The sequence below is a fragment of the Muntiacus reevesi genome, chromosome 2, assembly GCF_963930625.1.
Source record: "Muntiacus reevesi chromosome 2, mMunRee1.1, whole genome shotgun sequence".
In the NCBI taxonomy this organism is placed as follows: Eukaryota; Metazoa; Chordata; class Mammalia; order Artiodactyla; family Cervidae; genus Muntiacus; species Muntiacus reevesi.
The window spans coordinates 230,613,565-230,685,653 of NC_089250.1; the positions used below are offsets into that span (position 1 = coordinate 230,613,565).

General features: G+C 44.5%; 1 pseudogene; it reads left to right on the forward strand.

Moving 5' to 3' along the window:
* The first annotated feature begins 35,440 nt into the window (after positions 1 to 35,440).
* LOC136158663 (craniofacial development protein 2-like) lies at positions 35,441 to 36,240 on the forward strand (annotated as a pseudogene).
* The last annotated feature ends 35,849 nt before the right edge of the window (positions 36,241 to 72,089 follow it).

Sequence of the window (72,089 nt, forward strand, 5' to 3'; positions counted from 1 at the left end):
AACTCTGCAGACAGACAGAACAGGGGCGAAGAGGGAGGAAGCCCCAGCAAAGAGCAGGGGAGGAGGCCCCGGAGCTATTGCCTGGGGCCCAGGGGTGGTTTGTTTGCCCACAGATCCAAAAGGGATGACAAGCGGATCAGCCGATTGGCTAAGGATGACTTGTTAATTAGGAAATAAAAGCAGCCCTGTAAGCTCAGAGCTGTCTGCGGGTTTGTGGGAGTTTGTTTGCTTTGTTTTATTGAGTGGGTGGCTCAGGCCATCATGATAATAGAGAGCTGATAAACAGAGATAACACAGGAAATCATTTGGCTTCAGCTCAAAATGAGGGCTGAGGAGATGAGGATTTCAGTGTTGGAGGAAGAGCAACAGCTGTTCTAAAGTCTGTGCAAAGCAGGACTGGTTTCCACCGGAACAAATCTCCGGGCCCAGGATCCCACCCTAATGCCCTCACTGGCTTCGGCCACCTACTCCTACAGCCTCTGCATTCACATCCCAGTGTATCCTTGGGGGATTCTGGTCCACTTCAGCATCCTCTCTAAGAAAACAAGAACACAAATTTACCTAGGAAAGTGAATATTGATTTACAGTGAAAGAAATACATTATAAGAAAGAAAACTTGAAACACTGACAAGCCCCACCAATATCAGAAGAAGGAGGAGATAACAGTGTTTGGATGAACTGCTAGCACAGCTCTAAAATGGGCTTCCTTGGTGGTTCGGTCAGTAAAGAATCTGCCTGCAATACAGGAAACCTGGGTTTGATTCCTGGGTTGGGAAGATCCCCTGGAGAAGGAAATGGCAACTCACTCCAGTATTGCCTGGAGAATCCCACGGACAGCAGAGCCTGATAGGCTACAGTCCATGAAGTCACAAAGAGTTGGGTACAATTTAGCAACTAAACCACCACCACCACCACCACAGCTCTGAAATACTTCTCGTATTCTCTCCATGTTTTGGCTTCATCATCCTCTGGTTGTCTCTTTAAATGACAATGATTAGGTAACATGACTTTTCTAGAGACAGGATCCGAAGAATAGGAAGGTCCATTTGGTAAAGACAAACCGCTTTGTGTTCCTGTGTCTGAGGATTGGAAGTGTGCACCATAGGCTGGTTCATTGCCTCACTTTCTTCTGGCGTGAAGCACATTGGACACATTCTTCTAGTGGTATGACCCCTGGCCTTGTATTTTCACGTTGTCAGTAAGAGTCAGAGGAGGAATATCCCTGGATGCCGTTTCCACACCAGAACAGCTGGCTGTAGCTTAATGTTAAATGAAATTATCTAGAAATAATATACATGGAGAAGGAAATGGCAACCCACTCCAGTACTCTTGCCTAGAAAATCCCGTGGACAGAGGAGCCTGGTGCAGGCTACTGTCCTTGGAGTCGCAAAGAGTCAGACACGACTGAGTGACTTCACTTTCTTTACTACCCACTGTACTCACGCTAAGCGTAGCTTCAATCTCTGCTTAGCCAGATTCCAAAACACCTGCAGCTCACCAACCCTGGCTGATGGGAACCTACTGCGGGGGAAAGAAACAGCAGTCGTAACTGGTATGGTTCAAGAATCTTACTTTTGCACATCTTACAATAACATCTGAGCATGTCAGCCATGGGCAGTGCCTCTTCTAGGGCCTTGGAAGAGGCCAGTGTGTGTCAGAACCCAGGAACTTCATTGGCTTTGTAGTGATCCTACTTTCCTTAATATTTGGACCCTGCCAAGCCTTTATTCCTGCCTCTCCCTCATCTCACAGCTCCTCAGGTCTGGCAGAGTGGAACTCAGGCTTCCAGCCCTGATACAGCCTGGCTGTGTCACTTTTAGGAAACCACCAGTCCTGCCTAAGCCACAGCCACCTTGACTTGTTGATGGGAAAACTCCAGTCACAAAGAGAAGGCAAGTGCCTCCTTAGGGGGAAGGCATACAAGTGACCAACAAATGCATGAAAAGACGCTCAACATCACTAATTATTAGAGAAATGCAAATCAAAACTACAACGAAGTACTACCTCACACCTGTCAAGAATGGCTATCATCAAAAAATCCACAAATGATAAGTGCTGGTGAGGGTTCAGAGAAAAGGGAACCCTTCCACACTGTTGGTGGGAATGCAAATTGGTGTAGCCATTTTGGAGAACAGTTTGGAGGCTCCTTAAAGCATGATAAAAAGAGCTCCCACATGATCTTGCAATCCCACTCCTGGGCATATATTGGGAGAAAACCGTAATCCAAAAAGACACATGCACCCCAGTGTTAATTGCAGCACTATTTATAATAGATAGGAGACGGAAGCAACCTAAATGTTCATCAATGGATGAATGGATAAAGAAAACGTGGTACATATATACAATGGAATATTACTCTACCATAGAAAAGAATAAAATGGTGCCATTTGCAGTGACATGGAGGACATATTATCATACTGAGCAGAAAAGTCACACAGAAAAAGACAAATATGTGATATCACTTACAGGTGGAATCTTATTTACAAAACATAAGTAGAGTCACAGATATAGAAAACAAATTTATGGTTACTCCAATAAAACATTTTTTTTAAGTAAAAAAAAAAAAAAAAAAAAGAAAGGAGATGAGTTTGGAAAGGGAGCCAGATCCACATAAACTGAGGTAGGGAGACAAGAAATAGCGGTTTTATACAAATAAGGCTGATAAGTCACTTGAACAAATCAGAACATGATAGAATCTGCTGTGAATTTTAAGAAGATAATGCTATCTGCAAGATTTTTTTTTTTTTTTTAACGAAGTATAGGTAGCTCAGATGGTAAAGAATCTGCCTGCAATTCAAGAGACCTGGGTTCGATCCCTGGGGTATGGAAGATTCCCCTGGAGAAGGAAATGGCAGCCCACTCCAGTATTCTTGCCTGGAGAATGCTATGGACAAAGAGCCTGACGGGATACAGTCCATGGGGTTGCAAAGGGTCGGAAACGACTGTTCTATTAACACACATGGCTGATTTAAAACATTAGGTGAGTTCAAGGTGTTCAACAAAATCATTCAGTTATCATATACGTGTTCAGTTCAGTTCAGTTCAGTTGCTCGCTTGTGTCTGACTCTTTGTGACCCCATGGTACTTCCAGCATGCCAGGCTTCCCTGTTCATCACCAACAGCCAGACATTGCTCAAAATCATGTCAGTAATTCCATCCAACCATCTCATCCTCTGTCGTCCCTGTCTCCTGCCTTCAATCTTTCCCACCATCAGGGTCTTTCCCAATGAGTCAGTTCTTCACATCAGGTGGCCAAAGTATTGGAGCCTCGGCTTCAGCACCAGTCCTTCCAATGAATATTCAGGACTGATCTCCTTTAGGATGGACTGGTTGGATCTCCTTGCTGTTCAAGGGACCCTCAAGAGTCTTCTCCAACACCACAGTTCAAAAGCATCAATTCGTCGGCACTCAGCTTTCTTTATAGTCCAACTCTCACATCCATACATGACCACTGGAAAAACCATAGCTTTGACTAGATGGACCTTTGTTGACAAAGTAATGTCTCTGCTTTTTAATATGCTGTCTAGGCTGGTCATAGTTTTACTTCCAAGGAGCAAGTGTCTTTTAATTTCATGGTTGCAGTCACCATTTACAGTGATTTTGGAGCCCCCCAAAAATAAAGTCAGCCACTGTTTCCCCATCCATTTGCCATGAAGTGATGGGACCAGATGCCATGATCTTAGTTTTCTGAATGTTGAGTTTTAAGTCAACTTTTTCACTCTCCTCTTTTACTTCCATCAAGAGGCTCTTTAGTTCTTCCTCGCTTTATGCCATAAGTGTGGTGTCATTTGCATATCTGAGGTTATTGATATTTCTTCCAGTAATCTTGATTCCAGCTTGTGCTTCACCCATTCCAGCATTTCTCATAATATACTCTGCATAGAAGTTCTCTGCCTACAAAAAATCTTTTATATGGATTTAGAGTAAAGCCAAGACCATTGTGTCAGATATGCTGAGAGGTTATGGGGACTGTGCTGGGGTTGTAGAGGCGGAAATGGAAATAAATGGTGGGATTCAGGATATAGGTTGGAGCAAACCCAACAGAATTAATACTTGGAGGAAAATGGAGGATTCAGGATGACATTTTGTCTTTTTTCTTTTTGTTTTGCCTGAAGATCAGGATAAATGCTGGTAACATTTAAAAGATGAGGAGCTTTGAGGGTTTGGGGTTCCATGTTGGGGCAGCAGATTAGGGAGATGAATTAGTCATTTACTGCTGTGAAACAAATTACTCTCAAGCTTAGTGACTTTCAACAACAATAATTATTTATGATCTCCCACAGTTTCTGTGAGTCAGGCACTTGGGAGGGGCTTAGTTCAGGGTGCTGGTTTGGGGTCTCTCTTGAAGTTTCAATCTTCTGAAGACTTGACTGATGCTGGAGGGTCTGCTTTTAAGGTGTTTCTAATAACAGCTGACAGTTTGCTGGGAAGTCCCTGTTCCTCCCCACAGTGGCTTCTCTACAGGACTGCTTGAGTATCCTCACAACATGTTTGCTGGCATCCCCAAGAGGAAGCGAGGTGGAAGCTACAGGGTGCCTCCTGGCTTAATCTTGGAAGTGATACACGGTCACTCCTGCAGTATCCTAATGGTCACAGACTATTCAACATAGGAGGGGACTACACAAGGGCGTGAGACATAATACTTGCTCTTTCTTTCCATGTGAACTGGCCTCCTTTGGCAGTAAATGACAGAAACGAACTGTGTTGGCTCACAGAACTGGAAAACCCAGTGGAGTATAGATGGCTGGATCTAGGAGTTCAGATGATGCTGTTAGGATTCAGCATTTATTCTGCCTTTCTTGTGGCATCCATTTTCACATGGATGAGCTCCTAAACATGCCAAGATGGCTACAGTCTCACCAGCTTTTATATCCTTACAATGTCAATTCCAGCTGACAAGAGAGTCTTTCTTCCCCAAAAAGTTGAACAAAAAGTTCTGGGCCTGATGCCCCTTCCAACCGACCAACTTAAATCCTGGGTCCTACAGTGACCTCATGGAGATGGAGAGCAGGACCAGACACCTCAAAGGGATATTGATTAAAAGTGGCAGCGAGCTCCTTCTATGCTCAGCAGACACAGGATGGCTGAAACCAAGTCTTCTTCCCCTTACGGAGCTCAGGCTGGTGGGAGACTAGATAAATAAATACATGAATAATTAGGGTACAGGTGAGCAGGGCAGTGCTAGAGGGGGCAGAATGTGCTTCCAGAGAACATAGGAAGGGCACATGAGGTGGGTTATGAAGGATGAATAGGGGTTAATCTAAGGAAGGCAAAAGGGTGAGGAGTTCCAAGCAAAAGGGACAGAATGAGCAAAGGAGAGGAGTTGAGAAATAGCAGAGTAGAGATGAGAGGAGAATTACAGCCAGTTCTCTGTTTCTAGAGGGTTAATGCAGAAGTGACAGAAATATGATCTAGATAGGGGAGCTTGGGCCACAGAAAGCTTTACATGCCACTGTGGGGGGCCTGGACTTTCCCTTGGGGCACTGGTGAGCCAGTGCAAGCAGCAGATCACCCCATCAGCTTTCCATCCTCAGTAGGTCTCTCCAGCAGAGGGTGGACCTGGATCAGAAGGGGTCAAGTCAGAGCTTGGGGAGTGGGAAATGAGGAGGTGGTGGTGGTGGTATAGGCAGGAGGGAAGTAGGTCTGAAGGAGAGAGGGGTCAGTGATAGCAGGAGGCAAGTTTGGAAGGCAAGTCACAGATCTGGGCCAGTGCCAGTGATTGCCTGGAAGAGAGAAGGAAGACTCCTGGGTTCCTTGGACTTCCTGATAAGCAGAGAGATAGAAGTGGCTCCATTCTCCAGGAGCTGGTCCAGCCCTCAGTACCCATCCTGGAGGAGTCCTTGCATGTGTCCCAAAGAGAAAGTACAAGGAATTTCCCCACAGTACTCTTTGTAATTGAAATAATTAAAAGGGGTACAACTTAAGTGTTCTGTAGTAACAAATAGCTAAATTAATCATGGTACAACCAGTCTGTGGAACAGTATGCAGCAGTTAAAAAGACTGAAGTATATATTCAGATGTGGAAAGATGGCCTTAACATATCGAGCAGGAAAAAGGTGACTTATCTAATGACATGTGGGATATCATTAGATATTTTATGTAGATAATTTTACATAGAATTCTAGATGTAGATATTCCATGTAGAAATCTACAATTCTATGTAGATATTCTATGTAGAAAACAAAAACAAACACTTATATCTACTATTTGTGCCTATGTATCTGTGTGTGTAAATCCATTTTAAAGTGTCTGGCAGCCTAAGTCAATTGACAATGGTGTTGACATCCAAGGAAAGGATTGGGGGTGGAAATGTGGTTCAGGGGGCTATAGCTCTATCTCCAAAGTTTGAGTGTTTACACTAGGATACTGTTGAGTTGAGGGACCAGTAGGACCCCATGTCTTGAGCCCACCAGGCAGCTGGATATACAGCTCTGAGGTCAGAGAAAACCCAGATTGGAAACTTGTTCAGCAGGTACAGGTTGAAAAAGGCTGTGCTTTCACACACTCTCTTAATCAAGACTGCTGTGGTTGTAAGAAACAGAAACCTACTCAAACTACTAAAGCAAAAATGAAAAGCTACATCCTGAGGATAGAGATCTGAGACCCTGGTGCAAGAAACATGGCCTCGGCAAAGTCTAGAACCAGGAGCTGAAAGCTACCAGGTGTCAAGGCCACTTTTCTCTTTCACGTGCATGCTCCCTTTGGTCTGGGGAGAGATTTTTAAAAAACTTTCCCTGCCCCAGAGCAAAAAGTTGGCTTAGGTGGGGTCCTTCCATCCTGTCCAAGCTGTAGGATTCTAGAGAGCATAAACTGGGTCCCTAAACTGTACAGTTTCACCACCCATGGGGGTGAAGAGCCTCGGAATTCCACCTATAAAAGCCAGGCTGCTGCCTCCATCCGTGTCCACCCTGAGGACAGCAGTCCTTGTGACTGTGCACAGGGTGTCACGCGGAGCTGTCCATCCCACCTCCTCATCACCAGTTCAGCTCCCACTAAGTTGTATCTGCTCTTCTGGCAATATCTGGAGACTAGAGGGAGGCATCAGGAAAAGGGGAGGAAAAGCTACCAGAGACTTTCCTGTGACTCGCTGCTAATAAAGTTGATTAGACTGACAAGTCTCTCCATTTTTTAACTGACAGCTTGTATCCTCTTTTTGATTTATCATCACCACACCTACCTGAGTCAGGAGTAGAGATTAGCCCAAATTAAAGCTCCGTGACTCAGGAGAGCTGAGACAGGCGAGCAAGTGGGGGCAGAGGGTGAGGGGGCGGGGGAGCTCCTAACATCTGTGGGAAGGTGAAGGAAGGCCAGGGCAGACTTCCTAGGTGTCAAAGACGGAGGTTGCAAGGACTGACTTTCCTGCTCTCCACCAACAAGGAGTGAGGGCTTTACTGTTTTCATTCCAGCCAGAGAAGAAAGTCTGTAAATAAAGCTTGTGGGTGTTCTTTGTGGCTCTGTCAGTCTCAGGAGTGTAATAAATCTTAGCCAAGACCCATCTCTGCAGACACCTGGAAACATGAGCAAAATTATCTGCAATATACAATTAGGCATTCTGCCTTTGTAGTTTTTCAGAAACACGGCAGCTGAGGCCATAACCCAACAGCTTCGAAGTGCAGTCTTGCCAGAGATAAAAAGGAATGCTACACTTAAGTCCCTGGGGGAAGTCTGGAATCCCCTGCAGACCCTCCATTGTGGCCCTGTGTCTGCCTATAGTACCAACATTTACCATTTAAACTGCAAAATTTGGCAATTTAATCTGTACCTTCTGCTGCCCCCAAGAAGCCCAATTTCCAAGATCTATTAGAAACTCTTCAAAGAGTAGATAGTGAGTGCCATGTCACCAGGGGGTACTCAAGTCTGGGCTAAGCAAACACTTGGAGGAAATTTGAGTAATAACTCTCTAAGACTCCTTCCTAAGCGAGTTTCTGAGATACCACACCGGGAAATTCCCGGAATAAATAAGTAGAACATTGATGTTCACAGAGGTGGCCTTTCAGGAAATAAACTCTAGGCTGTCCTATGATATATCAAGGATCCAGGGCTGACGGTCCTGTCCTTGATAACAGGGACCTGCATTAATTTGTAGTCACTCCATTGTAACTTAGTCACCATGAGCTCAGGTCCCAGGGCACAGGAGATACTCAATGAATGATGGCTAAGTGAGCAATGGGTCAACCAAAAGAGTGAAATTCAGAACTAGATGGGTAGAAAGCAGAGAATTTAGACCTCTGTAACTGAGTTCTTGCCTCCTGCTTCCAAATGCCTTCTTGAAGTTTTCATTTGGATGTCAAATAATGATCTCAAACATCAAGACATCCAAGACAGGACAGGATTCCTCTCCTCTCTTCCTCATCTCAGGAGTAGGTAAATAGCTCAAGGCAAAATCCAAGAGTCATCTTTGAATCCTCCCTTTCTATTTCTCTATTATGTAATGTATCCAGTGTGTGCTAAGTCATTTCAGTCATGTCCGACTCTTTGTGACCCCATGGACTGTTAGCTCACCAGGCTCCTCTGTCCATGGGATTCTCCAGGCAAGAATACTGGAGTGGGTTACCATACTTTCCTCCAGGGGATCTTCCCAACCCAGGGATCAAACCCATGTCTCTCACATCCCGCTTTAGCAGGCGAGTTCTTTACCACTAGCGCCTCCTGGGAAGTCCTGTAATGCATCAGCCAGTCCTATAAACTCTACAGTCCACTCCATGCAGCAGCTAGAAAGATCTTTCTAAAGCATAAATCAGAGCAATTTTTTCCCATTATAACTCCAACTTCATATTATTAAAGCCCACGAGTTCTTTTTTGATCTGTGTTTTGACTAATACTTCTTTACCAACTCTCCTTTGACTCACTACATTCTGGCCATACAGAAATGATTCTTTAGTCTTTCAACTAAACATGCTTTCATCCCAGGGCCTTTGCACTGGCAGTTTCCTCTGCCTGAATGGCTTTCTTCCAGTTCACATGGCATGACTGGCTCCTTCCTTACATTCAAAGTATCAGCTCAAATGACACCTCCCCTTCCTTGTTTTTTCAGAAATGCTATTCCAACCTAGACTAGCCCCTTTTAAGATGTTCTTTATAGCAGTTTCACTACCTGATACTATCTTATTCATTTGTTTGCTTATATGTTTATTTTCTACTTTCTTATACTAGAATATAAGTTCTATGATCTAGTCAACATCGTTGACCATTATGTCCCCAGGACTTAGAACAGTAGTTGGTACATAGTAGGCACTCAGTGAATATTTATTGAATATTCATATAGCCTGGAAAGTAATTTCTCTGATTAAAGCAGTCAAAGCTGTGGTCTTTCCAGCAGTCATGTATGGATATGATAGCTAGACTAAAAAGCAGGCAGAGAGCCAAAGAATTGATGCTTTCAAACTGTAGTGCTGGAGAAGACTGTTGAAAGTCCCTTGGACAGCAAGGAGATCAAACCAGTCAATATTAAAGAAAATCAACCCTGAATACTCACTGGAAGGGCTGGTGCTGAAGCTCCAATACTTTGGCAACCTGATGTGAACAGCTAACATCATAGACCCTGATGCTATGAAAGATTGAAGGCAGAAGCAGAAGAGGGTGGGTTGGATGGCATCACCAGTTCAGTGGACTTGGACTTGGGCAAACTCTAGGAGACAGTGAAGGACAGGGAAGCCTGATGTGCTGTTAGTCCATGGGGTTTCAAAGAGTCAGACACAACTTGGTGACTGAACAGCAACAACAATAATAATAATTGGAGGATTTGTGGCCACATTTATTATTCCTAAGGGAGCCAGGAACTATTGGCTTGGTGAACTGAACTTGACCTTGGCTTCAGGAGAATCATAGTAAGGGGTCGTAAGAGCAAGCTCCACCTGCTGCTGTCCAACCTCTCTGGGCCTTTTTTTACCCTGTCAAAGTTCTGTTTTATGGAGCTTGTTTTTATCACCTTTTCTTACCCTCCTTCTGGAACAGGTCTTTGCTTTGGGTTTCCAAAATGCATGCCTTGAATTTGGAAGCTGATTTGCCTGCTGCAAACCCAGATCAGACACAAGGAAGCCTAAATTACAAAAACAGTCAGAAAGTTGAGTTTTCATCAGTGAGAATAAAACTTGTTGTATTGATTGGGGTAAGGGTAGGAGAGAAGAAGGGAGCAGAAAACAGCCAGGAGCTCCCATGTCTGTGTGATTATAATCAACTCAGAGGTTTAGCTTTTCTGTTTCATTACACAAGGGAAGAAAGAGTCAACTTAAGCCCACCTCCACAATCTAACACACCTGCAGGTAATGTAGCTCTAGCTTTCCAAACCTTTTTTTTTTTTTTTTAACTATTTTTCTTATTAAACTTGCTCTGGGTGAGTCTCCATTGGCCTATTGATTTGAGTATTAGACTGTGCATCAAAGATATGAAAATACAAATTGTTATTTCAGAGAGAAATAACCATCTTTATATTGTTTCTGTCTCTGGGGTTCTGAATATTCCCTGAGGTTACCAGGCTAAATAAAATCAGAAAAAAGGCGTCTTCTTGGCAAATGTGAAGTAAGTAGATTCTCTGAGAGGATTCTGTGCAACCTGTTGGTGCTGATGCTGAGGGGCCCAGTAGGAGATCAAAGGTTTTTCCATTTATATCTTTTTAAACCATTGACTCTTGTTAGGAAGGGATTTGCATCAAGAAATCTCTTGGATATGTTGCCTCAGCATTTAAATCTCGGTAGTGGTCACTATGGGCTTCCCAAGTGGCACTAGCGGTAAAGAAAACACTTTCCAAGGTGGAGATGTAAGAGACGTGGGTTCAATCCCTGGGTCGGGAAGATCCCCTGGAGGAGGGCACAATGACCCACTCCAGTATTCTTGCTGGAGCATCCCATGGGCAGAGGAGCCTGGTGGGCCACAGTCCACAGGATTGCAGAGTTGGACACGACTGAAGTGACTGAGCACAGCACAGCAGAGTGGGGTCTATGTGGAGTCCTGTCCCCTGCTTAGCCACGGCCCCGAGAAGCCCCTTGGGTCATCTCTTCTATGTGTCATGCCGTTTACTTCGGCCGAAGTGAAATCAACTCCCAGATGATGCAAGTGTGAGGAGCATCAAAACTACAATGAGGTATGAGCTCATTGTCTACAAACAATAAATGCTGGAGAGAGTGTGGGGAGTAGGGAACCCTCCTACATTGTTGGTGGGAATGTAAGTTGATACAGCCACTATAGAGAACATTATGGCGTTTCCTTAAAACACTACAAATAGAGCAATCGCATGAACCAGCAATCCTACTCTTGGGCATATATCCAGAGAAAATCATACATTGAAAAAATCCATGCACCCTTATGTTCATAGCAGTGCTATTTACAGTAGCCAAGATATGGTAGCACTCTAAATGTCCATTGACAGAGGAATGTATAAAGAAAATGTAGCATATAATATAATGGAATAATATTCAGTCATAAAAAGCCTAAAATTATGCCATTTGCAGCTATGTGGATGGACCTAGAGATTATCACGGTAAGTGAAGAAAGTCAGACAAAGACAAATATCATCTGATATCACTTATATGTAGAATCTAAAAAATATACAAATGAATTTCTTTATAAAACAACAACGAATTCATTGATCTCGAAATCAAGGTTATGTTTACCAAAGGGGAAAGATGGGTGGACAGGATAAATCAGAAGTGTGGGATTAACACATACACACTGCTATATATAAAATAGATCATCAACAAGAACCTACTGTATAGCACAGGAAAGTGAAAGTTGCTCAATTGTGTCTGACTCTTTGCACCCTCATGGACTATACAGTCCATGGAATTCTCCAGGCCAGAATACTGGAGTGGGTAGCCATTCTCTTCTCCAGGGAATCTTCCCAATCCAAGGATCAAATCCAGGTCTCCTGCATTGCAGGTGGATTCTTTACCAGCTGAGCCACCAGGGAAGCCTGAGAATACTGGAGTGGGTAGTCTATCCCTTCTCCAGCAGATCTTCCTGTCCCAGGAATCAAACCTGGGTCTCCTGCATTGCAGGCAGACTGGGGACTCCACTTAAAACACTGTGATAACCTAAAAGAGAAAAGAATTTGAAAAAGAATAGATATATGTATATGTATGACTGAATCACTTTTTTGTACTCTTGAAGCTAACACAACATTATAAATCAACTATACTCCAATATAAAATTTCAAAATTACATTTAGCAAAAAAAAAAAGTCAGGGACAGAAGGGAACAGAGATTGCAATGGAGGAAAAGTAGGAGAGAGTGAGGAAGGAGCAGTTAGCTGGTGGATTTTCTGCTGATTCTTAGAGAGCAAGTCAAAGGGCTTTCAGGCAGAGCTGGAACATGGTTCAGTCCATGGGTCTTCAAGACACTGTGATATCTTTCTCTTTTATTTGCACTGATTTAGACTGAGGCTCTGTGTGTGGGGCGACTGTGCAGATCATGGCCATGAAACAAGTTGTCTGGCTGATTCGCATGTGGGACCAAAACGTAGCTGGAGCTCTGCTCACCGCTACCCCGTGCAGCCCTAGCTCAGAGCAGTGTCAGTCCTAACAAAGGAGTGCCTTTTAAAATAATTCTTTTTATAATAGTCCTCCCAGCTGAGGTGTCTTTGTATAATTTTCACAAAGACCCAGTATGTTCTGGCAGTTGCTCTGAATTTACAATTCCACCTTTCAGGCCCAAACACCTTTGCGGAGTACCCAAACCAGGATGCTCCTCACCTTCTTCATGTCAATGTAATTCCTGCCAATGGGTTTTTTTCATGTCAAATATTATATTTTTCATCTCTGGAAGCTCAGTTTTGGTCTTTTTTATATTTTCTATGTATGTCCTGAATATACTCATGATTTTTTCCATCTTCTTGAACATATGAAATATATTTATGTTAGATATTTTAGTGTTCTTGTCTATGATTTATATCATTTGTATAATTTGGGGGTCTATTTCTGTGACTGCTTTTTCTTTTCATTATTGGTTGTAGTTTCCTGATTCTTTGCATGTCTAGTAATTTTTAACTGAATGTCAGACATTGTGAATTTTACCCTGTTGTGTGCCAAATGGTTTTTATTTTCTTAATGTTTTTGAATTTTGTTCTGAGACTTATTTAAATTATGTGGAAACAATTTGATCCTGTTAGGACTTCCTTTAAACTTTGGCTTCCACAAGTCTTTAAAGAAAGTGACTCTTAGTGATCCTATGGACTATAGCCTGCGAGGTTCCTCTGTCCATGGGATTCTCCAGGCAAGAATACTGGAGTGGATTGCCATTTCCTTCTCCAGGGGATCTTCCCGACCCAGGGATTGAACCCCAGTCTTCTGCACTACAGGTAGATTCTTTACCCTCTAGCCACCAGGGAAACCCCCACACGTCTTTAGTATAGAGCTAATTTGACCTTAGTAATGAGGCAATGTCCTTCTGAGTACTCCACTTGAGGCCTTGTGTATTATGAGATTTCTCTATTCTGGACTTTAGGAATGTGAGCTATTTTCAGTGCTATTTGGGCTCTGGAAATTATTCTTCTTATTCACTTGCACTGGCTCTTTCCTCAGCCTTGGAAAGTCTCCCTACACGTACATGCAGTTCTGTAATCTGCTGAACACTAGAGGGAAGATTTCAGGAGTCCCCGCTGCGCAGGCCTCTCCTCTGTAGCACTCCACTCTGAAAACCCTGGACCCTTTGGCTTCTCCAAACTTCTACTTGTATCTCTTCAATTCAGAGACCACCAGGCTCTGCTTTAGCTGCTCCTTCCTGTGCTACATCCTGGAAACTTGATTCAGGCATCCCACTTTGTTTCCCCTTTCTCAGAAATCTTGCATCACCTGTAGTGCAATGTCTGAAAACCATTGTTTCATATATTTTGTCTGGATTTTTAGCTGTTGAATGTGGGAGGATAAATCCATTTTCTGTTGCTTTATCTTGGCCAGAAGCTAAAGTTTCTCATCAATTTATGAAATGATTTTCTCTCATCCAAATAGATATTGCTTTTCACAGTTTGAAGTACCTTTTTTGTTTGTTTGCTTTGACCACAACCAGGTGGCTTCAGTAGGACAGATGTGGCATACCCATTTTAAAGGTAGAAGAACTGAGGGCCAGCAAGTTAAATATGCCTGCCTGAGAAGCTCATGCAGCAGGCGAATGGCAGAGTTGGTACTCAGAAGCCAAGCCCCCCACGTGCTCATGGCCTACTGGACACTGTGCATCTCTCTCCTCTTTAGGTCTCATTTACCACTCACCTCCCCAGAGACTCAGTCCTGATTACTCATGATAACCAGTGCATCAATCACACATGGTATTAGAGATCAAATTTCTCAACACTCTTCTTAGGGGCTCAATAAATATTTGTTGAATGAACAGAAAAAGACAATAATTCCCCAGGGACAAAAACTCTTTGACCTCCAAGGGTCCAAAGCAAGGTTTTCTCAGACATATGTTCCTGCTATCCCCAAGTGTCCCATTAAGATTCTCAGTCCCAAAGTGACAGAAAATCTGGCTTAAACTGGTTAAAGCAAAAATGAGAACTGATTGCCTTGCCTGATTAGGTTGGCTTCAGACATGGCTGGCTTCAAGTGCCCGAACACTCCCTGATCACATCTCGGTTCTGCTCTCCTGCATGGGCTTGACCCTCGGGCAGGTTGTCCTCCTGAGGTACCAAAGTAGCATCAACATGGTCCATGGGCCCGGCTCTGTGAAAAGAGAACTTCTATTCCCAATAGTTCCAAAGTTTCAGATTTTATCCATATTGGAAGAGTTGAGATCATCTCCTCACCCTTGAGCAGCTTGCTGTGGCCAAGGGGAGGGAATGTGGTGATTGGCTAAGCCTAGTTTAAGTGCTGACGTTTGGAACAAGTGGGCCTGTAGTGATAGTCACAGCTTAACACGTGGATGGAGAGTGGGGAATGGACCCTACTCTAGTGGGTAGTTAAGTGCCCATTGCCAGAATAAGGGGAGGATGGGTTTGGGCCGGCAGAAACAACAGCTGTCCACTGAGGGCTGTTAGAGTGTGTGTGTGTGTGTGTGTGTGTGTGTGCACACGCGTGATGGTGGGTTGCCATTACCTAAGACTTTCTCTGATAAGAAATGCTTTCCAAGTGTTTCTAGAACCATATGGCCAAGTGGGACCTCTTTGTAAAGACTCCTGGGGCACAAGGAAGGGACACTACCCAGAGGAGAAAGCACATTCCTGCAGGAGCTGATGTCCATTTCTGGGCTCCTGGCTGCCTGCACATAGGGTCGAATCAGACATTTTATAGCTCAGCCTAGACTTCATTATCTCATCTACTTGTGGAGGTGAAAGCTCAGGGATAAGTGGGAAAAGAAAATTCTCAGGCAACTCATTTATTCATAATCTATGTGCCGCGGACCTGCCATATGCCCATGTGCCAAGCACCACATGGGCTGTGCTTGGCTGGGCATTGAGGCTTACTGAACAGTAGGCTTGGGAAGCAGAGCTTTATGGGGCTTGAGGTTCTGGCCCAGAAAGAGGAGAAGGCAGGCTGCCTCCCCCAGGAATCTGTGAAAAGATATGAGTGTTTGTTGTACACCTCTACCCTCCAAGACCATCTTGTGGATCTAGCAGTGAGGATGAGATCATGGTCAATGATATGGATCAGACCTTGTGTTCTCAGATGCTTGAGCTCCCTTCTTCTCCGGGAAGGTATGCACTAAAACCTGGGCAATCAGAGCATCAGAAATGGCCCTGGCTCTATTTATTGATTCCTGGTGGCCTGGTAGCTCTAACATCCTCCCCACTCCCTACCTCCTCTTCAAGATGCAACTTGAGTGCCACTTCTTCTAGAAAGTCTCCCTGGATCCCACCTAAGTTATTTCCTCCTATTTCCCATAAAACTTTGACCACCTTCCTGGCTTGTTTCAAAGTCCTCATTGTAGGATTGGTGATAATGATAACAATAATAATTGAGGATGCCGCTGCTGCTGCTGACAATACAGATGCCACTTACCAAGCAGGTAGTACCTGCCAAGGATTGTCCAAGCATTATCTGATTCCATCCTTACTACATCCCCGAGGTAAGCACTGTTGTCACCTCATTCTGCTGAGAACAAAACAGCAGCACCAGGGATTTCCTGGTGGCCTAGGGGTCAGGATTCACTGTCATGACAGAGCTCAATCCCTCGTCAGGGAACTGAGATCCTGCAAACTGTGAGGCACAGCCAAAACAAACAAACAGACAAAATCCCCAATATCTTTGAGATGAAAGGAAGAAAGAAAGAAAACAGCAGACCCAAAACCAAAGAGGCTGGATTGTTTCCTAAAGAAATGCAACTGATGTCTACAACTACCTCCTGGCCAATCATAGGTTGAGCCAAGCTGGGGTATTGAGCATCCTAATTCAAGAGCTCTGGTTATAACCTCACTATACTCCTCCTCCATCTGCCCCAACAGCCCAATTTCCTGCAGGAAGACCTGATCTTGCTCATCTTCTCTCTCCCACAGTGCCCACGATGCTGGTTCAGCACCTAATGGGTACCAAGGAAACCATCCCTGAGTTAAGTGCCTGGATCTGTGACCTATATACTCTGAGATAGAAATGCATTGTTTACATCGAAGTTTCTCCTCTCCCAGACTCCTCCTTTTCTGCATGGAGACTAATAGCTCATGCAAACAGCATTAATCTACTGGAAGAGCCAGCTGCCCTGGCAGAGGGGCCACAAGGCTCTCAGCTCAGGATCTCCCTGTATGGGAGAGTTGGCTGCAGCATCTTGGCTCAGCATGGCCCTTCTGCACCTCGTGTCATTCATCATCCATGGAACTAATGGCCTGTCCCTGTTAGAAACATGTCTCTGCTTGCTTTCAACATCAGTATCTTGAGGGAGGATTTAGTGGGCTTTCCCTGGGGCCAGCCAGCCGGGGGTGGGGGGAGGGGCAGTGAGCTGAGGCTTACGGGCATAAATCGACAGCCCAGCTCATGAAGGGTTAAGGTGTGGGTTAGAGACAGAAACCCAACTCAAGATGACTCAAGCACAGAGGATGAACTGTCTTGTATAACTGGAGGGCATGGGGAGGCTCGAGTGATGTTGCTTTTTCTCTGTCTCTCTATCTCTCATTCCTTCAATCCTCACCATGCTGTGGTCTCTATTTCTCCCACCACTTATGTACTCTTTCCTTGAAGAGCCAGGAGAGTAAGTCTTTGCCTTATCCAGTTCTAGGTTTAACATCACCTAATTCTGGAATGGGCTTCCCTGGTGGCTCAGTGGTAAAGAATCCACCTCCCAAGGCAGGGGATGAAGGTTTGATCTCTGGGTTGGGAAGATCCCCTAGAGAAAGAAATGGCAACCTATTCCAGTATTCTTGCCTGGACAGAGGAGCCTGGAAGGCTACAATCCATGGGGTTGCAATAGAACTGAACATGACTTTCCCTGGTAGCTCAGATGGTAAAGAATCTGCCTGAAATGCAAGAGACCCAGGTTCAATCCCTGGGTCAGGGAGACCCCCTGGAGAAGAGAATGGCAACATACTTAGGTATTCTTGCCTGGAGAATTCCATGGACAAAGAATCCTGATGGGCTGCAAAGAGCTGGACATCACTGAGCAACTAATACTTTAGCAACTAATCAACAACAATCTTGCCATGTCAAAAGAAAGAGCACTTCTCCAGCTAGTACTGGAGGAAAGAGAAATCCATAGCAGTCTCTGACTGACCCACCTCTGGGCAGTGACTGTTGTCCATGGGGAGGGAGACTGTGATAAGTCAGGCTTGTGTCATGTGCCCATTCTCTGGTCCATGGGGTAGGGCAACGTGATTGGCAGCCCCTCTGGAGCACGTGGAGCAGGAAAGGGGGAATTCACCAGTAGAAGTGGTTGGCTCTTGTGGGATGGAAGGGCTGTGGCAGACGAAACAACTGATAGCCCTTCTGGAGCCTGGAGGTACCACAGAGCTGGTGGTCCTCGTTGACAAGATCCCAGTCCTGGGGTCTGAGCCTTCTGGCTGGGGCTGCTCCAATAGCTGCCAAAGACCTTTCTCCCCTCTAGCAGAAGGACCTCTGGTCTGCTCTGTCCTCATACCCTCTCTGACCTACCATTCAATATATAAAGAACTTGCCAGGTCCTCACTGTGGGAGGAGGCTATTGAGTCCAAGTTTTAAATAACTGTTGATTGTTTTGAGATCCTTATAGATTCACAGGCAGTTGTAAGAAATCATTCATAGTTTACCCATACACTTTGCCTGGTTCCTCAGTTAATATTTTCTAATAATATCACAACTGGGGTGTTGATATTGACACAAAATGAAATAAAAGTTCCCTAAGTTTGTTTTTTCCCTAATGCTTTGCCTTTATTTTAAAAAAATAAAAATAAAAACTCCTCTCCATCTGTGAGCATGATGATAAAGATGAGGCTTATCTGTGATAACCAGCATACAAAAATTTCAGAGAGACCTGTGTCTCTCTGACAATCATGTCTGACTCTTTGCAATCCCATGGACTGTAGCCCGCCAGGCTCCTCTGTCCCTGGAATTATCCAGGCAAGAAGACTGGAGTGGGAAGCTCAAGTGACACCTGACCCAAGGTTTAAAACAAGCTGAATTCTGGTGTGGGAAGTCTAAGATGAAACTAGTTTATCAAGGAATTTCCAGCAAAAGTCAACACCAAGGCTGGAACCCCTTCCTCAAGGTAGGAAACTGAGTTTCTTAAACTTTCTCGGCAATGGCTGAGCTATCACTTCCATAGAGCAATTCCTGGGGAGGTGCAGACTCTGAATCCCACTCCCCCTTTTGTGGTTCTTGCAGGCCATTCATTCAGCAGACAGGGCTGCTCCCACACTTTACTAACCCGCCCCACTGTCTCAGTTGTCCTTCCACCCAGAGATGATATTCAAATTTAACAAGCTATGGGGCAGGAGCATCAGGTGATCCAAAAGTGTGCCAGTCAGTTATAGCACCTAGACACTCCTCTGCTAAGTGTTAACTCTTCAGATGTTGGGCTGGGGGAAATGTGGGACTCTTGGAAATTGGCCCAAGGCAGCTGGGGTTGCACCTCTGGGAAGTGCAAGGTGATAACTATTTACAAATGATAAAATGGAATTATTTTTAATGTCTTAACAGCTGATACAGCTCCACTGGTGCACATGGATTGGGTGTCTGTCCCACTTCTCCCATTATTCCAAACACTCTTGATTGCTGGGTTGTAACTTCATACATGTCAGGAACCACGTGTGTATCTTGGTTACCACTGGATATAGTGCCTGGCCTGTTGAATAGGTGCCCCGTAAATACTAGTTGAGTTGGTCCATGCTTGGTAAGTCCTGCATATGCCAGGAAGCGACCTTTGATCACTTTGTGGAATAATTTTTCTCCCTTCTCTGACATCTTTCTATAAGTTAGACCAGAGCAATGAATAAACAATAAGTAAGAACAAAGAGAAGGACATCACAAGGTTTCAGTCTAGGAGGACAGCCTTCGTCTTCTTTTCCTTCCTTCCTTCCTTCCCTCCTCCTTCATCCCCTCTCTCCTCCATTTCTTTTTCTTCAACAAAGTATGCTTGGTTCTAAGCAATGGGGATGGAGTAGTAAACCAGACAGATAAAATACATACTCACATAGAACTCATATTCCAGGGAAATGGAGCAAGCCAGAAAGTGCAGGGGCCATCAGGGAAGGCTGCATAGACAAAGGGGTTGTGAAGTGAGTAAGGTTTGGGTATTAGGAACAAGGGATAAGAGGACTATGAAGTGGAGCAATAGCAGGAGCCCTAGGATAGAGGTGGGAATAATCCTATGAGTGAGGATGGCTGTGAGATCCGCTGAGTTGGCTGGGAGTGGTTTGCCTGTGGAAGTAGGGAGGTACTGAAGAGGGAGACACATGCATGAACTAGTCATGGATCTGGACCACCAGGGGTCCCACATGGGGGAGGAAATGGCCATGTGAATGATTGCCAGGTAACGTAATCTGTACATTGCAGATTAGTACATTATAGATTTAGTAGGACTAAATGCAGAAGGAGCTCTGGAGTGTGTGGGGAAGAGGAAGAGGCGGAGGGCAACAGAGCTGGGAGGGGAGGGTGGCCCCAGATTGGGACAAGCGCTCAATGCCCTGAAAACAAAGCAGAGCAGTCATCAAAGGGTTTTGAACTGGGGAGTGACAGGGTCAGGCGGGTTCTGGGGAATCGTCAGGAGTGACAGTGAAGGGCAGAGCCACGGGCACAAGCTGATCACAGGTGGATCATTGAGGTAGTTCATTTCAGAGGTGGGGAAAACCGGCTAGGGCTGTGACTATAGGATGAAAAGGCGGGACAGGCTGCAGAAGCATTCGCAGCCACAGTGAGAGACCCGCCGTATGTAGGGGAGGGGGAAGAGGGGTGGGTTTGGGATGACTGCAATTTTTGGCTTGTGGGATGGAGTGACGAGTGACAGCTGAAAGCCCGACTAGGAACACTGGGTCCTCCGTCAGTTTTGAGGTAGTGAAGGCAGCAGTGATGGGATGTGGTGGACATGAAGAAAGTAAAGAGCTGTATTTCAGACCTGCTGACTTAGACGTGCCCTCTGGACCTCCCGATGGGGATGGTCCAGGGATAACTGATGGTGGGAAGGAACAGAGATAGGGAAGGCTGATCAGCAGCCACAGAATGAAACCACTTGTGTAGAAAAGAGAACCACTGCCTCTGCCCTTCAGGAGCCTAAGGGGGAGAGTGTGGAAGGGCAGACGGGGCTCTGTAAGCCATTTCAAGGCGCTGTGCCCATCTTCCGAGCTGCTGTGCTGTGACCTCTAATTGGGGCCCTCAATTCTTCTCCCTCTGACTGTCTCTAGACAAAGCCATGTTTTCTATCTGCCTCATCCTGATGTCCCCAACCTCCCAGCACCAATTAATGTATCAGTGGGCCTGGGGAATTTTTACCCAAGATGTTACTTCTGCTGGGAGCATCTGGCAACATCTTTAATTTTATTTGGTTTCTTCTTTTTCTCCCGAGGAACATCCTGAAGGTAGCAGATGGCAATAAGAAAGGGCAGATCGATGCTAAGGAAAGTGGCCTGGTTTGCCCTTGGATTTTCAGACTTTTATTCTTTGTTCTTGAGAGTAGTTGGTAGAAGTAAGCTTCTAAGGCTAATCATCTGTGTGTCCCAAATATCGCTGGGGGAGTTGGAACCTATTTGTTTGGCTTGTTTACAGCTATATTTCCAGACTCTAGTGCAGGACCAGGTCTACTTGCAGATGCTCTAAAAATGTGTTCATTTATTCAACAAATATTTACTGAGTGCCATCCAGGTGCCAGGCACGTTTCTGGATATTATGGATACAGCATTGAGCAAAATAAAAATGGGAACCCTTGTAACAGCCTATGTTCTAGTCATTTTGTTGACTGGACATTGACAATTAAATTTTCTGATCTCTTCTTTATGCCAGGCAGTGCTGGGAATGTAGTGGTGGTTCTGCCCTCCAGGGGTTAATATTCCAGTGATAGCAGATTCTCACTGGATCTGCACATCAGTTAAGATTCCTTGTTTACAAGCCACAGGAACAGATGCAGGTTACCTCCAGCAAAGGGTAATTTATTGGAAGGCTATGAGGGAAGGGGGAAGAGAAGGGAGACATGGCAGGTTGCCTCATTCCAGAACCATCTCCTCCTTTGCCTTTCTCCTGGGTGACACATCCTTGATTATGGATATGTATTGGCAAAATTAACCCACCTTGATACTGCTAAACCTTTGAACTGCTGTGAAGTGATAAACTCTCCATTTTATCCAAAGGCTGTTACTTGTTAAGCATGAACAGGCTAACTGAAAAGAAATGGCAGGACAAGGCTCAAAAACAAGCAGCAGCCTAAAAGTTGGGGCAGATCTAGAAGCAGGACACAGAGAAACAGCATTCTCATGCCCATCCACCTAGAATAACTACATGGGCAGGAAAGATTTTCTCTGTTTAGAAATACACTTATAATTGAGGCAGAAAATTGGTTCTGGGAGACAGCGTTGAATAGCTGAGCATTAGACTCTGAGTTTCCCAGGTAGCCCAGTGGTAAAGAATTCACCTGCAATGAAGGAAATGTGAGTTTGATACCTGGCTCAGAAAATGGCAACCCATTCCAGTAATTTTGCCTGGGAAATCCCATGGACAGAGGAGCCCGAGGGGCTACAATTCCTGGGGCCACAAAGAGTTGGACATGACTGAGTGACTAAAGAGCAAACAAACATACTCTATAAGTGCTCTGAGTTGCTTTAAGTGACACCTGCCCTCTTGCGAGATACTGTGCAGTGAAGTGGGAAAAAGATTGAGCAAGAGGCTTAACTAGAGAAAATTTACATACACTAAAACCACACCTCCCTTTGGGTTGTACAATTCTATGAGTTTGAACACCAGTATCATCAAGATACAGGACAGTTCTCTCTCCCCAGAAATTCCATCACGCTGCCCCATGTGGTAAAACCCTGACCCTATCCTAATCCCTGGCCACTGCTGATCTGCTCTCCATCTTTATCATTCCACTTTTCATGTGTCAGGTAAATGGAATCATGGTGTGCAATTCCTTTCACTCAGCACAATGCCTGTGGGGGGCATGTTTTGCAGGCATCAATAGCTTGTTTCTTTATTGGGCAGGATTCCATGATATGGATGTACCAATGTTTCTTTGAAAGTGTTATTCACTCAGTTGTGTTTGACTCTTTGCAACCCCATGGACTGTAGCCCGTCAGGCTCCTCTGTCCATGGAACTCTCCAGGCAAGAACACTGGAGTGGGTAGCCATTCTCTTCTCCAGGGGATCGTCCCAACCCAGGGATCGAACCTGGGTTTCCTGTATTGCAGGCAGGCTCTTTACCATCTGAGCCATCCATTCACCCATTGGAGAATGTTTAGTTTGTTTCCAGTTTGGAGAGATTATAAACAAAGATACTGTAGACATATTCAGGATTTTGTCTGAGGACAAGCTTTTACTTCTCTGGGTAAATACTTAGGATTGGGATTACTGGGTCATATGATAGGTTTATGTTTAACTGCCAAACTGTTTTCCAGATTGGCTGTACCATTCTGCATTCCAATCAGCAACTATGCATCCTTGGCAGCACCTGATAATAACAAGATTTGGATTTTTTAAAAAGCTATTCTAATAGGGATATGGTGGTATTGCACTATGGTTTTAATTTGTATTTCCCAACAATTTATGATATGGATTGTGTTTTCCTGTGTTCATTGGCCATCCACATCTTTTCTTTGTGAAATGTCTATTCAGATACTTTGCCCTCTTTTTGAGTTTTAATTTTCTTATTGTTGAGCTTGAGAGTTCTTTACACATTCTGGAGCCAACATTTACGTAATTGGCAAATATTTTCTCTCAGTCTGTATCTTGTCTTTTCATTTTCCTAATGGTGTCTTTTGCAGAGCAAGAGCTTTTAATTTTAATGAGGTTCAATTTATCATTTCTTTCTTTTGTGATCTCTTTGTATAACCCAAGGTCACAAAAATGTTCTCCTATATATTCCTTTAAAAATTGTATAGATTTCAATTTTATATTTAGATCTGTGGTCCATTTTGTGTTATCTTTTGTATAAGGTATGAGATATACACTAATGTTCCTTCTTCCCTCTGTCCCTCCCTTCCTTTTTAATTTTTTTCATTTGTTCTTTCTTTTGGTATATGGATGTTCAGTTGTTCCACATCATTTGTTGGAAAGACTATCCTTTCTTCATTGAACTGCCTTGGCATCTTTGTAAAAAATCAATGGGCTGTACTTGTGTGGGTCTATCACTCGCTCTCCATTCTGTTCCATTGATCTATGTGTCTAACCTTTGGTCAATAAACACCATACTATCCTGTTTACCATAGTTTTATAATGTCTTAAAATTGTATAGTGTGAATTCTCCATTTGTTTTTCTCTTGTATTAATTGATTGCTCTAGCCCCTTTGCTTTTCTATATAAATTTTAGAATTAACCTCTCTATAGCCATAGTTTTAGAATTAATCTCTCTATAGCCATAGTTCTGGGAATTTTGATTATAATTGCATCAAATATCTAGATCAGTTTGGGAGAGAAAGTTTCTTAAATACATTGAGTTTTGCATTTATGAACACAGTATTTCTCACCAATCATTTGGATCTTCTTTGAATTCTTTCATCACTGTTGTACTTTTCAGCACATATATCCTACACACCTCTTTGTTAGATTTATAGCTATTTAGCTACTTTATTGGATAAGGCAATGGCACCCCACTCCAGTACTCTTGCCTGGAAAGTCCCATGGGATAGAGGAGCCTGGTAGACTGCAGTCCATGTGGTCGCTAAGAGTCGGACACGACTGAACGACTTCACTTTCACTTTTCACTTTCATGCATTGGAGAAGGAAATGGCAACCCACTCCAGTGTTCTTGCCTGGAGAATCCCAGGGACGGGGGAGCCTGGTGGGCTGCCGTCTATGGGGTCGCACAGAGTCAGACACGACCGAAGTGACTTAGCAGCAGCAGCAGCAGCTACTTTATATTTTTGGAGCTATTGTATATGTCATTGTTTTAATATTTCAGTTTCCAATTGCCTACTTCTGGATTATATAAATGCAGTTAATGTTTTATATGTTGCCCTTGAATCTATCTTATGACCTTGCTAAACTCACTTATTAGTTCTAGTTTTTGTGTTTTACAGATTCCCGTGGGATTTTCTTAGTAGACAATCACACTATCCATGGAGACAGTCTTATTTCCTCCTTTCCAATCTCTATGACCTTTTTTGTTTATGTTCTTATTGTCTGGGATAGGATAACCAGTATGATATTGAATAGGAGTCATGTGAGTAAATGGATGTTCCTTTCCTTGTTTGCAATTTTAGGATAAAAACATACATGTTTTCACCACTGAAACTGATGTTAGTTGTAAGGTTTTTGTGGATATTCTTTAGCAGGTTAAAGAAGTTCCCTTCTATTCCTGGTTTACTGAAAGTTTTCAGCATGAATGGATATTGAATTTTTAAAAATGCTTTTTCTGTGTCAATTGATATGTTGTTGCTATTCAGTCACTCAGTCATGTCTGACTCTTTGCAACCGCATGGACCCCAAGCATGCCAGGCTTCCCTGTCCATCACCATCTCCCAGAGATTGCTCAAACTCATGTCCATTGAGTCAGTGATATCTTCCAACCATCTCATTTTCTGTCATCCTCTTCTCCTCCTGCCTTCAACCTTTCCCAGCAATAAACTTTTTTGTAATGAGTTAGCTCTTTGCATCAGGTGGCTAAAGTATTGGAGCTTCAGCTTCAGCATCAGTCCTTCCAATGAATATTCAGGGTTGATTTCTTTTAGGATTGACTGGTTTGATCTCCTTGCAGCCCAAGAGACTCTTAAGAGTCTTATCCAAAACCACAATTGAAAGGCATCAATTCTTTGGCACTCAGCTTTCTTTATGGTCCAATTCTCACATTCACATACGACTACTGGAAAAACCATAGCTTTGACTAGTTGGAACTTTGTTGGCAAAGTAATGTCTCTGCTTTTTAATATGCTATCTAGGTTGGTCATAGCTTTTCTTTCAAGGAGCAAGCATCTTTTAATTTCATGGCTGCAGTCACCATCTGATTTTGGAGCCCAAGAAAATAAAGTCTCTCACTGTTTCAATTGTTTCCTCATTTATTTGTCATGAAGTGATTGGACCAGGTACCATGATCTTAGTTTTCTTAATGTTGGGTTTTAAGCCAACTTTTTCACTCTCCTTTTTTACTTTCTTCCTCTTCACTTTCTGCCAGGAGGGTGGTGTCATCTGTAAATGAAGTTACTGATATTTCTCCCAGCAATCTTGATTCCAGCTTGTGCTTCATCCAGCCTGGCATTTCGCATGATGTACTCTACATATAAGTTAAATAAGCAGGCTGACAATATACGGCCTTGACATACTCTTTCCTCAATTCGGAACCAGTCCTTTGTTAATGTCATTCTAACTGTTGCTTCTTGACCTGCATACAGGCTTCTCAGGAGGCATGTGAGCTGGTCTGGTATCCCCATCTCTTGAAGAATTTTCCACAGTTTGTTGTGATCCACACAGTCAAAGTCTTTAGCATAATCAATGAAGCAGAAGTTTCTCTGGAATTCTCTTGTTTTTTGGATGATCCAATGGATGCTGGCAATTTGACCTCTGGTTCCTCTTCATTTTCTAAATCCAGCTGATAAAACTATGTGATATTTCTTCTTTAATATGATAATATGAAGATTGCAATGATTTTCAGATGTTGAACCAGCTTTGCATTCCTGGGATAAACTTCATTTAGTTGTGATGTATTCATCTTTTTTTGTATATTGCTGAATTCAAGTTGCTAATATTTTGATGAGGATTTTGTGTCTATATTCATGTGAGGGATCTTGCTCTATAGTTTTTTTGTATTATCTTTTCCTACATTTTAGTATTAAGGTAATGTTGGCCTCATAAAATAACTTGGGAAATGTTCTCTCTTCTTCTGTTCTCTGGGAGAATTTATATAGAATCTTCTTTAAATCTCTGGTAGAATTCAGAGAAAAACTATCTGGACCAGGAATTTTCTTTTTCAGAAACTTTTAAGCTATTATTTTAGTTTCTTATAGATAGGACTGTTGAGGTTACCTACATTTTCCTGGGAAAGTTTTGTAATTTGTGGCTTTCCAGGAATTAAGCAATTTCATCCAAATGATCAAATGTATGTTTATAGAGCTGTTCATGGCATTCTCTCATTAAGCTTTTAATGTTTGTATAGTCTATACCAATAGCCCTTCTTTCATTTCTGATAATAGTGTTTGTGTCTTTTCTATGTCTCTGAGAGTCTGGCTACTGGCTTGTCAATCTTATTGATGTTTTCAGAAAAACAACTTCTGTTTTCATTGATTTCCACCTTACCATTATTTACCGTTTCCTTCTACTTGCTTTGGGTTTATCTTTCTCTTTTCCTGGGGTAAAAAATAAGGTTATTAATATGAGATCTTTCATTTTAAAAATAAAAACACAATGTTGTAGTTTCTAAGTACTGCTTTATCTGCATCCCATAAATTTGATATATTGCATTTTATTTTTGTTCAATTATTTTTTCAAAATATTTTCTGATTTCCCTTGAGTTTCCTTTTTGCCCACAAATTATTCAGAAGTGTGTTGTTTAATTCCTAAGTATTTGAGTATTTTTTCCAGATAGTTTTGCTATTAATTTCCAGTTTAGTTCCAAGGTGCTTAGGATTTAAATCTCGTGGGCCTATAGCTGGAGATAGAAATTGGGGCAACTTTGGGAGGGTATCTTGATAATTGTAGCAAAAACCTTAGGAATGTTCATAGATTTGTATCCAACAGTTCCACTTCTTTGTTTGTATTCTGAGGAAATAATCGTGAATGCACACATACATTTGTGCAATCCTCTGAATTTGGAAAAATCAAGATGCCAAACAATAGGAATAGGGCACTGATAAGCTAAAGTGTAGTTATCCAAACAATGAAATGTTATGCAGCCTTTGAAACTTATTCTGAGGAAGAATGTGGAGTGTCATGGGAAGGAACTGATGATCTATATTAAGTTCTTCATTTTCTACCATGTCCCCACTGGGATGTAACCTCAATGAGACAACAGAATTTGCTTCTCTTGTTTATTCCTCTTTTTACAATACTGGCACGTAGTAGCATGCAGAAATAGTTAAAGAAATAAATTACTATGCAAAATTACATTTTTATCATTCTATTATATAATTATTATAATTTATTGTATATATGTATATAGTATATGTATGTATGTACACATCTACGAAATTTGGTCTTCTCTTTTTTAAAAAAAGATTTTTTTTTGCTGTGTACCATTTTTAAAGTTTCTGCTGAATTTGTTACAACATTGTTTCTGTCTTTATTTTTTTTATTTTTTTTTTTGGACATGAAGCATATGGGATCTTAGCTCCTTGATTGGGGATGGAACCCACACCCCCTTCATTGGATGGCAAAGTCTTAACCACTAGCCCAGCAGGAAGTCCCTGGTCCCTCTCTTTGGATGTGAGTTGCATTCATGCTCCTACTCTGCCTTTAAGTTACACGTATTCCTCCCCCACTTTCTGTGTGACTCCAGATCATTTCACCCAGCTGTTCCTCTTCACCTGTGAAACAATTCCTATTTGGAGCACGAGAGTCTATAGTGATCAGATATTATAATGGTGACCTCACAATTAGTAGGTATAAGTCACCTCATTTTTTTGAAGGACAAGTGTGGACAAATGTGACTTTCTCCTCAAGGCCCAAGGTGAGTTCATATGACAGGGAGATTTCAGGCCAGGATATTTTCTCCCAGTGACCTTCCCTTCCAGTGCCCCGGGCTAGCAGCCCTGTCCTTCCAGAGATAATGACTCCAGGGCATCTGGGGCCCCTTATTCCACTAGAGGCTGTGCCCCCCTCATCAGAAGTGTCTGGGTTTTCTGCATCACATGAAATGCCACCGTGGTCTTGCATTCTTGCTGGCTCTTACATTTCCCAAATACCAAAAGGCCACAGTCTGCCATAGCAACCAACAGTCTGAGAAATGCAATTGCCTTTTAGAAAAAATATTGGGCAACCAGGCCACTTGTGCTTTGCCCCTCTCTAGCTTTTATAAAACAACACAAAGTATTGTAGGAGACACCCGAAGCCCCACAGCAGGATTCAGTGAAAATGAAATGGGCGTGGGGGTGACCCAACCAGAGATCAGGTTCTGTCACTGTGTGAATGCAGGCGCATGAATGAATCTCTGAATTCACCTGCCCCACTTGTGAAAGTGGGCATTAAGATGGTATCACAGCTGAAAGGATGGGTCCTTTGTGTCTGGCAGATAGTGAGGGCTCGGTACAGACGGTTTGTTGAAATTCGATCCTGGCTGACAACTGTGCTCCAAATTACCTCTTAAAGGACCCCCTTTCAAGGGAAGAGGAGATCATTGGAATCAAGGTGAGCTCTACCTAACTCACACCTGCCTCACCTGTTTGCCTTGCTTTCTTCTCACCTGTTCTTCCTTCCCAACTATCTTGCACATCTCAAGGGCCGTTGCTGATGGCAGAGATCTGCAGCTTCTCTGGCCTCTTTGGGATAAGAGTGTAGGGAGGTGTGAGTAGGACTTTTTAAGTTCTCCAGGTTTGTTCTGTAGGACCCTTGCCAACCTGAAAGTGACCACATGAGTTGGCACTGCATGTCATGGGAGGACATTACCTTGTAAACGATCCCCTTTCAAGGGAAGAGCGTTGGAATGCTTGGGGAAGTTTCCCTGGAGCTTGGAAGTTGGGAGACCCCTTGACCCTGGAGGGGACTTTAAAAACCTAATTGTCCATATCCACTAGAGCTTTCCTGGTTTCTCAGATGGTAAAGAATCTGCCTGCAATGCAGGAGACGTGGGTTCAATCCCTGGGTTGGGAAGATCTCCTGGAGAAGAGAATTGCAACCCACTCCAGTATTCTTGCCTGGAGAATTCCATGGGCACAGGAGCCTGGCAGGCTACAGTCCATGGGATCATAGTCAGACATGACTGACTAATGCTAACATTAGAGGTTCAGTGGGAAAGGACAGTGTGGACCCTGGGGACCCAAGCCCTTTGCTGACACCCACCTGGGCCCTGGTGTCCCCTCCCTTTCTCCAAGGGTCTTGGGTCTCCATCCATGACAGCAGCACTCTCTTGTTTGTAACACATGTGTCTGCATTGTTTCCACCCTCCCACCTGACCAGGAGCTTCCTGAGAGCTAGAAACACCAATCCAATCTAACGTCTCTGTCTTCCCAACTCCTAGTTTACTAATCCGCCACCGGAAGCAGCAGTGGAGGATGAGGTTATTTGAATCCTGAACTGATAGCTGTTATGTGCAAAGGAAAGTGATGCTCCCACTCACCCACACACACCTGAAGATACCTGTTCTTCCAAGAGAGCGTTGGCTAAGGGCCTTTGTTCTTGGGCTCGGAGCAAGCGAGTGGCATCACATTTGAGTGGCTTTCCTGTTCTCTCTGCCTGCCTCTGAGTGTCTGAGCAAAATGTTCTGCTTTTGATTGTCGCTCTTCAAACAGCGTAGTATTGTTGCGCTTCTGCCTCTTTTTAATAAAGAAAAACAAGGAGGGGTTTTGTTCATGCAAAATTAACACACATTCAAACTGCGTTTCTTTGATCCATTCTGGACTCTGATCTGCGCCGGCCTTTTTATTTTCCCACTGAGAATGTACGGCTCAGGAAGGATTAGGGAGGGAGAAAACCGCTTACCACTTCCCATTTGATTAACACAATTTAATGCGGCAATAATGCCGGGGAAGTTCATTACTTGGGAAAGGCTCTGATGCGGCTGCCCACGGTGTCTGGGGACTGACTCTTTTTATTTAAAACGCAATCAAGCACCTACGGTGAGAGGATCTGTGAAATCCTGCCTAAGCTGGGGAAGGTGGAATTTCCATTTAGTGTAGACAGACAAAGATCCCTTCTGTTTGTATAGCTTTTGATAGTTTTTCATTGCACCTATAAATATTTAATGTGGCTTATTAAGTTCAAGACCCTGGGATGAGAAAAAGCAAAGGACCCTACCCTCATGGTGCTTAAAGCCTAGAAGAGAAGAGGACCTTTAGCCAAGTGAGTGCACTGGTGAAGAACGTCAAAAGAGGAAGGACAGGGGTGTGACAGGAAGTGAGTCAGTAAAATGGCATCTGTCTGGGCAATCAGAGAAGCCCACTTGGAGGAGGTGACATATGAGCCCAGATCAGAAGCATGAGTAACAGCTGATTTGGAATGGATGACCAGGTGAGGGGCAGAGTTTTTGAGGCTGAGAAACAGCCTGTGTGAATTTGTGAGGCAGGCAGCAGCCTGAGCTGTGAGCAGAGCTCACAGGTGGCCACCATCTGGGCAGATGGAGGGTAGGAAGTAGATGGGGGACAGAGATCGAGAAGAGTCCATTGACGCATGCCAGCATGCCTGCCTGCCTCCAGCTCAGCTGCAGCCAGGTATGAAGGGTGGAGGGTCACCCTATGGCCGGATGATGAGAAATCTGTGGTCTCCATCTCTGAGGATCCCAACCCCTCAATGGCTTAGAGGGCCAGGCTTAAGGCCCAACCCTGCGTCTCCTCAGATCTGTGTCCTTGGCCATGTCATTTGGCTCACCTTTGCCTTCGTGTCTATCTATAACATGTTGTCGTTGGGGTCACTCTTTTCTTCCCTCACAACACTATTGCATAAAAGAAATAAAACAGGAGACAAGCAGTTTCAAGACATTCTGGAGACTATCAGAGCTCCTGGCATCAACCATTAACGGGTCAAAATACACAGGGCGTGACTGGTGAGTTGCACTGAAATTGGGATGATTCTGTCTAACTTCTAGGAGTAAGACTGAGGTCTGCGGAGGATCGGTCTCCCTGAAATATTCCTCACGTTAGTCGTGAGCAGGTAGGCTATTCTGCAGTAAATACAAACCCAATGTCCCTGACTTAGTATCTAAAAAGTTATTTCTCATTCACATAAAGTCGATTCAGTCCTGGGCAGCTGTCCAAGGCAACTGGCCACTGTTGTATGAGTTTACGACTCAGGCAGAGGGAGCCTCACCCAAAGTTGTAGGGTCATAGTGGAGACAGCACACCAGCTCTTCAGTGCTTCCCCCGGAAGGGACATGTGATACTTCCACTCTGATTTCAGTGGCCCAAGGAGCTCACGTGGCCACACCTCAGCTCAAGAATAGGCAATGCTGCACTTCTTTGTTTCAATAGCATGCGTCCTGCCTGCCGGCACCCTGCTTCTCCTTAGCCGACTCTCCTGCTTTTGCCCCCAAAGAATTTATCATCGTAAGACTCACCACATAGTTTATCTCTTACATATATTATTTATTGTACCCCGCCCCCCCACCACTAGAATCTGAACGCCACAAGGGCAGGGATCTTGCTCGATTTTATTCTTGATATTTCCCAAATATCCAGAATGGTGCCTGGCATGTACAAGGTGCTCAAGAAATATTTGCCAAATGTCCAGAGGGACCTCCCAGTAATGCCTGAGTCCTCCAGTATCTGTGACCCAGAGAGTGGGAAAACTTTTTCTAGATTATCATGTTCCTTCAGGGAAGGAAATGGCAACTCACTCCAGTACCCTTGCCTAGAAAATCCCATGGACTGAGGAGCCTGGTAGGCTACAGTCCATGGGGTTGCGAAGAGTCAGACACGACTGAGCGACTTCACTTAAGGGGAACTATACTCCTCCAAAACTGTGGTATCTTGTGGTCAGCATCTCTGCCTATCAGGATGTTAAAGATAAATAAAAATAACAAACTGAGGCTCAGAGAGAGGAAGGGCATTGTTTCAGGGCGGAGGGTGTCACAAAGAGCAAGGAAAGCCAGAGGAAATAAGAGGAGGTGGGTGGCAGCCAGGGGCGGGGAGCTGCATTTTCACTCTCTGATCACCATGAGTGGGAGAGGAGGCCAGCTCTCTCGTGCTTTCTGCCATTCCTTCGGCAATGGCAGAGGCTGTCTTGAGCAAAAACAAATTGTCCTGATCCGTGGTTCTGGATCAAAGAATTCAAGGAGACACGAGATAAGAATCCTAGAGAGGGAAATGGCAACCCACTCCCGTATTTTTGCCTGGGAAATCACATGGTCAGAGGAGCCTGGCAGGCTTCAGTCCAGGGGGTCACAAAGAGTCAGACACGACTTAGTGACTGAAAAACAACAAAGAGAGGAACCAGACATTTGGAGCCACTGGGCTTGACCTAATGGCTAAGGGGGAGGAGGCCAGCCTGGAAGTCTTCCTTCTCGCTTCCTGGCTGTGGCGAACTCAGCTTTCTCACCCTGCAAGTACTGTCCCTGGCAACCTGAGGAGAGCACATTACTTCCCTCTTGCAGGCAGAAGACACGAGACACGTCTGTAATTAGCCTCTACTGTCAGGGAGAAGAAACCTGTGTGAGCCTCTCCTAACTGGCTGAAAGCCTGGCCTGGCTGTAGAACCACCTGGGTCACACTGGTAATGGGGACTCTGTGCTGACTCTGTGCCACGCCTGCAGGAAGTTCTATCTGCCAGGCCTCTAACAAACTCTTCACGGCAGCCGCTCACACCTGGGGACCTTTACCCTCTGGGGAGGCCTCCCCGTGTCCCAACTATTTCTTTACCGCCTTGACAGTTCAGGCAAGAAGGCAGAGATTTGTTGCAATCTGATACACATTGGAGATGCAAAAGCATGACTTGGCCACCATCTCCTTTCGACTGATGGGAAGACTGCTTACGTCTGGTGTTTGCCCTCTGCCTCTCCGGTCTCTCTGCAGTAGTGATTATATTCTCACTTCTTTCTTTCTTTTGATGTTTCCTCTGTGATGGTGGAAGAGAGATGTGGGCTTGTGGTTTTGACTCGGGCAGCACGTGAGGATGTGGTAATAACAAGATGGCTTAAGTTGTGTGATGCTCTGACCTTTCCAGTGGGCCTCTGCGTGTAGGCTTTATCCTCACAGCTTCCCCGCCAGGAAAACCCAACAAGGAGGATTGTCTTTCTGTTTGCAGATGGAGCTGTTTGAGCTCCAGAAAGGAGTGGGGACTTGCCTCAGGGTCCAGGGTGAGATTCAGATTTAGTGAGAATCCAGTTGGCCTGGGTTTTTGTTGTTTAGAGTGTTTGACAAATATTTAGGCAGTTGCTACCGTGTGCCAGGAGTTTTTCCAAGGGCTGGTGAGAGAGGCTGATGGAAAGTTGGGTTTCTGCTTTCCAGAGTTTACATTCTTGGGCCCCATCTGAAAATGGAGGCAGATTTAGAATATTCACATAGTTGGGACAAAATGGTTGGTTTTTCTTGGTTTGAGTTTTAAAACAAGGCTTAGGTTACCGTGTTCTCACTCTGGGTCTGTCTCTATCTCTTTCTCTCCCTTCCTCCCTCTTCCTGCTTCTCTTTCCTTTCCTGATAGGACTTGGGGAGATCCAAGTTCACTGCCATAGCTATCTACTCCTTTTCTTTCTTTCCTAATGATCTCAATAACTTTGGATACAATGCACCACAGGCTTTTTCTTGCACAGGAACAAAAGGTGAAATGTTAATATGATTTTATTTGGGCTCAGATTGGATAAGGAAGACCTTTTGTTTCCTACCTTTCATCCTCAAGTCGGCACTCGTTAATTAAATCGAGCCTGTGGAAAGTGACCTTTGGGGAGAGGGGTCTCCTGAGAATAGAATACGGCTTAATCAAATATGGGCAATAAATAAATAAACAAGAAAGGAGCTATTAGATAAAGAAACACCCTGAACACTTCCAGATGAGAGCCCTTGACAGAAAGGTGATTTGCTTTTTCCTCTGGGTAAAAGTGCACACTTAGAAAACGGGACTTCTTGGACAAGATCATTTACCACCCCCAACCCAGAAACCCTGAGGATGGTGGTGAACCCTGCTAATTCCGCACTTGCAGACCACCACCATGGTTTTCTGCCATCAGCTTGAGAGAGGCTGCCCGATTTCTCTGAGCTTATGCCTCACCTGGCCACGAGGGGGCGCAGAAGAGTCGCTTTCTTCCGCGTGGGGAGGCAAACCTGGGAGGGCTCTCACCTCTGGGCCAAGTGTGGCCGGTGACTTGGTCTGCTGGGCTTGGGGGCCCTGAAAGGGAACGGGATATCTGTCTGCCCATGGAGGAGGCTGGTTCACCCCAAGTCTGAAAATGCTCTCCAGGAGCAAGACAGATCCCAGCTGTATATGGAAGAAATGAAGTGGGAGCATTGTGGTGAGCATCCGTGTGAGCTTTGAAGGCTCTGAGACTTACATTGTGTGTGATTTTAAGTGAGCTACTTGGCCTTTTGAATCTCAGCTTCCTAACCTATAAAATGGGGATATAGTATTACAGGGCTGTTAAGAGTCAATAAAATTACAGACATAATAATTTGAGCGTGAACGTGACAGGTACTCAATACAGGATGGTTATTATGATACCCCTGTCTCTCCCCATTCCCTAGCCTGCCCCCTTAAATGTGCTGCCTGCAGGGAATCCAGGGTTATCACACTGCTTCTTCTCCTTTGTGCTTTTTACAGAAAATTATAATGTAATATATAATAAGTCTTTTAATGGAAATCATTTTTGAATATAAAATATATGTACTTATGGATTCATGTAACTTTTGTGTGTCTACTGTGGGTCAGGTACTCTGCAAGTTGCTGGACATAGAATGGAGAGCAAAAAGAAAAACAGATCCAGCACACGCTCTCATGGAGTTTCCAGTCCAACCAGTGCTGTTTGATAGAACTGCCTGCTATGATAAAAACGTTCCTCATCTGTGCTGTCCAATGTGGTAGCTGACAGCCAATGTGGCTATTGAGCACTCAAAATGTGGCTAGTGACATGAAGCGGAGATTAAATTCAATGGTACTTAATTTTAATTGATGTAAGTTAAAATAGCCATACAAAATTAGTGGCTAAACTATTAGTGGGTCTAGAAGATAAATCACTTCAGTATTCTTGCCTTGAGAACCCCATGAACAGTATGAGAAGGCAGAATGATAGGATACTGAAAGAGGAACTCCCCAGGTTGTTAGGTGCCCAATATGCTATTGGAGATCAGTGGAGAAATAACTCCAGAAAGAATGAAGGGATGGAGCCAAAGCAAAAACAATGCCCAGTTGTGGATGGGACTGGTGATAGAAGCAAGGTCCGATGCTGTAAAGAGCAATATTGCATAGGAACCTGGAATGTTAGGTCCATGAATCAAGGCAAATTGGAAGTGGTCAAACAGGAGATGGCAAGAGTGAATGTTGACATTCTAGGAATCAGCGAACTAAAATCGACTGGATGGGTGAATTTAACTCAGATGACCATTATATCTACTACTGTGGGCAGGAAACCCTTAGAAGAAATGGAGTAGCCATTATGGTCAACAAGAGAATCTGAAATGCAGTACTTGGATGCAATCTCAAAAATGACAGAATGATCTCTGTTCGTTTCCAAGGCAAACCATTCAGTATCCCGGTAATCCAAGCCTATGCCCCAACCAGTAATACTGAAGAAGCTGAAGTTGAACGGTTCTATGAAGACCTACAGGACCTTTTAGAACTAACACCCCAAAAAGATGTCCTTTTCATTATAGGGGACTGGAATGCAAAAGTAGGAAGTCAAGAAACACCTGGAGTAACAGGCAAATTTGGCCTTGGAGTACGGAATGAAGCAGGGCAAAGGCTTATAGAGTTTTGCCAAGAGAACACACTGGTCATAGCAAACACCCTCTTTCAACAACACAAGAGAAGACTCTACACATGGACATCACCAGATGGTCAACACTGAAATCAGATTGATTATATTCTTTGCAGCCAAAGATGGAGAAGCTCTATACAGTCAGCAAAAACAAGACCAGGAGCTGACTGTGGCTCAGATCATGAACTCCTTATTGCCAAATTCAGACTTAAACTGAAGAAAGTATGGAAAACCACTAGACCATTCAGGTATGACCTAAATCAAATCCCTTATGACTATACAGTGGAAGTGAGAAATAGATTTAAGGGACTAGATCTGATAGACAGAGTGCCTCATGAGCTATGGACGGAGGTTCGTGACATTGTACAGGAGACAGGGATCAAGACCATCCCCATGAAAAAGAAATGCAAAAAAGCAAAATGGTTGTCTGAGGAGGCCTTACAAATAGTTGTGAAAAGAAGAGAAGCGAAAAGCAAAGGAGAAAAGAAAAGATATTCCCATTTGAATGCAGACTTCCAAAGAATAGCCAGAAGAGATAAGAAAGCCTTCCTCAACAATCAATGCAAAGAAATAGAGGAAAACAACAGAATGGGAAAGACTAGAGATCTGTTCAAGAAAATCAGAGATATCAAGGGAAAATTTCAGGCAAAGATGGGTTTGATGAAGGACTGAAATGGTATGGACCTAGCAGAAGCAGAAGATATTAAGAAGAGGTGGCAAGAAAACACAGAAGAACTGTACAAAAAAGATCTTCACGACCCAGATAATCATAATGGTGTGATCACTGACCTAGAGCCAGACATCCTGGAATGTGAAGTCAAGTGGGCCTTAGAAAGCATCACTACGAACAAAGCTAGCGGATGTGATGGAATTCCAGTTGAGCTATTTCAAATCCTGAAAGATGATGCTGTGAAAGTGCTGCACTCAATATGCCAGCAAATTTGGAAAACTCAGCAGTGGCCACAGGACTGGAAAAGGTCAGTTTTCATTCCAATCCCTAAGAAAAGCAATCCCAGAGAATGCTCAAACTACTGCACAATTGCACTCATCTCACATGCTAGTAAAGTAATGTTCAAAATTCTCCAACCAGGCTTCAGCAATACGTGAACCAAGAACTTCCAGATGTTCAAGTTGGTTTTAGAAAAGGCCGAGGAACCAGAGATCAAATTGCCAATATCCGCTGGATCATCGAAAAAGCAAGAGAGTTCCAGAAAAACATTTATTTCTGCTTTATTGACTACGCCAAAGCCTTCGACTGTGTGGATCACAATAAACTGTGGAAAATTCTGAAAGAGATGGGGAATAACAGACCACCTGACCTGCCTCTTGAGAAACCTGTATGCAGGTCAGGAAACAACAGTTAGAACTGGACATGGAACAACAGACTGGTTCCAAATAGGAAAAGGAGTGTGTCAAGGCTGTATATTGTTGCCCTGTTTATTTAACTTATATACAGAGTACATCATGAGAAATGCTGGGCTGGAAGAAGCACAAGCTGGAATCAAGATTGCCAGGAGAAATATCAATAACCTCAGATATGCAGATAACACCACCCTTATGGCAGAAAGCAAAGAACTAAAGAGCCTCTTGATGAAAGTGAAAGAGGAGAGTGAAAAAGTTGGCTTAAAACTCAACATTCAGAAAACTAAGATCATGGCATCCGGTCCCACCACTTCATGGCAAATAGATGGGGAAACAATGGAAACAGGGACAGACTTTTTTTGCGGGGGGGCAGGGGGAGGCGCTCCAAAATCACTGCAGATGGTGACTGCAGCCATGAAATTAAAAGACACTTGCTCCTTGGAAGACAAGTTATGACCAACCCAGACAGCATATTAAGAAGTAGAGACATTACTTTGCTGACAAAGGTCTGTCTAGTCAAAGCTATGGTTTTTCTAGTAGTGAGGTACGGATATGAGAGTTGGACTATAAAGAAAGCTGAGCGCCTAAGAATTGGTGCTTTTAACTGTGCTGTTGAGAGTTCCTTGGACTGTAAGGAGATTCAAAAAGTTAACCCTAAAGGAAATCAGTCCTGAATATCATTGGAAGGACTGATGTTGAAGCTGAAACTCCAATACTTTGACCACCTGATGTGAAGAACTAACTCATTGGAAAAGACCCTGATGCTGGGAAGGATTGAAGGCGGGAGGAGAAGGGGAAGACAGAGAATGAGATGGTTGGATGGCAGATAAGCCAATCATGTTTGTTTCAAGAGATTTAAAAAGTATGAGATCTAAGGGGGCAGTTCAGTCCTTCTCTGGTGATGGGAGCCAACAAAAGTGAGGCCCAAACCTATCTGCACCAAGATTCCTGCTCCCCGAGGCAGAGGGACTGATCTGCAGCAGGGAGGAATCAAGCCAACACATGTAAAAAGAAATAGACACAAGAAGTGGGGAAAGAGAGAGCGAGAGAGAGCAAGCAAGCCAACACTGGGGATATTCATGCCGTGGTCCAATTGGCCCTGAGAGCTGGCCGAAGCCTTTGAGCTCCTGCTGTTACATGAGGCTACTTCCTCATCCTTCTTGAACATTCTCCTTTCTGACAGAATCTGTCTGGGCTGGGTTTCGCTCACTTGCAACAAAACAAGTTCTAATTAAAACAGCGATCAGTCCAACAGTTTCTCTTTCTCCTGCCCATCTGCATCCATCAGAACTTTGTCTTCAACTTCGCCCTTACTTTCTATTTCCACATCTGCTGTGGGGTACAGCAGGACTTGGAGGGGTTTTGAGGCAGGTGGAATGCTGAGTCCCTGGGAGTTAATTAGTACTGTTGGAGTCCTTTCTGGTAATGTTTATAGATGTTGCCTCAGGACAATTTACTAGCGAAAGAGCAAACGCAGGTGTCTCTGAAGAGGTCCTCTGAGAGGCAGCCCAGCACGTGGAGCAGAGGGCGTGCTGAACTGGGAGCCAGGGGACCCAGGTTCAACCCCCTGCCTGGCTGTTCACGAATGTGAACTTGGCAAGCCAAGGCCCAGGCCTCAGTATCCTCACTTGTAAAATGGAGATGATAACACATGTCACGCCTGTCTCACGGAGGGTGTGTGTTTGGATGGAAGAATTCATGAATTCAACAATCCTTGGTTGAGTTGCTGCCCTGAGTCTGGCATTGTGCGTACATGCGGTGTACTTTGAGAACTGTATACGCCCTCATCTTCCCTGTTTCCAGCACCCTTGAGGAAGAACCGAGAGGTGTGTCTGGGGAAGGAGAGTATTTCCTACCTGCCCTTTCTCGGGACCCCTGATGGGCTAAGGAGGCAGTGGATCCATAGCAGTCTCCTACCCACCTGAGAACTTGGCAGTTTTCCCGTGAAGTGTCACAGCACCTGGGCATTTCATGGCTTACATCTTGGACTCACCTTAGCCTGAGCTGAACAACCCCGCTGGGGAAGCACCTCCCACCATTCCTTTCTGCTGAGCAGCAGGGTCTCTTTCCCTTTCTGAGGATCCAGAATCAGCAGGCGTGCGCCTCACACCATCCTGCCAGTTTCCCAGCTGGCCAAAGCCTGGGGCAACTGTTGCCTTTGGCACTGTGATGTCTTGACTTTACAAATTCAGTTTCCAGAACCCTTATTTGAGAATTCCTACCCACTGCCTTCCTGTCCCAGACTCAGGTGAAGTCACCTGAACGGAGAGCCAGCAGCCCTCCCTGAGTCCTGATCCTAGCGGTGCTCTCAGACCTCGGGTAGGTCACATCGCATACTCTTTGCTCCTCAGAGTCCCCATCTATAAAACTGGGGTGGAAACACCTGCCCTCCTGACCTCACAGATAGAAAATTAGATTAGAGATTTGAAATACGGAGAAGCACGATGTGACTGTAAGGTACTAGTATCAATTTTTATATAACCTTAAAAATCTTATTACAAAAATGTTATCTGTTCATTGGGGGAAACTTCAAAAATGTAGATAAGAAAATGATGAAAATAAAAATAGCCCATAATCGCATCACCTAGAGAGAACTGCTGTAAATAATTTAACAGATATCATGCTAAGATCTACATCTATCTACTTGAAATGGGACAACTCTCTTTGTACTATTTTGCAGCTTGATTTTTCACATAACACGAATCCTCAGAGGTATGCTTTGCCAGAGATTAAACTTGTGGAATTCCCTCTATCTATTAAGAACTAGTAGACCACCTTGGAGTTGTTGAAGGTCATAGCCTCCATCCTCCAAAGAGTAGATGTAGAGAGTTTGGGTTCCTCGGGGAGCCTCCTTCAGGAGGAAAGGCCATGGCCTAGGGTCTGTGGAATGAAGGTTATGTAGTCAGACCCTTGGTGTTTTGAGAGTAAAGAGGGAAATGGTCTGCCCCACGTGGGAGGATCCCTGAGACGTAGAGACTGGTGGCTCTGGTCCTAAGAGGTGGTGAGAAGTGGATCCAGGACTGACCTGGGGTCCCAGGAGCTGCTCAAGTCTCTGGAGGTGGTGGGCTGGGGAGGAAAATGAGCTGCCCACTTGCACACCCAATTCTAGGGAGCCCTAAGCCAAGCTTGGCACCCAAGGGGTGCTATTGCTGCCCCTTCCCCAGCAGGGATCTAGACCACAGAGAGTTGCAACAGTCAGCCAGCATCCTGGGTGTGAGCAGCCCTCAATGTATTGGGCGGATGGTCCACAGCGGAAGTGGCCCGATCCACCTCTAGAATTTCCTCAGCATGGATACCTGGTGGACTGCCTACTACCCCTATGATTCATAGGAAAAACTGTGATTGGAAGAGGCCTTAAGAGAGACAGATTAGCTATTCTAATCATAAAAGTGAAGTATTGAGCAACTACTTAGAAAAGGAAAAGAGATGTCTCTGTTTGTAGTGGGTTGAATGGTTCTCCCACTAAAGTGGGTCGATATGTTCATTTGGGACCCTTGAATGCAATCTTACTTGGAAAAAAGGGTCTTTGCAGAAGAAATTAATAAAAGATCTTGAGGTAATATCATCCTAGATTTCAGTTCAGTTCAGTTCAGTTGCTCAGTTGTGTCCAACTGTCTGTGACCCCACGAACCACAGCAGGCCAGGCCTCCCTGTCCATCACCAACTCCCGGAGTTTACCCAAACTCATGTCCGCTGAGTTGGTGATGCCATCCAACCATCTCATCCTCTGTCATCCCCTTCTCCTCCTGCCTTCAATCTTTCCCAACATCAGGGTCTTTTCAAATGAGTTAGCTCTTCCTAGATTTAGAATGGGGCCTAAATCCAATGACAGGTATCCTTACAAAAGCAGAAGGATATTTGAGACCTAAAGGAGAGGAGATTTACCCTCCAGCGACCTCAACCGAGGTCAGTGCAGGCTAAGTTGCTTCAGTTGTGTCCGACTCTTTGTGACCCTATGGACTGTAGCCACCAGGCTCCTCTGTACATGGGATTCTCCAGGCAAGAATACTGGAGTGGGTTGCCATGCCCTCCTTCAGAGAATTTTGAACCCACATCTCTTATGTCTCCTGCATTGGCAGGCAGGTTCTTTACCACTAGCACCACCTGGGAGGCCCCAGCAGGAAGGGTGAAGTTTGGAAACTCAGAGCCCCAGCATCATGGAACAAGTACAAGCATGGATGTGGAGCTAGAACTCAGCAGGTGTGATAAGTGGTTCAAGAACTGTGGCCCCATGTGTATCCAGTCCTGATTCTGCAGTGTCCTACAGACCCTGTGAACCTCATTTATGCTTCCAGTGGATCTATTTTTGTCCAGGCAGCCAGAGTTGTTTTCTGTTGCTTGTAACCAGGTGGAGCTTAACTAGCAGATTATAGGTACTATAATAATAATACTAGCAGATTATAGGTATAGCAACCTGCAAGTCGCAGGTTATTGCTAGCAGGGAGAGCTTAATAGCCGTGTGTTCCTCATATAATTCCATGAAAAAAGTTGATTAAAAGTGTTATACCCATTTTACACATGAGGAAATTGAGGTTTGATGAGATCAAGTTTTCTACTCAAACCTAGTCAGTGGCCGTGCTAGAACCAAAGTCTTTCCCTCTCATTTTACTTCCCACCTGACCTGCTAAGTCCAGAAGACAAAAGAAGTTCTGAACCTCCTGGGCTGGTGATGCTTTCCACTTGCTGCAGAAAAGAAAATGGAAGATCTATGGATATTCTTTACAGTCAGCCAGAGTGGTGAGTCTGTTTAAGCAAAGTGTCAGTTTGCCCATTACCTTGACGGAAGAGAATTGTGTGAAACAACCTTAAGTTGGTGGAGAGGTGGCAATTGAATGGAAACAACTGGCCTTTAAATTTCTTCCCAGAATGACTTTGAGCTGAGAGGCAGGGAGACAGAGAATGTTGCTTTCCCTCTGAACCATCCCCCTTTTTCTTCTCCAGTAATTTCTCAAGTGTCAAGATAAAACCTGGGAAAGGCTGCTCCCAGGAGGGCTCTCCCCTGAGCTTTCCAGGAGAGGCAGGACTTCAGTACCTGAAATGAGTCTCTTTAGGCATCTTGAAAGTTGGCCATAAAGACACATTGTAGGGGAAGGTGCCTGCAAGGACTCTGAAATGGAATAAAAATCTCTTCGAGGTTTAGAAAATAAAAAACGACTGAGACACTGCTCTATTGATTTTCTTTCTCTGATCTCACACCACGGGGTGAATAAATTATTCTTGGAGGTTTTGTACAAATTGCTCAATAAAGTCACAAGCAATGTGTCTGGTAAATGTGGTCTGCTCTGATTTCAAGTGCACATGGCTGCCTGCGGCAGAAAGTGCTAAGGGAGAAGAGATCTTGGGGGGTACCGAATTCGACTCTGACTTCCTGGTGTGAATAGTGGAAGGCAGGGTGACTGGGAGATGTACCTGGGGTCACAGAGTGAAGTTGGAACTTGGAGCCATTGACTGCACGATGCTCTCTCCAAATGTGACGGCAGATAAGATAGGAGGCTTGATAGGTTCCTGTGATAGCTCACCACGTGTGTCAACTTGACTGGGTCACAGGGTGCACAGACATTTGGCCAAGTGTTATTCTGGATGCATCCATCTGTCAGATGTTTCTGGGTGAGATTAACATTTGAATCAGTGGACTGAGTAAGCAGATGCCTTCCTTAACATAAGAGGAGCTTCATCCAATCATTTGAAGAACTGGCTGGAACAGTAACGGTGAAAAGAGGAACTCCTGCCTGACTGCTGAGCTGGGACACGGGTCTTTTCCCACCTTTGGACTTGAACTGAAGCACTGGCTCTTCTTGGGTGTCCAACCTACTGGAATTTGGAATAGATTGTATACCTACTATCCTGCTTCTACCATCTATCCTGGATAGATATCCAGGATTTACCCAAAAGCTTGACATCTGAAAGAGCTAAAAGAAATATTTAGCATCCTTACCTGAATTCACAAATGGATCATTACCAAAGGGCCAAAATCTGTTTTCTCTGTGGACCCCCTGTTTTGTCTGTTTTTATATAGAAGAGCAATTCTGGCTATTGAAATTGCTATGCTATTTCTTCAGCTACACAAGAAGGTCTATAGCAAAGGCTGCAGAAAGATAGCTTTAGGCTGGCATTGCCCTCAAGATATGTTCTGTTTGGCCCACACTGTGGGGCTTTCCCCCCCCACATTATGTTTTTTTGTGGTTTTTTTTTAACGTATAATGTTTTAAGCATTTTTAAACTTGTATTTTGAAAGCCAAGAGACTTTACATAAAAAACTGCACTTTTATTGTTTTAAAAACAAACAAGATTCAGCAATGACCACATTCAGCAGGCATTAAGCAACAGCCGTACTTTCAGTTTTTATGAGTGTCAGAAATTCCCCACAGCCCCCACCATTCCCAAATGTCTCCCCGATGCTGAAGCTAAGGATCAGCACCATTTGTCATCATGCTGTGCTGCCCAGATCAATTATCAAATAATTCAGAATGTCTTTGAGATAAAGACATTGATTCAATCGATTAACAGTTCTTTGCTACTGAATATTCCTAGGAGAATGTTGGGAGGTGGCAGTACAAAGTCGGCACAGCTTTGCCCACAATGAGAGGCAGTCACGGAGAAAAGATTTCTATGCCCATGTCTCAATTCACATCTCTTATACCCTTATTAAGTATATAGGTTGCTGGTTTGGCTGAAGCAAGTTCATGTATTGAGAGGAGCTAGGGTGGGGTTAAGAATTAAGGAACTGTCAAACTGAGGGGCTTCCCAGGTAACCCAGTGGTAAAGAATCTGTCTGCCAATGCAGGAGACACAAGAAACACAAGTTCGATTCCTGGGTCAGGAGGATTCCCTGGAGGAGGTGAAGGAGGAAATGGCAACCCCCTCCAGAATTCTTGCCTGGGAAATCCCATGGACAGAGGAGCCCAGCAGGCTACAGCACATGGGGCCTTAAAGAATCAGACTTGACTGAGCGTGGATGCTCACACACACACACGGCGTCAAATCGAGGTCAGCTGCTGCAAGTGGGAGCTTTAACTGTGGACGTAGAAATATTATAGAATAGTTTCTGAGTGGGAGTATGGCATGATAATAAAAACATAATAATGGTGGCAGAAACCAGTTGTCCACCAAGCCAGCCCTCTTCTGGATACAGACTACATTTCCCAACACTTTCTGCAGTTAGGCAAGACCATGTGATTGAATTTCAGCCAATGTGAGTGGGAGCAATAGCATTTTTAAACCTGACACTCCCAATTCTCTCAAGTGACAGCTTCTATCTTCTTTCCCCTTTCAATAGCTGAGTATTGAGATTCTGAAGCTGTTGCCATATCATGCAAAGAGCCTAGATCCCTGAATTCACTGTGTAGAGGGGATACCTGCGTTAGACTGTGATGTGTACACGAAACAAGGTTTTACTTTGTTAAGCCACTGAGATTTGGGGATTTATTTATTACCATTTGCTTAACAGCAACAACAATAATGACAAGAATAATTTGTTAAGTGCTTACTCTGTTAGGCATTGATCTAAGTGCTTTACATACATTATCAGATTCATAAGTCATTGCAATTCTCTAAGATGGGCATTTTCATTAATATTTCCACTTAACAGTGAAGAAATTGAATATGGAGAGGTTAAGTGACTTGCCCAGGATCACACAGCTACTAACTGGAACTGATGTTTCCAATGCTCCTCTAGAGCAGAGGAGAAGCAGAGGGAGGAGAGTTCAAGGAGGCGGAAAATCATTGGGAAAGCAAAGTAAAATCACTTGGAGTCACATGCAGTTCCCTGAGCTGGGGGTGTTTGGAGACTCAGGATGCGATCATAAGATAGCTGCCCACATCCATGACAAAGTCCTGCTTCCAAGGCAGGGAAGCTGAGGTGCCAAAGGAGGCACACGCTCTTACAAGCTGTGTCTTTAGGCTGGAGGACTCTTTAGCATCTCCCAAGAGCCCTTGTTCCTCTTCGGCTTCTAACACAGCCAGCACATAATTCCGACAAAAGCACCTCACAGGAGAAAGTTTCCTGGGCTTGGAGATGGTGTTTAGGTGGGAGCATCAAACACGGCCCAGAGGCCTCCCCGCTGTGCCTGCTCAGACCAGAGAGGAGGGCGGGGGTTCAGGCAGGGTCCCTGGCCCTCGGGTCGGTGCAGGTGCTGAGTTCCAGGCTCCCTGCTGGGTTCTCTGTGAAGAGCAGTGACTCAGAGTTCTTTGCATCTGAAGAGGGTTTGCTGCCAGAGGCTTTATCAACCCCCTCCAACAGGTCACCATGACCCAGACTTTGTGCTGCAGCACCAGAGGAGGCGGAGGAAGCCTAGAGCCAGCCTTCTCCCGGGGCAGGCGCCCTTCCCTGGCAGCTCTAGAACTCTTCCAAGGGAGCCTGCGTTGGCCCAGGCGGGGGGTACACCTCCCCACCCCGACCCCAGTATCCTCCATGCCTTGGCGTTTAGGACAGCAGCTGACAAGGTTTAGATGGGCACCTATTTGGTGGTGGTCTCTGCCCTCGGTGCTGGGGAGCGCACACTCGGTCCACAGGTCGACAAGGACTTTCCTTTCACTAGAGAGATCATGTTCTCCTGTGAAGAGACTGCTAGAAAGCAAGGAGATAGGCCATAAGGTCCTTTCAGATCAGAGGAACGTGGCGGCATGGGACAAGGGTTGCGGGTATCAGGGAGCGAATCTCTGAAGAGCTGCATTTGGGTTGAGAACTGTGTACTGAGCATCCCCAGGAAGAACAAGGAAAGTGTCCCAGGTAGGAGGGAGAGCAAGGACTAAGGCCCCTTCTGCTAAGGAACTGCCTGAAAATGAACTTGGAGGGCTCAGGCATCAGCAGGAAGGCCAGAGGGGCTGGAGGGACCCGGAGGAACGGCAGAGGCTGGAGGTCACCAGGGGCCAGACCACGCAGCTATGTGGGTCACACGGCAGAAGGAGCACTGGCCTCTCTTTGGCTCCTCTGAAATCCTTGGTGACCAGATTGCCCAGTGCAGGTACCCAGAGAATCTTGCTTCTGGGGGGTTGGGTGAGGGATGCCTGGGAACATTCTCGGGTGCGGGCAGAACAATGAAGCGGTGAAGGATGGAGAATCTTCAGTGAGCTGTGCCCAAATCCCCGTGATCAACACTTTGGACGATTCAGTCTTGCTGCTGCTGCTGCTGCTAAGTCGCTTCAGTCGTGTCCGACTCTGTGTGACTCCACAGATGGCAGCCCGCCAGGCTCCACCGTCCCTGGGATTCTCCAGGCGAGAACACTGGAGTGGGTTGCCGTTTCCTTCTCCAATGCATGAAAGTGAAAAGTGAAAGTGAAGTCGCTCAGTCGTGTCCGACTCCTAGCGACCCCATGGACCACAGCCTACCAAGCTTCTCCATCCATGGGATTTTCCAGGCAACAGTACTGGAGTGGGGTGCCATTGTGTTCTCTGGATTCAGTCTTGAGTATGTTCCATAACTTGGACTCCAATTTTTTCTCATCTGTCAAAGGAGAATAATTGTATACCCATTCTTCTCAGGCATTGTGGGGTGCCTAAGTGAATTCTAGCATGGAGTAGCACTCCCTAAATATCAGCCCTAGTTATTGGTCGTATTTGAGGCTTCCCAGGTGGTGCTAGTGGTAAAGAACCCACCTGGCAATGCCAGAGACATAAGAGATGAGGGTTTGATCCCTGGGTTGGGAAGGTCCCCTGGAGAAGGAAATAGCAACCCTTCTTGTATTCTTCCCTGGAGAATCCCATGGACAGAGGAGCCTGGCGGACTACAGTCCATGGGGCTACAAAGACTTGGAAATGACTGAATCGACTTAGCATGCACCCCACCTTGGTTATATTTAATGGGCTGTGCTAATTATTGACGGTTTCATAAGAGAGGTAAGTTCTTTATTTCTGTTGTCCTTTTGGAATATCTGTAAACAGAATCTGACTGTGTCCCAGGTTCTGTGCTAATAGATCTAATGAAATCCTTGGGACTCAAGGAGTAAGAACTACTGATCCCATCTCTCAGAGGAAGATGTGATATCTGGAGAAGTCAGCTGACTTTCTAAGAATCCCACAGCTGGCACATGACAAAGCCAGAATGGAAGACTCAGGAGAGGCTGACTCTGGAGTCCAAGTTCACGGCCCCTCTGTGCAGTGGTCTCTGTAAAAATTCCCCTTTCCCTCTCTGGAGACTACCCATATGGCATAATTCTCTCCCCAAACCCAGATATGACACTCAGACATGTATCTCTCCTGCTTCTCTCCTTAAGGATATATGACTGAGTCCACCGTCTCTAAAGCACCAAGGCCATAAACACATATCATCACTGTCACTGTGACCCCATCTCATCACCCGATGCATCAGCCCAGACTCTAGGGGCTAAGGTATGATAGTCCAGCAGCAGGTCTGGGACTAGCCTGAGCACCCTGACTTCGGTTCAGCTTTCTTCCAGGACACCATGCTGTGGCTGATGCAGACACCCCCAGAATCGTTGTTGAATTTGTCTGGATTGAATTGAGATGAGGTTGGCTTTCAGATCGGGAAGCAGGGGAATCTACTGAGAGCAATCCTGGACTCTCAGTCCCATAATCGTCCTTGTCTGCGGGCCTCAGCTCATCAGCAGTGGCTTCGCTGTCATGACCGGACTTGGGTTGAGCCAGGCCTCGGGGAAAACCCAGCCAAGAACCACAGTGTGGGAGCCCGCTCCACGAACACAAGCCATGACCACATCTCTGGCCTGCCTGCCAAGCCTCCCTCCCTCCCCCTGACGATGCCTCCCCCCAGCCCCTCACCTCCAGCACCAGCAGGAACTCTCACTTCTCTCCTGGCCCCCACCTTGCTGCCATCTGCCAGGCCGTGCACTGGCCTCGCTGTGCCTGGGAGTGGGCACCGTGCCACGGCAGCACACGGGCCGGCCTGCCGGGTGGCCAAGCGAGCATGTGTGAGCCCTGCGTGTGCTGTGAGGCTGCTGCACGGCCAGGCTCCTTGAGTAGGGGGGCGGGCTGTGCAGCCATGTGGCATGATTGGCAGATGGGGTGGGAGAGAGGGCCCGGGAGGGGATGCAGCTGCTTGAGTAGACTCCCAACCTGAGTTGGGAATGGGGAGGCGGAGGGGCTGGGCAATTACAACATGGGCCCCGTGTTGCTGCTGAGTCAGCTCTGGTGGCCCATGGAGGGATGTGGAGCCTCTTTGCAAATCTTGCTTTAGTAACAAAAGGGAAGCAACCATTCATTGAGCACTTACTGCATACTGGGCACTCTGCCAAGCCCTATCCTTGATAGATGGCACCAAGAGTCTTTGCCATAACACAAGTTCAGGAGGTCTGGTATTGTCCTAACTCTATGATGAAGGACACAGAACTCAGGGAACGAAGTTGGCAGCCTGAAGTTATGTTGGGGTAAGTGCCAAAACCAGGACTCAGCCCTAAGTCTATTCAACTCCAAATACCCGTTTTATCTCCTGACAGTGTTGCACCCAGCACTCCACTCCATACTCTGGAGGCTCCTGCTGTGTTTTCTGCAGCGGCATCTATGGAGCACTTCCTATTTGCTTGAATGGGTTGGATATTGGGGAGGGAATGAATAACATTGCCAACCTTTCAGCTGATTATTGCTCATTGGGAGAGTTGAAATGAGCTAAAAACCAAGCAGAACCACCAGACCAATTGCAAACCTGACTGACAGAACCACCAGGAGAGCTTTAAAAATGTGTTTCAGACTCACCCTGGCTTCCTAAACCTAAGTCTAGGAGAGGATGCTGGCATCTGGACTGCTGGAAGGTTCCTGGGTAATTGTGATGGGATGAAGAGTCCATGATGCTCAGACTCAAAGGAAGAAATGATTTTTGGAAGTTGGTGTGGTCAAGGAGGGCTTCCCAGGTGGTGTTAGTGGTAAAAAACCCGCCTTCCAATGCAGGAGACATAAGAGATGAGAGTTCGATTCCTAGGTCAGGAAATACCCTTGGAGGAGGGCATGGAAACCCACTCTGGTATTCTTGGCTGGAGAATCCCATGGACAGAAGAGCCTGGTGGGCTCCCGTCCATAGGGTCGCAAAGAGACATGACTGAAGTGATAGTGTGCACGCGCGCGTGCAAACACACACACACACAGTCAAGGAAGGCTTTCTGCAACCTAAATGTCCATCAGCAGAGGAATGGATAAAGAAGGTGTGGTACAAAATATACAATGGAATATTATTCAGCCACAGAAAGGAACGAAATTGGGTCATTTGTAGAGACGTGATGGATCTAGAGACTGTCATACAGATTGAAGTAAGTCAGAAAGAGAAAAACAAATATTGTCTATTAATGCAAATAAATGAAATCTAGAAAAATGGTACAAATGATCTTATTTGCAAAGCAGAAATAGAGACACAGACATAGAGAACAGTGTTTGGATACCAAGGGGAAAGGAGGAAATTGGGGTTGACATATGTATACTATTGATAAACTATATAAAACAGATAACTAATGAGAACCTACTGTATATCACTGCAGCGACCTGGATGGGCGGGAAGACTGAAAGTGGGGCTACAAGTGTACGTGTAGCTGATTCACTCTGCTCTGTGGTAGAAGCTGACACAACCCTGTAAAGGAACTATATGCCAATAAAAATTAATTTAAAAGGAAAGGCTTCCTGGAGGAGAAGCTCAAGCATTGTGGTGGGTTTTGAGGGGTATTTCATGCAGGGATGGGGCAGGGACAGAGGGGCGCAGGCCCGGCAGCTCCCCCGGGGAGAATGAAGAGGTCTCTTCAGTCAGAGGGCAAAGGTACGGAGTGGAGTGCTTGGAGGCAAGGCCAGGATGCAGGAGGGTGGGCACCGCTGTAGGTGCAGACCCCAGCCTGAGCCGCCTGTCTGTTCACACAACAAACATGTGCTGAGCACCTACTGCGTGCTGGGCGCCATCACACACCCTGAACCTGTAGATGAATCAGATGGGAGGTGACATGCTGGTTGCAAACAAAGACACGAGAAGAAGTGCTTCACCGGAGCTGACGGAGGCTCCTGGCAGGATGAGCAGGAGTGGGCTGAGCAGGGGGAGCCAGCAGGGCTGGGAACACAGATGCTTCACCCTGAGGCAGCGTTTGCTGGGAGTGTTCCCAGGGCTTCTCCAAGAGTAGAGAGGCCGGGGCAGCAGGAACCAGGGTGAGAGCTGGGAGGGGAGGCTGGCAGGTGGGCAGAGCTGGACTCCACAAGCTTTGAAAACCATGGGGGGAGGGGCGGGCATTTACATTAAAGTTTAAAACCTTGTCCTTTGCCAAGTTTAGCACCAGGTCATGTCTGCCGACTGAGGCTGTGGGCTAAGGGTGTGGGGACCAGACATGGGCTGGGGGGACTGGAGCTGGCGGGGGGGGGGCATCCCTACTCTTCCTCTGAGATTTAAGCATCCTTCCCCGCTTCTTCACCTTCTGCCCAAGCCCCCAGGTTTCCCTCTTTCTCTCCAGTGCTCAGTCTGGAAATCAATCTTGCTGGTCCCCTCCTCCAGTGAAACACCCACTCTGTCTACACAGTAATCTACTCCAAGCTCCTGCCCTGGCACCTGAGTTTGGTGCCGTTCAGTCAGCGGGCTGTCAGGATGCCCACCCCTGGGCCTGAATCCCTGTCCAGGCCCTCAGTCACCCTTACCTCGCTCCATGCCTGAGGTTCCAGGGAAGACGTGAGTCTGACAGTGGCTCTGTTCCATAGAAAGGTCACTGTGAGTGATTCGTCTCCTTCACACTCACAATTTACTGTGCAATAGGCCCAGTGCTGCAACAACAAGAAACTTAATGTTTTTAAGTAAAACTTAATTGATTGAAATTAGGCAGATGGCAACAGCTGCAGAATGGCAAAAAAAAAAAAAAAAGTACTACTTATTTAATTGATAAAGCTCAAGTTAAAGTGGGTATGGCTTTGGAAACCACTGAGTTTGGAATTATGGGAGCCTTGTGTGTATGTGTGTGTGGTGTGTGTGTGTGTGTGTACCCATGCATATGTGTGAGTGTAGACATGAGGAGAGGTGAGATTCCAGATTTTTCAGCTCTCAGAATCTAGAGGTTCAGCTGGTACAATTGCCAAGCCTGGAGGTAGCCCCTCCATCCGATTCTTCAACCCAGAGATGTGTGGAAATGCTTTTTGCAACAGATTTTTAAATTCTAATTTCTTTCTGAAACACTTAATTCTCTTTCCCGCCTAAGCAGCAATGTCAGGGAGAGGGACCACCAGAGAAGAGGGCCAGGACCCATACCATCACTAAGAACATCAAAAGCCAGAACACTCCTCCTCAACAGCTTGGGAAGCTGACATTTTGCCCAAATCTCTCTTATCACTCTCTTTTGGTGACACCACCGAGGAGCCAAGGCCAGGATTAGTAAAACCAGGGGCACGGGGGCTCTGGCTACAGAATCCAGCTTTTCTGCTGTGATGAATGAGAAACAAGTATTAACAGACAGGCCAGAAGTCATGCACGGTCCATGCCGGGAGGTTCTGCAGGTCTCAGCCTGGTCCCATCTTCTGCAGAAGACAGAGATTTAGAGCCGGAACTGATAACGACTGACACTGATTGAGCATTTCGGCAAGCTTCAACACATCCCCTCCTTTTGTCTGTATGTAGAAACAAGAAATCACAAAAGCTATTTACATAGTGAATCCCTTTTCAAATATTTTCCTTCAATCAAACCAAGGCCATTTCCATAAATATTGAATTAATCACATGTGGTCTCCTTATAAACTCAAGCTTTCACTATTTTTCTGGGTCTTTTCATCTCTTTTGCAGCCAATTCCCTTACAAATCTTATGTTCCAGGTCTTCTCTTGTTCTGCTTTCTGCCCTTAACATGCGTCGACTTTGAGCCTGCGTTTGAGTGGACCCTCCATTTACCCAGAATTTGGAATATTCAGTTTTATTTGATCATTTGACTTCAGCCCAAATTTCAGTTCGTCATAGAGCCTTCCACCTTAACTAAATCAGAATCTTCTCCATTCTTATTGCCTCGCCAGATAAAGAGTGATATCTTTTTAGCACTGGCCACTATGCAAAATTTTCATGTTTCTGTTGATTCCATGTCTATTGTTACCCTGAAACAGGAACCTGAAAACTATGGCCCATGGGATAAATCCAGCCCATGGCCTATTTTCAGTATATCCCAGGAGGTAAGAATGTGTTTTAGATTTCTTAATGGGAAGGAAAAAAAGAAAAGTGATATTTCATGATATGAACATTATATAAAATTCAAATTTCAGCTTTCAAAATTAAGGTTTTTTTTTGAATTGAGTATAATTGACATATAATGTGAAATTAGCTTCAGGTGTACAATGTAATGATTCTGCATTTTTATATACTGTGGAATGATGTCTCGTTAACATCCTCAAAATTAAAGTGTTATGGGAGCACGGCATGCCTGTTTATTCCTGTATTGCCTGTGGCTGTTTTCACACCAAAATAGCAGAGTTGGATGGTCATGGGAGATACTGTATGGACCACCAAGCCGAAAATACTTATTATTTGACTCTTCAAGTTTGTTGACCTCAGGTCGAGAATGAGCTGCAAAAAAGCATGGGCCCCATCCATCTTGCTCTCTACTCTCACCAAAGTCCTTGCTCCACAGTATCTGTTAGCTGAATTTGCTTTTCTTCACGAATTTTTTTAATTTATTTATTTTTTAATTGAAAGATAATTGCTGTACAGAATTGTGTTGTTTTCTGCCAAACACCAGCATGAATCAGCCATAGCTATACATATGTCCACTCATGAATTTGCCTTTTCCTGGCTGACTTAATGTGTTCTTCAAGATTCAGCTGAGTCCCTGCCTTCAGAAGCCTTCCCTGATGAGCTCTCCAAAAGGCTGGGATGAGTCTCTCTCCTGGTGCTCTTGACACCCTGGGCTGTTGCTGACATAGTGCATGGTCATAACAACAGCTGACATCTGCAAGCCTTTGCCATAGGCCTGGGCACCACCAAGTTACTGGTTTTGATTGCATCTTTTTTGTTGTCTTCACACATCCCAGTGATGTAGCTACTCTTATTATACCCATTTTAGAGATGGCAGAACTGAGGCACAGAGGTTACCAGCCCAAGGATATACAATTTTAGGCAACAAATAGGAATGTGAGCTTGGGGAGCCTGACTCCAGAACCCGTTTGTAATGATCACTGCTGTAATTTTGTTCTCTGTCGCTCCACTCATATGTGAACTCCTTGGGCATAGGAGCTGTGTCTCCCTGCTTTCTGTCTCAGGGCTTGATTGAGGAAGTAGTCAAAAATGATGATGCAGTAAATTCATTTCTGCTGCACCAGGAACTCACAGGTTAATTCACCATCCAAGTCCCCATTCTTTCTCTTCCACTCATGCACACTTCATTCATTCAAATCCTTCTTGCCTTGAGAGTAGTCAACAGCCTCACTGGACACATGGGAAAACCAATAATTTCCCTCAGAGAAATTAAGGGAAATGCCTCAAACCAGTGAGCGCTTGAGTCAGGGTCAGAACCCAGAAGTCCTGCCTGGAAGTTTCCCCAGACCCAGCTCTTTGATCTGTGGAAGGAGAGATTATCTTTCTGGCAAGCAGATCAAGTGCATCCTTTAGTCTTGTCTTGTGAGGTTCTCTGTTACCAAGAATTAAAATACCACCAACCCCCAGGCAATTTGCCTATGACGCCCTTGACTGTGATTCTGCCTGACAGGTACTACCCAGGCACATGTTGCAATCAAGTGCCAGGCTGCCTCCCCGCCCCGTTCCGCCCCCTCCCTCCCTCTTTCCGCACACTTGCTCCTGCCTCCAAGGGCATGGCTTCCTGACCAGCCAGCCATGCTCTAAAGCACAAACAGGGTAGGAAATGAAAACCCCGGGAAGAGCAGATGATGCGGGCGGGAGGTGGAGGCACCTCCACTCAGCGCGATCTGCTCGGCTCCCCAGGCTGGCAAGAAAAACTTAAACATTATTTACTCAACCATGTGTGAATTAAAACCAATATCTGCCTGCCATCTGTTCAGCCGAGTGACCCCTCAGAATTTGACGGCCCCCCATGACGTCAGCATCATTCCTTCTTGCTGTGTCCTGGCTCTCTCCCCTCCCCGGGGTCCAGGATGGGAAGAGAAGGCTTCATGGTGGGCAGGGGCAACTCCGTACAACACATCCCAGACATGTGGCCGTGGATGCTATTGTTAAACCTCCCGGCTTGGTGTTGGGACTGCTTTTGCCTAACGAGGCTTCTTTCATATTCGCTGAGGTTCAGTGGGAACCCCAGATCCTACCTCATCCATTTCCAGTAGCCCTGGCTCTGCTAGTAACTAATGGTGTAAGCTTGGGCAAGTCCTTTCCTAGCGCTGAGCCTCAGTTCCTCTACTGAGGGCGGAGACCAGCTCCTCTTCAAGGTTTGATTGATCCATAACATCTCTCTGGACACCCCTCCTTGTTTGAGTCTGGAGTCGTGTCTGACTTTTTTGTGACCTCCATGGACTATAGCCCACCAGCCTCCTCTGTCTGTGGAATTTCCCAGGCAAGCATACTGGAGTGGGTTGCTATTTCCTTCTCCAGGGAATCTTCCTGACCCAAACGTTGAACCCGTGTCTCCTATTTGGCAGGCAGACTCTTTACCACTGAGCCACCAGGGAAGCCTTGCATATGCCCCATTTCTAAATCAAGACCCTCACACCAGACACTGCCAATTTCTTCTTCTCTAGGAAGGTTCTATTTCCTGCTGCACCCATTTACCCGTATCTGCAGAGGAAGGCTCCCCATCATGATGCCTTCCTGTTACCTGGCAACCATCAGCAGCATGCAGGGCTCTGTAAGCCCTCCAGGCCCTGTCTTCCAGCATGCATGCACACCCTAACACACTTGGGCTGGTGAAGAAGAGACCTTGGAGGCACAGAAGAAGGCTGTGACTACTGGGCAGGAATTGGGAGGCACAGGTAAAGGATCACAGTGCAAAGAGCACTGGATTGAGAATAAGAAAACCTGAGTTCCAGCTCCTCGATGCTGAGGCCAGATTGCTGCGTGCCCTTGCAGAAATTCCTCCCCACTCTGGGCTGCAGTTTCCCCTTTTGTGCAGCAAGAGCTATGCGACTGACTACCAGCTTCCTGACTCAAGTTCTTTTCACAAAAAAGAACTGGGCCCTGACATCTTGGAAAACATGTGGAATATAGCCTCATAGCTACAGCCCTTATCATAACTCTCCGAATGCAAAGGGGTTAAGGCAGTGGCTGAGGCCAATCAGATAATGGCCTATGACCTTCAACTGATGTGTAATAGAAACAGCTTGCCTCTGAGAGCCGGCCAGGTGCATCTCTTCCCAACACTGTGTTCTGTATTGGAAGCTTGAAATTGGCCATGGTGGGAGGGTTTACTCCCTGAAAATTGGCAAACACTACAAATCAGGGGTTGTAGCTTTCTGTTTTTATTTTGAGAGTCATTATTACTCATTTATCAGCTCACCTACTGCCTTTAGCTGCTTCAGACAGCCTGTAGCGGGATTTCTCGCTAAGGGCAGAACTTCCTTCTCTTCTGAGCCTCCTCTGATGGCATCCATGCCCGTGTGTCCTGTGGAGGGTGATCCACTGCCCACTTTCCTGCCAGGTGGGCTCCCAAGAATGCAGATTCAGGATGAGGAGAGAAGAGGAAGGGGCACGTGGGATGCCTGTCTTGGCATGCCTGTCTGTGGCAGCCAGGATGCATCGCACAAAGGCATTTATGTACTACCCGGGAAGACGCGTTAATACCAGGGTGTTAAAATATGTAAATAGCATAAACATGTACCACATCCTAATTACTGTTTTGCATTATCAAGTCATTTACTCTTTATGACATTTTACGACTGTTCAGCTGTGTCAGCAAACACTTAGCAGAACCTCCTACCATGGATGAGAAAACACATTTCCCGGGCTCCAGTTATGGAGGAGGGTAGGGACAGGGAGTCGGGGAGGCAAAACAAAGCCTTCCTGCTCCAGGTGCCCGGGGGTGGAGGAAGACACCCATTGTTGGAGGTTCTCTTTGTGTGAACAACATATGTTCCTGCTTCCTGGCATTTTCCCTGTTGTTCTCTCATCCCGCTTCTCTTGGAGGCAGATTTATATGCAGGCTAATGAGAGCTGACATTTCTTATGCTGGTTGCTACACTGGCTGCACTGATTTAGTGCAGCACAGGCGTCAACCAATCGCAAAGCCAGTCTCCTTGAACCCTTCTTTAGAGACACGTCACTGTCACGGTTGGAGGAGCTGCCTGCTCTGAGAAGCTCAGTGGCTTTTGGGGTAGCCAACCTGGGTCCCAGCACTGAATTCTCCTGCCCTCAGGGCTCTTTGTCTCAGGGCTTCGAAGAAAGGAACTTTCTTGTTATCACAGAAGGGTCTGAATTTGATGGCTACTTAGCTGTCTTTAGAGTTAGTTTAAACTGGAGGTCTCAGGTTCTGTTGATAAACATTTTGGTTGTCCCTTGCAATGTTAAAAAAAAAAAGTTTTGCTCACCAGTTTTAAAACATTGGGACAGTTTATGTAAAAGTTCAGATTTTTTACTTCTTTGAAAAAATTCTGAAAGCCTGGCAATGCCTGTCTGATGTTACTATGGGAAAACCATCAGTTAGAGGTGTGTGGTGATGGGTATAATAAGGCGGATAGGAGTAGAGCTTCTAGCTTCAGGTGGCCCGGTTCAAATCCATGCCACACAGCTTGATTGCTGTGTGACTTCAGGTGGTTTATTTAACTTCTCTGTGCTTCAGTTGCCTCATCTACCAAAAAGAGGATAAATCCCCACATCAGCCAGTTATCAGCATGGGAAATAGTGTCTTGCGCTCATTAAGCGCTATGTAAGTTTGATTTATTATGACCAGTGGCTGCCCTTAGGTAGGGTATGTGCTTCTCCTGCTTTAGACCACAGAAATTTCCTGGGTTGAGACACAAGACACAGTCCAGGGTCTGACGAAGCTACCAGCCAGCAGTGACATTGAGAGTGAGCAGGCGCTATCCTTTTGCAAAGCCAGAGCACGAAGGAGAAGGGGAGTGTTCTAATCCTGCTCCTCACGTTGTCACCATTAGCGTTACACCCGCCAGGGTCCAGTGTATTCTCCAGATGATAGGTTCACAGAGTGAATGGTTCTGCTTTGGAGGTTATTAAAGATCGGAGTTGCTAGCAGGAAGAAGAGAGGTGAATGGAAACAATTTCCATTAAAATGGAGTTGGGAGACAAAAGGCACACGGAGAACTATTTTGAGCCCTAGGCAGGTGACATGGGATTCAAAATTTAATGAGCCTTAAATGCCATTGGATGAATATAGCCGGAGATGCACAGTTACATCAGAAAGGGCCCACACAGTTGCATGCTTTCCCATAATATTCAATTTTTTAAAGGCTCCTTAGAACTAACAAGCTAAAACTCAGTCAAATGAGGGAGTCATAACCATTCGCAGGTAAGTGATTTTTCGGCTGCACAGGGAGACCTACCTGGCGGCCGCTGTGTCACCCTGGGCTTGGGGACACAGGCCTCCGCGCTCCCTGAATGTCCGTGTGTGGTGGACTGACCATTTGCCGATGCCCCATGTCACCTGCCGCCCCTTCCCCATCCCCCGCCTCAGGATGCCGCTTCAGCTTCTCAGCAGGGTGGGCTCTGCTGCTTATAGGCGACAGTTGTGTTCCCTGCAGGGTGCTGCTGAGTGGCCGGGCTCACAGACAGGGCTTGCATTTGTCTAACGCACAAACAGGGCGGACCAAATTCATTTCACAGCTGAGGTTGCTGTGAAGGCCTCAGGTTGGAAAAGGCCAAGAAGTTCAGGAAAAGTGAAGCCCCTTCAGACCCCTTAGACACCTACCAACTTGGAAGCAAAAGGTCCTGCAGCAGCATGAATTCCTGAGGACCTTTCTGGCTTCCCCTGAGAGTTCCTGGGCAGCTTTCCAGGTGTGTTAGTACCTGTGACACAGACAGCCGAGGTTGGGTTTTCCTGGGTCGATTACAGGGAGGGAGTGATGGAGGCTTGTCACACTCAATTTCCACACCTCCCTGCCCTACACATTGACTGTGACAATCCTAGTCCCCCAAACTTCAGCCATTCTCATGCCTCCACCCTGATTTTTGCCGTATCTCTTTGTCAGTAGTTACTTAGTCAATTCAAGCATCTATGTTAGCCTCAGCATAAGCAATAATATCTGTGAAATCACAGGTTTGACGTGTGGGCTTTATTTTTTTCTACTATGCATTCAAATAAACATATGACTATCAACATAGAAAATGTTTCTTTGCATATCACCTAACATTATCTTGTGAGCAACCAGTCATGAAGGTGTGAAACTTCTGGAACACGGCTCTGGAGGCGTTGGGAAGAACTTGTTATGGCAGAAAAATTTGGAGGGATCGTGGCACGAGGTTGAATTCAGAGCCTCAAGGTGAAAGAGGCAATCCCCTCGGATGGGATTTGGAGATGCATTTTCACCCCAAAAGAGACTTGACCCATCTTTCAAGTGAAAGATAGCAAACATATTGGATTTAGAAATCCAGGCATAAAGAAGAGTAGGGAAGGGTGGGCTGACAGATGGGCACTGGCTTTCCTTTCAGGGGGAACTGTGTTTGACAAAGTGTCCCCCAGGAGGTGGCAAGAAGAAAGGTTCATGCTGGCCTGCCGAGCCACTGTCTCTCAACCACGGGACCCTGGGACGAAGGGTCTTAAGGCCCAAGACAGTTTGCTCGGGCTGCCATGACAAAGCCCCACAGCGCAGGGGCTTGAGCAAGAGAAAGTTACTTTCGCACGGTTCTGGAGGCTGGGAGTCGAGACAGCAACAGCGTTGGTTTCCGCAGGAGCGCCTTCCCTTGGCTTGCGGGCGGCTACCTTCTCCCTGCGTCTTCACGTGGCTTCCCTCTGGTTTGTGTGTGGATGCACAGTGGCTTCAGCCGTGTCCGACTCCCCGCGACCCCGTGGACTGTAGCCCACCAGGCTCCTCTGTCCAAGGGATTCACCAGGCAAGAATGTTGGAGTGAGTTGCCATGCCCTTCTCCAGGGCATCTTCCTGACCCAGGGATTAAACTCGTGTCTCCTGCATTGCAAGTGGGTTCTTTACATCGAGCCACCGGGGAAGCCCCTCTCTCTGGGTTTATCTGTGTACAAATTGCCTCTTCTTATGAAGACACCAGTCATATTGGGTCAGGGCTCAACCCAGAGATCTCATTTAGCTTTAATTATCTCTCTAAAGACCTTATGTCCAAATAAGGTCAAATGCCGAGTTACTGAGCATTAAGACTTCAACATGTGATGACTGTGGCTTTGTAGTAGAGTCTGAAGTCAGGCAGGTTGATTCCTCCAGTTCCATTCTTCTTTCTCAAGATTACTTTGGCTCTTCGAGGTTTTTTGTATTTCCATACAAATTGTGAAATTATTTGTTCTAGTTCTGTGAAAAATACCGTTGGTAACTTGATAGGGATTGCATTGAGTCTATAGATTGCTTTGGGTAGAATAGCCATTTTGATAATATTGATTCTTCCAATCCATGAGCACGGTATGTTTCTCCATCTGTTTGTGTCCTCTTTGATTTCTTTCATCAGTGTTTTATAGTTTTCTATGTATAGGTCTTTTGTTTCTTTAGGTAGATATACTCCTAAGTATTTTATTCTTTTTGTTGCAATGGTGAATGGTATTGTTTCCTTAATTTCTCTTTCTGTTTTTTCATTGTTAGTGTATAGGAATGCAAGGGATTTCTGTGTGTTAATTTTATATCCTGCAACTTTACTATATTCATTGATTAGCTCTAGTAATTTTCTGGAAGAGTCTTTAGGGTTTTCTATGTAGAGGATCATGTCATCTGCAAACAGCGAGAGTTTCACTTCTTCTTTTCCTATCTGGATTCCTTTTATGTCTTTTTCTGCTCTGATTGCTGTGGCCAAAACTTCCAACACTATGTTGAATAGTAGTGGTGAGAGTGGGCATCCTTGTCTTGTTCCTGATTTCAGAGGAAATGCTTTCAATTTTTCACCATTGAGGGTGATGCTTGCTGTGGGTTTGTCATATAGAGAAATGCAAATCAAAACCACAATGAGGTACCATTACACGCCAGTCAGGATGGCTGCTATCCAAAAGTCTACAAGCAATAAATGCTGGAGAGGGTGTGGAGAAAAGGGAACCCTCTTACACTGTTGGTGGGAATGCAAACTAGTACAGCCACTATGGAAAACAGTGTGGAGATTTCTTAAAAAACTGGAAATAGAACTGCCATATGACCCAGCAATACCACTTCTAGGCATACACACTGAGGAATCCAGATCTGAAAGAGATACGTGCACCCCAATGTTCATTGCAGCACTGTTTATAATAGCCAGGACATGGAAGCAACCCAGATGCCCATCAGCAGATGAATGGATAAGGAAGCTGTGGTACATATACACTATGGAATATTACTCAGCCATTAAAAAGAATTCATTTGAATCAGTTCTAATGAGATGGATGAAACTGGAGCCCATTATACAGAGTGAAGTAAGCCAGAAAGATAAAGAACATTACAGTATACTAACACATATATACGGAATTTAGATAGATGGTGGCGATAACCCTGTATGCAAAACAGAAAAAGAGACACAGAAGTACAGAACAGACTTTTGAACTCTGGGGGAGAACGTGAGGGTGGGATGTTTTGAAAGAACAGCATGTATATTATCTATGGTGAAACGGACCACCAGCCCAGGTGGGATACATGAGTCAGGTGCTCGGGCCTGGTGCACTGGGAGGACCCTGAGGAGTCGGGTGGGGAGGGAGGTGGGAGGGGGGATCGGGATGGGGAATACGTGTAACTATATGGCTGATTCATGTCAATGTATGACAAAACCCAAAAAAAAAAAAAAAAAAAAAAAAGACTTCAACATGTGAATCTGGAGGGGACACAGCTCAGCATAACATGGTCTTTGGAATCAAGGACATGAAATGATGTGTTGGACCCTCATTTGACTGTTTAAAGTGATGGGACTGTTACACAGCCACCTGAGCCCAAGGAAGACAGCAGGCTTTCGGCATCTAGGAACTGCTATCGTCAGCCATGTGGTTTAGCAAGCTTCAGGAATGCCGTGTCTGGAGTCGTCCACACCAGGAGCTGTGGTTCATTTCCTTTGTTTTTCACTACTAGTGTGCTTCTGGTCTTCAGCTTTCCTGCTTTCTTTGTGGGTCTTCTTGTCCCTCCACATGCTAGCAGCCTGTGAGCAGCCCACTATTTCCTGATTCATATTCCAGACTGGTAAAGTCTGGTCGAGATGACAACTATACTAGCTTTTTTCTCAAGTCTGACCACTCCATATCTCCCCAGCCCCACGATGAATGGGATTACCCCAGACACAAGCATCATGGTCAGACCGGTTTCCTCTTGAGAATGATAGTGAGTGGCAGACACCACTCCTGGTGTGAAGGAAATCATCTAGTAGTATGAATCAAGGTGTTCTCCCTCCCATCAATATTTCCAATTGTCATCTCATAATCCTCCCCACTGGGACAGGAGACCGTGGACCCTCCAGACTTCAAGAGAGGGATGTCTCAGGAACTCCTCGGTTGTCCCGTGGTTAGGGCTCCATGCTTCCACTGCAGGGTGTGCATGGGTTAGATCCCTGGCTGGGGAACTAAAATTCCACAAGCAGTGTAGTGCAGCCAAAATTTTTTTTAGAATTAAGGAAAGAAATAAAAAGCATTTAAAAAGAGAGGATTCTTACCAGAATCAGAGCATGAAGAAATCAGATTCATGGCTAAGGTTCAGGCTTAGAACAAAGATTTAGAAGAATATTTGATGGTTTCAGGCAGGGTTTGTTGCCTCGGAGGATGTAAAAATTTTCTAATCAGAGAGAGAGAATTGTACAGAAGTAAAAAAGGATAGAAGCTGGTGTCTTCCTAAGAAAAGATTCCCCCACGCCAGGGAACCTGAGACCATAGGGGTCTCAGCCTCCCTTCTCGGATGGGACTTCTCACTCAGAGTGCTCAGAGCCCAGCCTAGAGGAGAGCAAAGCTGAAAGCTATAGGCCTGTTTAGGCAAGAAAGGCATGAGGCAGCCTCCCAGCATTTCTTGGGGTTTCAGAGTAAGGATGGACAGCAGCCAATCTGACTCCCTCCGTTGACCTCCTCCACCACCACCTTGAAAGAAGCATGCGAGCAGCTGAGAACAGAAGCCAGGCTGGGAGGGGTCCTAAAGTCCAGAGTGAGGGATGCCACAGACTCAACCTGTGTATTTCAACAACAGAGAATCAGTGAACATGATACACTACTTTAAAGGGCATCAGTATCAATAAATGACCACAAAGGTCCAGAGCTCCTTCACCCCAATCTCTTGGTACCCCACCCCTAGAACTCAGCAACAATCCAGGGGAAGAGGAAACTGTCACAGTCTGTCTCCACTACCTTAATGAATGGAGGCATAAAATGATGATTAAGTTCAGGGTATCAGTTTCCTCTTGCTTCTGTAACAAAGACCGCGAATGTAATGACTTGAAACAACACACATTTATGATGTATTTTATAGTTCTGTGGGTTATGAGTTTGACATGGCTTCTCACTGGACAAAACCCAAGAGGTCGGTGGGGCTGTCTTCCCTCTGGAGATGCTAGGGGGGGCTCTGTTTCTTGACCTTTTTCAGCTTCTGCAGACTTCCCATGATCCTTGACTTGAGGCCCAGGTTCCTCCATCTTCAAAGCCAGGGATGGCAGGCCAAGTCCTCCTCACACTGAATGACTCTGGTCTTCCATAGTCACATCTCCCTCGCTGCCTCCCTCTTGCACTTTTGAGGACCCTCTTGATTACACTGGGCCCACCTGTACAATCCTACATAATCTGAAAAGGCAGCTGACTAGCAATCTTAATTCTGTCTGCAATCTTAGGTCCCCCTTACCATGTAACCACAGGGCTTGGAAAGTAGGATGTGGATATCTTGGAGGTGCTATTATTCTGCTTGCTGGATTCAGTGATTTGTTGTTCAGTGATTTCAGTTGCTCAGTCATGTCTGACCCTTCAAGACCCCATGGACTGCAGCATGCCAGGCTTCCCTGTCTTTCACCATCTCCTAGAGTTTGCTCAAACTATTGTCCATTGAGTCAGTGATGCCGTCCAACCATCTTATCCTCAGTCATCCCCTTCTCCTCCTGCCTTCAATCTTTCCCAACATCAGGATTCAAGGACTAGATAAGTAAATATGCATTTTTTTTGCTCACCAAACTTGGTGGCCTGAAATTGTAGTCATGACGCTGATGTATGTATCTGGGACAACAAGAGACTCTAGTTTTGAGGTTAGAGATAAGGAAGGGTCATGAGGTTTCATCCTTGTACCACTCTGCTCTAAGAAAAATGGTCAGATGAATAACTGGGCCCAACCTTGGACAGTGAGACCCTGAACTTGGGAGTCACAAAATCATATAATCTTGCCGTTCAGTCACTAAGTCATGTTTGACTCTGCGACCCAATGGACTGCAGCATGCCCGACTTCCCTGTCCTTCACTATCTCCCAGAGTTTGCTCAAACTCATGTCCTTTGAGTAAGTGATGCTATCCAACCATCTCATCCTCTGTCATCCCCTTCTTTTCCTTCCCTCAATCTTCCCCAGCATCTGGGTGTTTTCTAATGAGTCAGCGTTTCACATCAGGTGGCCAAAGTATTGGAGCTTCAACTTCAGCTTCAGTCCTTCTGTTTTTCATGAAGTGATGGGACCAGATGCTGTGATCTTAGCTGTTTTTTTTTTTTTTTTTTTTTTTTTTAATGTTGAGCTTTAAACCAGCTTTTTCACTCTCCTCTTTCACCCTCATCAAAAGGCTCTTTAGTTCCTCTTCAGTTTTTGCCATTAGAGTGGTATCATCTGCATATCTGAGGTTGTTGATATTTCTCCTGGCAATCTTGATTCCAGGTTGTGATTCACCCAGCCCAGCATTTTGCATGGTTTACTCTGCATATAAATTAAATAAGCAGGATGATAGTATACAGCCTTGATGTACTCCTTTCCCAATATTAAATAATATATCCAATTTTAGGGCTGTATCAATCTAGGATTGGGAGGAATCAGGGAAGGAATCTGGTCCAATCTCTCTGGGACAGGAATTTGCCCCATATTCTTGTACCTCCATCTTCACCTCTATCATCTGGTCCAGCACACCATCCATCATTTCCCTCCTTCACCAGCTTCCCAAGTTGACTGCTTGCTTCCACTCCTTCCCACATGGTCATTTCATCACACAGCAGCCAGAGATCTTCTAAAGAGGCAAATCAGATAGAATCACTCCCTATAGCCATTCCTGTTAGGATACAATTCAGACTCTGCACTCCATTCTATGACCTATACAGCCCTGCAATATGACAGCACCTGTCTCTCTGACTTTATCTTCTGATGCTCTTCCCCTGTTTGTGTTCTAGCAGACTTGGTCTGTTCTTAGGTCATCTTAAGGTGGTCCTCATCCCTGGATGTGGAGCACACATGTTCCCTTTAACTGGAAGTGTTCTTCCCTGGACCCTTCTGAGGTTTCCTTTCTCACTTCACTCAGGTCTCTTCCTTAGACAGGACATCCCCAGTGCCTTTGGTTTACTGTATCATATGTGTCACCATGAGTCTTCTTTGCTTTCTCTATATTCTATAGAACAGTGGTCCCCAACCTTTTGGGGACCAGGTACCAGTTTTATATAAAACATTTTTTCCATGAACTGCAGTGAGGAGATGGTTTAGGGATGATTCAAGCACATTACATTTATTGTGCACTTTATTTCTATTATTATTACATCAGCCCCACTTCAGATCATCAGGCATTAGATCCCAGAGATTCGGGACCCCTGCTAGAATATAAGCTTCATGAGGGCTGGAACTCTGACAACCTTATTTATCACTGTATTCCCAGCAGCCAGTATATTACCTGGCACATGAAAGATTCTCTGTAAACATTTGTTAAATAAATGATCAAATGAATGAATGCCCAGTAGGCCTCAGGCACCATTCTGAAAACTCCCATTGCCAGGGACTACTGCAGTATGTTACTAATAAATTGAACATTTATTTCACTTAGAGTTAGGAAAGCCATATGATTTATTTCTATCAACAGAGAAATATGCAAATTTAGTCCATGGTGTCTTCCCAGAATAGGTGTTGGGAGACCCTGGGCCACCCTGAGCCTGGGGAAGACTAATCACATGTCAAGCACACAGGTGCCCAGAGGGGAGCAGAGATGAGCATGGCATGACACCATCCCTCGAGGAAAATCAGCCTGGTGGGGTGAGAGACACATGCACACATTTTTCTGTTTTTCTGACACAAGCAGAATGACATAAAACATGAAATATGGATAAATCTCGGAAGGAACAAATGAACTTTGGCACCTTTGCTGTCATTGAATTGGTGGCCTGTGTCCCCTGTCAGTTGATTTCAACAAGAGGATATTAATTTTACTGCTTAATTACACCAGAGCAAGCCAGGATTTTTTTTTAATGTGAATTCCCCTCTGGGTTCCTGATATTTGCCTTACGTTATTGCCAAGCACTGGAGAGGAGTAACAAACAGAAGAAGGCTCTTAATATTTGGAATTCTCAGCCCTGCTGTGAGTTATTTGCTATTCCATTTGGAGCTGAAGGAAGCAGACCCTTCAGCTGTTCCCAAAACCTGTGAGCTGAGCCCCAGGAACCAGGGAGGGTTGGGTGAGGCCTCCAGAGAGTACCTTAGACTTTGCAAAACAGCAGAAACTTTCTCATCTGAAACTTTCCACCATCCCACGTGAAGGAGATCATGGCTCCACTGTTGTACAAATGAGGAAATGGAGGCACAGATTGGAAATGTGACTTATTTGCCTAGAACCAGACAGAGCAAAAATGACACTAGAAATCATATATGCAAACTCCAGCCTGACATATTTGCCACCAAACACAAGTTTTCTGCCAGGATATTTACTTCTGTGCCAAATCACACGATAACACACTGCATCACTTATCCTTTACAAATATCATTTTTTTTCCATTGACAGCTTCAGGTTAGCATATGTGTTTAATTAACATTTCTAATTAAAACCATAATGTGTAACAATCAGATGTTTTCCAGAAGTTACATTATTCCGTGTCTGAAATGGTGCCAGTTTGCACATGCTAGGTAAATTACTTTAATTATCCTAGTGAGATCTTCTGATAAATTTTTATAAAATGGAATCCAAGAAGCTGGACTTTGTTGTTGCTGCTTCTTGACTTTATAAAAATAATCTCATAGAGTCTTTATTCTCCATCACATGTGGACACTGAAGTCTCTGTTCCACTTACTGGTCAAATAATGATTGGGCAGAGATATTCTTAAATGCCTAGAAGCAAAAAGTTTTCCAGTCTTTGAAGACAGACGGCGTGTGTTGGGGCACCCATTCAGTGATCATCTCGGCAATTCACAACTGTGTTGGAACTTTCACTTCTTGTTTGCACAGTCTCAAGTTCAGCCAGAAGTGAGAGTTCAGAGGTTTCCTTTCTTTTCTTTTTTTATTAAAACGTTTTATTCTGGATTTACAAGTATTCCCCATCCCAATCCCCCCTCCCACCTCCTTCTCCACCCGATTCCTCTGGGTCTTCCCAGTGCACCAGGCCTGAGCACTTGTCTCATGCATCCAACTTGGGCTGGTGATCTGTTTCACCCTAGATAATATACATGTTTTGATGCTGTTCTCTCGAAACATCCTACCCTTGCCTTCTCCCACAAAGTCCAAAATTCTGTTCTGTACATCTGTGCCTCTTTTTCTGTTTTGCATACAGGGTTATTGTTACCACCTTTCTAAATTCCATATATATGCGTTAGTATACTGTATTGGTCTTTATCTTTCTGGCTTACTTCACTCTGTATAATGGGCTCCAGTTTCATCCATCTCATTAGAACTGATTCAAATGAATTCTTTTTATTGGCTGAGTAATATTCCATGGTGTATATGTACCACAGCTTCCTTATCCATTCGTCTGCTGATGGGCATCTAGGTTGCTTCCATGTCCTGGCTATTATAAACAGTGCTGTGATGAACATTGGGGTGCACGTGTCTCTTTCAGACCTGGTTTCCTTAGTGTGTATGCGCAGAAGTGGGATTGCTGGGTCATATGGCAGTTTCTATTTCCAGTTTTTTAAGAAATCTCCACACTGTTCTCCATAGCGGCTGTACTAGTTTGCATTCCCACCAACAGTGTAAGAGGGTTCCCTTTTCTCCACACCCTCTCCAGCATTTATTGCTTGTAGACTTTTCGATAGCAGCCATCCTGACTGGCGTGTAATGGTACCTCATTGTGGTTTTGATTTGCATTTGTCTGATAATAAGTGATGTTGAGCATGTTTTCATGTGTTTGTTAGCCATCTGTATGTCTTCTTTGGAGAAATGTCTGTTCAGTTCTTTGGCCCATTTTTTGATTGGGTCATTTATTTTTCTGGAATTGAGCTGCAGGAGTTGCTTGTATATTTTTTAGATTAATCCTTTGTCTGTTGCTTCATTTGCTATTATTTTCTCCCAGTCTGAGGGCTATCTTTTCACCTTGCTTATAGTTTCCTTTGTTGTGCAAAAGCTTTTAAGTTTCATTAGGTCCCATTTGTTTATTTTTGCTTTTATTTCCAATTTTCTGGGAGGTGGATCATAGAAGATCTTGCTGTGATTTATGTCGGAGAGTGTTTTGCCTATGTTCTCCTCTAGGAGTTTTATAGTTTCTGGTCTTACATTTAGATCTTTAATCCATTTTGAGTTTATTTTTGTGTATGGTGTTAGAAAGTGTTCAAGTTTCATTCTTTTACAAGCGGTTGACCAGTTTTCCCAGCACCACTTGTTAAAGAGGTTGTCTTTTTTCCATTGTATATTCTTGCCTCCTTTGTCGAAGATAAGGTGTCCATAGGTTCGTGGATTTATCTCTGGGCTTTCTATTCTGTTCCATTGATCTATATTTCTGTCTTTGTGCCAGTACCATACTGTCTTGATGACTGTGGCTTTGTAGTAGAGTCTGAAGTCAGGCAGGTTGATTCCTCCAGTTCCATTCTTCTTTCTCAAGATTACTTTGGCTATTCGAGGTTTTTTGTATTTCCATACAAATTGTGAAATTATTTGTTCTAGTTCTGTGAAAAATACCTTTGGTAGCTTGATAGGGATTGCATTGAATCTATAGATTGCTTTGGGTAGAATAGCCATTTTGACAATATTGATTCTTCCAATCCATGAACATGGTATGTTTCTCCAACTGTTTGTGTCCTCTTTGATTTCTTTCATCAGTGTTTTATAGTTTTCTATGTATAGGTCTTTTGTTTCTTTAGGTAGATATACTCCTAAGTATTTTATTCTTTTTGTTGCAATGGTGAATGGTATTGTTTCCTTAGTTTCCCTTTCTGTTTTCTCATTGTTAGTGTATAGGAATGCAAGGGATTTCTGTGTGTTAATTTTATATCCTGCAACTTTACTATATTTATTGATTAGCTCTAGTAATTTTCTGGTAGAGTCTTTAGGGTTTTCTATGTAGAGGATCATGTCATCTGTGAACAGCAGTTTTTTCCTGAGCCATGAGAATTTGCATGACTTTCTGGATTCCCAGGAAGAGGTTGGCGCTTTTCAAAAACTTTATTCCCCAAAGCATCTCATTCCCCAGCCTTTCCTCCCAAGTTTTATGGTTGGTCTATCAAATGTAATTCAATGTCCCAGGCAGGAGAAGCCAAAACATTTGCCTGTAAGTGTTTGTGAGAATTGCCCCCATGTAGCTGCTTTAGTTCTAGCTGGATACTGAATTAGGCAAGGTACAGGCAAGCCTATTAAGCTTTTCAGCTGGTTTTCCAGGGAACCACCAGACTGTGAGAACTAATTGTTAAAATTCTCTCTTTTTTAATTTTATTGAGGTATAGTTGATTTACAGTGTTAATTTCTGCTGTACAACAAAATGATTCAGTTATACATTTATATATTCTTTTTCATATTCTTTTCCATTGTGGTTTATCAGAGGATTATACTGAACATAGTTCCCTGTGCTATACAGTAGAATCTTGTTGGGGGAGGTGGGGAAGGATCAGCAGTTTGCGATTAGCAGATGCCAATGATTATATATAGAGTAGGTAAACAACAAGATTCTACTGTAATTGTCATTGTTTTTGAAGTTTGTTCTGCTCCTCTGGACTGTTACTGGGAATATGGGCTGTTATTTTCAAGATTATCACTGTATTGGAGAGCAGGAAATGAACCAGGGTCAGTTACAGCATGATGGAGCTCTCCTTTTTTATAAATAGCTAACTACTTTTCTTGATTAAGCTTTCACATGGTTTTTGTAAGGTTGTGTTTTCCAGTTCAGTTGTCAGAAGTTGATTTTGACTAATTTTTTCCAGTTCTTTTATTAGTTTTATGGAGTGGTGTGTTTTTGGAATCCTTATTTCATCATTTTTGCTGCCATCACTACAGTACAGAGATTTTAAAGCAATGCATTTAATGGGTGCATAATATTTATAGTGATTTCCTTAACCCCTATTATATTGATGGGCATTTATCAATTGTTTTCATTAAATCATATATAGTGCTACAACATGTACATTCACCTTCACTCATATCTCTAATTGTTTCTGTAGGCTAGATTCCTAGAGTGAATATGTAGGTGAAAGAACATAAATAGTCAAGATTAATGATATATATTAAGAAAATAATCTCCAAGTTGATCTATTAAAATTAAGACAACTGTAGAACTTCCCTAGAGGTCCAGTGGTTAAAACATCACACTTCCACTGCAGGGGTTTTGAGGTCAGTCCTGGTCAGGGAACCAAGATCCTCCAGTTTGTGTGATGTGGCAAAAAATCCTGAAAGACAAAATACAAGGCAGCAAGACAAGAAAAGATGCTTGCATCATGAATTATTATGGAAATGCAAACCAAAACTACAATGGGGTATTACCTCACATGGTCAGAATGCCCACCATCAAAAGATCTACAAACAATAACTGCTGGAGAGGGTGAGGAGAAAAGGAATCCTTCTACACTGTTGGCGAGAATATAAATTGATGCAGTCACTACAGAGAAGAGTATGAAGGTTCCTTAAAAAACTAAAAATAGAGTTGCCATATGATCCAGCAAGCCCACTCCTGGGCATATATACAGAGAAAACTTTAATTCAAAAAGATACACGCACCCCACTATTCATAGTAGCACTATTTACAATAGCCAAGGTATGGAAGCAACATAAATGTTCATCAACAGATAAATGGGCAAAGAAAATGTCCATTGGTAATAGTCTTACCATTTAAATAGCACTTATAAATACATGAAAAGGCAGAAACCTCACAGCAAACATTATTGACCAGAAATCCACCAAAGAAGAAATGACAACATCATTGTGTATACATATGCAATAAAATACAATTCAGTCATAAAAAAGAATGAAATATTGCCATTTGTAGCAACGTGGATGGATCTAAAGATTATCACACTAAGTGAACTGAGCCAGGCAGAGAAAGACAAACACCATATGATGTCACCTACATGTAGAATATAAAAAAATGAAATGAATGAACTTATTACAAAACAGAAACAGACTCACAGACACAGGAAACACACTTATGGTTACTAGTGGGGTAAGGGGTTGGGATCAGAAGTTTGGGATTAGCAGATATAGACTACTATTCATAAAATAGATAAACATAAGGTCCTACCATGTAGAATAGGAAACTATAGCTTATATCCTGTATTCCAAATTTTTATTATGGAAAAGAATTTCCATAATGAAAAAGAATATCTGTACACACACACAGACACATATATATAAATATATATCTATATCTATATAAATACATATAGATATCTGAATCGGTTTGTTGTATACCAGAAAAATAACACAACATTATAAATCAACTATACTTAAAAATAAATTAATAAAAAATAAAATAAAAATAAGACAAGAGGCCCCAAATGGACTCACTTATGCTAAATCCATGTCACCAAACCAATAATTACAGTTTTGGCTCTCTCAGAAATAGAATCTTAAATCAGCCAATCAGGAATTAACTGATCACCATTAGTTAGATAATCTACCTGCTAAACCCTTACAAGGCAATAACCTTGCAAAAACCAGTCCATTATTTTTGGCTAGTACAACTCGTTTCTTCTCCCTTCTGCTTATAACATCTCTTGCCTTGTGTGGTTCTTCAGAGTTCCTTTCTATCTGCTAGATTAGATGCTGTCTGATTCATGAATTGCTGAATAAAGTCGATAAGATCTTTAAAATTTACTCAGTTGAATTTTGTTTTTTTAACAGATTGCATCGTTTTTACTTCCACCAGCTATGTTTGAAAGTATTGCTTCACCCGTGTCTTGTCCCCTGTGAGTACTATAACTCAAACTGTTTGAGTTAAGTACACTAGATCGGCAAAAATAGTACCTCATTGTTTTGTTTTACATGTCTGATTATCAGTAAGGCCAAAATACTTACAGTGTTTATTTGATGTTGTCACTTTTTCTTTGGTGGATTTCTGGCCAATAATGTTTGCTGTGAGGTTTCTGCCTTTTCATTTATTTATAAGAGCTATTTAAATGGTAAGACTATTAGCCCTTAGTCGTAATAATTGTAAATATTTGAAAATACAGGGCTCTAAAAGCACTTCTAATTTCACATACCCAACAAGTTCTCTTTGCTAGCTCTTATTCACTGTATCATGTTGTATTACTGATGTAACAAATTCCCATAAGCTTAGTGGCTTAAAGCAACACAGATGTATTCTCTCACAGTTATAGGGGTCAAAAGACCTAAAGTCGGGTGTCTGCATGCAAGTCTGGTTTCTCCTTAAGGCTGGGATGGGAGAATCTGTCTTCTTGCCATTTTAGCTTCTCATGGACACCTGATATTGCTTGGTTTGGGGGTCCCTTTTCCATATGCAAAGCACATGACT